The sequence below is a fragment of the Glycine max genome, chromosome 20, assembly GCF_000004515.6.
Source record: "Glycine max cultivar Williams 82 chromosome 20, Glycine_max_v4.0, whole genome shotgun sequence".
In the NCBI taxonomy this organism is placed as follows: domain Eukaryota; kingdom Viridiplantae; phylum Streptophyta; class Magnoliopsida; order Fabales; family Fabaceae; genus Glycine; species Glycine max.
Window position 1 is genome coordinate 38205693 of NC_038256.2, and position 71691 is coordinate 38277383.

Genomic DNA, 71691 nt, shown 5'->3' on the forward strand with positions numbered 1-71691 from the left:
CTCATGTAATTTTGGAATGACAATCCAAAAGTACTCAGTTTTTTTTATTTTGAATTTTCCAATCTGAAATTATAGCCAAACCCGTGGAAAAAAAACATTGAACTTACTTCTTGGATGCTGAGCGGCAAATGGGGAGCCACGGAGGACAACTATGGTGTTGGAGGCTTTCAAACAGAGGAAAATGGAGCAATTGTGGTGGTAGTTTCAGACAGAGATACCATGGAGGGCAGTCCCCATATATTTGAAAACAAGGAGGTGCTGGTAGCAAAAAATGAGCTGGATGAAGCAATTACCAAGGAAAAGTTTAAGATTTGTACCACAAATGAATGGACTGGCTTCGGCCTAGTTTTAGAAGGATAAATTTGTTCAGATCATGAATCGAAAACTTTTTATGGATCATGATGATCCGTATTGTTTCGTAAAAGTTTTACGGATCAAGTTGATCTATATAATTTACGAATCACCCTTAAACATATTCATCACAAATACGAAAAAAATGTAAAGATAATTTTTGTATTTTAATAAAATGCTGGGTGCATCAGCAATAATGCTGGGTGCACCTAGCAACACCCTAAATAAAATGTTACCGGACTTGGCCGAAAATATTTTACTGGACTAAAAGACGAATGTTTTTTAGAGAAACTAAAGTATGATTTTTATTTAAGTAAACTCAAATATGAATGTTAAAATAAATACTCCCAGATTTTTAAAAAGCAATCTTTTTTCCTGAAAAAAATTAAAACATACTTAAAATTTTATTTTGTAACAAACAAATTGAAATGTGTAAAAAAAATCAAATTAAAATAGGTAAAATATGTTTTTGTTCTCTCTAAAATTTAATTTAGTTCCTTTAATTAGTAATGTTAACATATTTTTTTCGTTGTTTAAATTAGAAATCCATCACTTTTGCTCCTCGAAGTTCTTTAAAAACTAAAAATGAATTTTTGAAATTTTACCATAACTAAAAACATATATTTTAACCGTTGAAATATGTAACATGATTCATGAGTCATTCAAATATCGCGCATTTTCATTCTAAAATTTATAATTTCATGATTTCATTATTGGCATTATATGAATGTTTATATATATATAATATATATATATATATATATATATATATGAAATATTGAAAATTTATACTTTAAAAAATAAACACTTTTTATTGGGAATAAGAATAATTTAATTTGAAATCAAAACTTATAAGTTTTTCTATCTTATATAATAAAATACACTTTAATAGAAAAATCATGTGCATTTTTACATAAATAATACTATCATCGAAAGACATAAGCAAATTATTTTAACAATAAATTAAAGTATATAAATTCATATTTCTTTTCTATTTTTTGTTAGCAAAAATTATTGTTTGCTTTCTATATTTTAAAATAATACGAAATAGAGTTCTATAAATTCATAATAATAATTGCCTAATATTTTTTAAAATGCTAAAATTTTCCATCCAAATGCAACATAACAGCAATTACTGATTATACATTTACCAATTACCACCGTCACTCTAGCAGGCACCCACGACAGCATCATAAAACTGTAAATAACTGGAACAAAAGCATTGCACTTTTTTAGGGGTGTATTCAATTAGAATTTTAAAATATTTTTTTATAATTTTTTTTTAAATATTCAATCAAGACTATTCAATCAAGATTATTAAGGTTTTTAAAAGAATACAATAAAATTCATTAGTATTCAATTAAAAATTCTATAACTTATAAAAAGTCTTCTAATAAATAATCTCATCTAAATTTTTGAGATTTTTCGGATTTTTTTTTTTTATTATTTATACCCGTTTCTTCCCCTTTTTCTTTCTGCCTCTTTTTCCTTGCCGGTATCTCTCAAATTATGCTCTTAGGCTTTAGTAGGACAAACAAGTTCAATTGTTTTAGGTCCGATGGTGGGTTCATTATTTATTTTGTTAGATAAATAGTTCTGATTAGACTATTTTCAATTGCTCTTTGTGTGAAAATTGTTCCAAAATTGAATTCTCCCACACTGCAGAATTTGGCTAAGAAAACTATAGTTGCAGCAAATGACATTGTATGTAAGGTGTGTGGTTTGGAAGTTGAAGATTGTTTTTTGATGTGGCATAGCAAAATTAGTTTGGAATTGAGTTTTAGATGGTAGAATTTGAGTATAGCAATGCACAACGATGTAAAAGCACAATTTATACAATTTGCAGATATGATGGAGGGTGGATGATTTACTTTTCTCTATTTAAAACTTAACATTTATTTGTTAAAATTTGAATGTTTTTTAAAAATTTATAAAACACTTTAAAATCTTTTAAATTTATAAAATCTTTTCAAATCTCATGAATTTATTAAAATTTCAAAATATAAAATATTACAAATTCATAAAATCTTTTCAAATCTTATAAATTTATTAAAATTTCAATCCATAAAATTTTACAAATCCATCGAATCCTTTCAAATATTATGAATTCATTAAAAAATCAAATTATAAAATTCTTATTATAAAAATATTTTTAAAAAAATCTTAAAAATCATTACATTCCTATAAAATCTTTTAAAATTCATAAACTTTTTTATATCAAAATAATATTTTAAAATTCTAATCAGGTACACTCCTTGATATATATATATACATATATAAATACACACGTCATTCAAGAGATTTTCTATCTTTGGCCCTTAATTACATAGTTGAGATCATTTTTACATTTTCTGACTTTAGCAACAACCCAAAAATGACCCGTCCCGTGAGAACCAGATTAAGTGAATTTTAAAAAATAACTAAATAATTTTGGGACAAAATTCTAAGATAAAAGTGTATAAAAAAGATAAATAATCAATTTTTTCTGTCAAAAGTATCACCCCATAATAAATTAGTTATTAAAAGATGAAAAATATAAATTTAGTCATTAAATATAAAAAAGTATGATAAACCAATTGTGTCATTAAATTTATAAAATTATTTTATTACTAAATTATAATATTTAAAAACTAATTTAACAATAAATTTATTTTTTGAGAATCAATTTAATATTAAATTATAAAATTAAAAAACTAAATTGTCATCAATATTAGGATGATTAATTTGCGATATTTTTACATATTAATTTATCAATACTCATTACTTTTCAGGAACTAATCTAGCTACTTGAAAAAGAAAAAAAAAAAAAAGTATGTGTGGAGCTAGGCATCCTAAATAATTGTCTGGTTGACATATTGAGATTAATTCTTAGTGATGCGTTGGTGAGAAAGCATTGTTTGAGTCAAAGAGAAAGAGTCAGTCCCAGAAATGCTGTCTATCTACTCCAACCAACCCAACCAAAACAACAAGGCTAAATTTTGTTTCCCGCGTTATTATTATTATTCATTACCCATTCCAAGGAACCATATGATATTCTTTTCTTCTCCATCACCGTTTTCATTTCTTCCCTACCACTCCAACTCCAAGACCCTTTCAACTTTAACTAACTTATTCATTGTCTTCCTTCCAAGTTCCGACCACTTCCACCATGTCCCTCTCCTTCTTCCTCCTCCTCCTCTTCTTCCCTTTCTCTCTCTCCCAAACACCCCCCAGAGGCTTACTCATCAACTGCGGGGCCCACTCCGCTGCCCAATTCGATAACCGCACGTGGCTCCCCGACTCGGGCTTCATCTCTTCGGGCTCCCCCAAAACCGTCACCACCCCTGTTCTTTTCCCAACTCTGCACACCCTCCGCTCCTTCCCTCGCCAGGTCAAGAAGCACTGCTACAATATTCCCGTGTACCGCGGCGCAAAGTACCTCGTTCGGACCACCTACTTTTACGCCGGAGTCAACGGCGCTGACCACCCCTCGCCGCCGGTCTTCGACCAGATCCTCGACGGGACCCTCTGGAGCGTCGTCAACACCACCCGGGATTACTCCGATGGAAACTCTTCTTTCTACGAAGGGCTTTTCTTGGCTCAGGGCAAGATCATGAGCTTGTGCATCGGTTCCAATACTTACACCGATTCTGATCCCTTTATTTCTGCTCTGGAGTTCTTGATTCTCGAGGGTTCTCTTTACAACACCTCGGATTTCACTAAATATGGACTTGCCTTGGTTGCACGACACAGTTTTGGATACTCCGGACCACCCATTCGGTTAGTCCCAGATTAATAATATTTTTGTCCTTTTCATTGCCCTCCCCCACTCTTGTGTTCAAACTTAATGCCTGCCTCACAGTTCTCTTTACAACACCACGGATTTCACTAAATATGTCCTTTTCATTGATTCTCGAGGGTTCTTGATACTACTCCAGATTAAACTTCATGCCTGCCTTTTTGTTCATTTGGTGTGTTTTTTTTAATGTAGTCAATGTGAAGTTTTTTTCTTTCCTTTCTCCTTGGTGAGAAAGTAAAACAACCTTTAAGAGAGAGAGAGAGAGAGAGAGTTGTGAATGAGAGCATGTTATAGTTACAACTTACAATTATAAGGTAGTTGAAGAAGCTTATGGATTAAATTCAGAACAGAAATTAGTGGTTTATTATAATGTCGTCCAATTACAAATCATATGTATATATTACTTTTTAAAAATCAAATTAAAGATGATTTTTGGTTCATGTTATAAATTTTTTTACCTTTACACTGAACATGATAATTAAGAGAAGTTATATGGTAACTTGATAAATCTAGGAGTTTTTGGTATAGTTAGTTTTTGGATCAACAGTTACATGAGTTCTTATTTATTGAAGTCAAGTCATTTGTTTTGTCAGACTTCATTAAACGAGAACTCCTGCAACTTTTCGTCCAAAAACTAATTATACCAAAATCCCTAAATTTATCAGGTTATCATAGCAATTAGCAACTCTCTTAAATTAAACTCTTCTCATGTATAAGTTATCACGAATGATGTATTGGATTTTCCGAGTTTGCTTTTTACTATGAAATCATTTCCTTATTATTCTTTTTTGTTGTTTCCCTCGTCTCAAATGTTGAATATGTGATGCTTTTTTCTTTTGGGTCAGGTATCCTGATGATCTGTTTGACCGTGTCTGGGAGCCTTTTGGGCAGAGTAATTCTACCCAAGCAAGCACTGATAATGTTTCTGTTTCTGGTTTTTGGAATCTTCCACCTGCAAAAATATTTGAGACACGTATAGGATCTGATCAATTGGAAACCTTGCAACTGAGATGGCCCACAGCATCACTTCCTAGTTCAAATTCCAAATACTACTACATCGCTCTATACTTCGCTGATGACACTGCTGGATCAAGAATTTTTAACATAAGTGTGAATGGTATAACTTATTACCATAATTTGAATGTGATCCCATCAGGTGTTGTTGTATTTGCCAGCCAGTGGCCTCTTTCTGGTCCTACAACAATAACTTTGACCCCTGCTGCTAGTTCTTCCTTGGGCCCCTTAATCAATGCTGGTGAAGTTTTTGATGTGCTGCCACTTGGAGGAAGAACTTTAACCCGAGATGGTATAGCTTTTGATTTCGTGTTTCTTTGCTTAACTTTTGGTCATCATTCCTAAAATAATCTTCAAGGCCAAGACATTATTTATAGCAAACAAGAAAATATTCCTCGAGTGCCAATGCTGCCTGACTATATATCCTAAGATCTTTTATGCCACTAATAACATTGCAAAGTTTAAATTGGCCTTGTATGAGTAATGGCCACATATTAAAATACAGTTGATTAAAGGTCTGGAGCAAGAGGATTTTTGTGTGCATTTTTTTTTGGGAGGGGGGAGTGTGAAAGTTTTTGAAGAGATAAGTTAAAGAATGATATAGTTACGGCATTTTTGAAGGGTGAAGAGAATAAGTGAAGATAAGCATTGCTATAGGGTTATATATTGTCATGTTTGCGCTAGCAAGTGAGAAGATTCTGTAATTGGACAAATTTGTAGTGAGAAGTGCAAGGAAAGCCATTACTACTCAGCAATAACTACAATATTTTGACCCAAGTTCTGTTTTCCTTCTCACATATCAAAGAGAAATTCTCAAAAAAAAATTCTCGGGGTGGGGGTTGAGGGTAGCGTGGCCATTGACAGCCCCAAAAAACAATAGGACCTGCTCCTGATTATTTTATTTTAAATCCCAACATGTTCCATCATAGTTATAGTGCGCTTGTACATTAACTGTGGACATGCAAGGTTTTTAAAAGGGGAACTTTTTTTGACAGTTATTGCTTTGGAAAAGGTAAAACAGAGCCTCCGAAATCCTCCACTTGATTGGAATGGTGATCCTTGTATGCCTCGGCAGTACTCATGGACTGGCATCTCATGTTCTGAAGGACCACGTATCCGTGTAGTGACTTTGTAAGATCGATCAGTCTTGAGTTGTTATAGCACATGTTCTTCTGTCCTTTCAGTCCTATTGTGCTGTGTGAATGAATTGCTTATGATTTCCTGTTGTGTTCAGAAACTTGACAAGTATGGATCTTTCTGGATCTTTATCACCTTTTGTTGCCAATATGACAGCTCTGACTAACATGTAAGTTCTTAAGTTTTACATATATTCACGAAATTTAGTATTTCAAAATTTTCTGATCAGTAAATCATCGCCTTTCTTGCAGCTGGCTTGGGAATAACAGTTTATCAGGGCAGATTCCTGACCTCAGTTCACTAAAGATTTTAGAGACATTGTAAGTTTTTATTTTGTGTGTGTTTTTTTAAGTCCTGATATGATGGTTTATCTTCTGGCATATGGTTCATCACATCACTGGCTGTAGCTAGTCTATCTTTTTCATTCAGTGGAAACAAAAATTATTTTGCAAAAGTTCTTTTTATCCTAAAGCAACTCATGTAGTCGTGTTCTATAGCAATTGCACCATCCAAATGTTAGAAATATAAGAAAACTTCAATGTATTCATGGAGCTCAGTATTTGCATATTGCTATTGTGTTTTTAGGCACTTGGAAGACAATCAATTCAGTGGAGAGATTCCCTCATCCTTAGGGGACATCAGCAGCTTGCAAGAAGTGTAAGTTGTACCCTATTCTAGATACACTGTAGGTTACAAGCAAATTGCTTTTCCTTTGCTATTTCAATGTATGAAATTTTTTCCTCTGAGCCTCCTCCTTTTATCCCAAGTACTTTCTGATAGTTTTCAATTATGTCTAGAAAATTAAGTCAGTCTAGACAACTATTATGATGATTAATTCATTATGAGGTTAGTTAAATGAGTAATCTCTACTTACTATTGTGTAATGCTTGGTTAGATTAGGGAGCATCAGAACAGACATCTGTTGATAACTAAATGAGTTTTGGCTTAGTTTTCTGAGGAAACTTGGTGGATTAGAACAGAAATTTGTTGATTAATAAGTATTCTGAGGATTCAGAGATACACATATAATTCACTCTTAAGGAAGATCTGCAAGTTGTTTCATGCTACCTGATGATTGACCCCTATTTGTTGCAGGTTTTTACAAAATAACAATTTGACTGGTCAAATTCCAGCAAATCTCATTGGAAAACCAGGACTAGATATCAGGTAAGTAAACACCTATCTATTCATATTGCCCCCGTCAATTACAGTGTTTGCTTTACTAACTTGTGCATATCAACAGAACTTCTGGAAATAATTTCTTATCTCCTCCAGCATCTTGAGGGATTTGTTTAGTGGCCCTCCATAGTAAAGATGAAGACTGTCCTTTTTTCAAGAAATTTTAATTCTTTTTGCGCCTAAATGATTCTGATTCTCTGGGGGAAGTTCTTCATTGTCAACTCGTCAACTGAAGATCAAGCTTCATTTCAGCCTTATCTTGCTGGAGGACATACGGATTTCTTGTTTTGACTTGGAGTGTACTTTCAGATTGATTTGACAATTTTCATGCTCGATTCTCATCAGTTCCTTGAAAATTGGAATGTTATTTGAAATTGTATTGTACATATCCTTGTATAGGCATTATTTATTATTTTATTGAAAATTTTGCTTTGTTTCTTTTCGTTTTTTTTGTAACTTGTTTTGTTTGTTTTCATGTACTTCTGCAATTTGTTTGTACCATGTTCTGATTTTACCAACTGTAATCATACTTCTAACTTGTTTCTTTAGTGTAATCACTGCATCTTGTAGTTTTACCAACTGTTCGTGCCTACTACGTCCATTTTTTAATTTCTTTTACTTTTGTGGGTATGAGCATAATTTGTGGTATGGCGTGTTTACTCGAGCATACGAAAAATAAAAGATTGTACTTGAGATTGGTGCGGAAAAAAAGTTAAGAAAAGGTTTGTTTCCCCTTGCATGATAACGAGGGAAGAATCACTTTAAACTTACTTTCACATCATGAGAAGTGAAATAACTTTTGTTGATTTGCCAATTATCTTTTGTTTCAGCCTTTTTCCTTTATGCAACCAAGCAACCCTAGCAAATGTGAAAACCGATATTCACTTCTTTTGGGGGCGTTTTTAGCCAATATTGCAAAGAATAAATGTTTATTTTTATATAACTAAGATTCATGATAAATAATTCTTTAATGTATAAATTATATTACAATTAAAATTTATAATATATATAATAATTTAAATTCTGATATAAGATTATTTTTATTTATTGACCAATAAAAAAATTATTAAAATTTAAAATTTAAAATTTAACCTAGGAATAGGAATAAAAGAAGGGAGATCATAAAGATAAAATGAGGATAATTTTGATATGGTCGAAAACAATATTTTTGGATAGTTGTGAAGGTAGTACCTAAAATTAATTTCAAGTTGAAATATCTTTATTTTAAGTAATTTTTGTATTAGATAAAAAAATTATAATAACTTTTACTATTAACTTTTTTTTAAAACAAAAAAACATCTAAACATAAATCATTTTATTTTAAAATTAATTTTAATAAATAAATTTCATTTAAAATCAATTATACAAAATCAAATTCATTCCAGAATCAATTTTACAACCACTTATGAAAACACATACACACATATTAAATTCAACCTAAACTGGTTGAATATCCAACATGTATGTAGATATCAGATTTGAATCCCAAAATTAGATAATGAAATCGTAACCAATATCTACACACACATCACATGCTCAAACATCTAACCCTTTGCGCCAAGCCTGTTCCAATTTAGTGTTCATACTTCTTAATTAGCCATTACCTTCTTTTTTCAATCTTTTCATTTCGTTCTAGTATTGATTATTTATTGAACTCCGTTCAATCCCACTACCCGTGAATCCACTAGTTCCTACTAGTCAGAAGATCAATGCAAAGAATTTGTGCCACTTTTCAGTCTAGGAATTCAAATATTGCTCGATATACCGTGAAATTTTTTACAAGCCGTTATGCATACACTGAAATTGCTCTCCCTAGCTAGCTATTTTTAAAAGTATTATTACCACTGACACTCAATAATAATTGAGTCCGTTGATCAGATGTATGCGGCTGACAGGTGCCCATGTGGGACTCGCACGTTGAGGAACTCACTCAGCATCTGACTATCTGGGACATTGCTCCTTAATCAATCAAACTACCCATACAAGCAAAAAACTAACTACTACTATTACTCACCTCTACCAAGGGAAAAATGCACAATGACATAATCCAATGATTATACAAGTCAGAATTTACATTGTAATTTCTCAGATCCCCCCAAATTAAACATCTAATCTAGCATTGCAACATAATTTGTTGGAACAAATATTAAGAAATAAGCAAAATAAAAAACAAACTTAATTATTTCAAACGATCAAAGTACTCTAAATATAAATAAACATAAGCGTGGCAATGATATCTTGCAAGTTGAATTTAATTTTTTACCTCTCTAATTTTCCTTTCTTGAGTGGGAAAAGAGGAGGCAAGGCACTGCTTTTGACCTGTGTGCAAATTGGCACGTTAATCATTGGTCTAATTCTAATAGTAGCTGACCTTGCTCTCTCCAACCCTTTCTTTACCCTCTTCACATGCTGCTCTTTGTTACTACTCCTTGACCCTTCTTTCCCTTCTTTGGCAGCCACATCACCAAGTGAGCTTGCAGAAGAGGAAGAAGATGAGGAAGAAGAAGAGGGTGACAAAGAAGAAGCACGTTGCTTCTTCAACCTCAACAACTCTTTCCATAGAACAGTGCACTTTGGTGGCCTTGGAGATGGGTCATCATCCACAAACCAATTTACTCTACTATTACTATTACTATTACTATCCTCTTTGTTATTGTTGCTCACCACTATTACTTCCTCTTCTAACTCCTCTTCCTCTCCCTCTTTGGTTTTGAGGTTGATCTTGCTGAGCTTCTCTAGATGCTGCATCTGCCAAAAGGGTAGGAGCTTCCCTTCAAAGAAAAGCTCGTCAGCAGTTAACACTGTGTTGTTGCTGCTCGTGTTGTTTGAAAGGAACTCAAACTCAGCAGCATTCCTTGCTCTCTCACGTTCCTTCTCTTGATCTCTCTCATACTCGGCATTTGGACTGATGGAGATGAAGTTGTTCTCATCTAAGAACTCTGCTGAGAAAGATATTCTAGGACTTGAAGGTGGGTCGCTAGATCTGAGGTTGCCCTCAATAGGTTCAAGGGAAACCATTTTTTTTTGGGGTACGGAGAAATGAGAAAATGAGAGTGTGTGTGCTTAGGCTCTACTCTAGCATATCATGAGAATTGAGATTTTTAAAGGGGGGAGAGAGTGCTTTAATGTTGCATTGAAATGTTTAATCTCTCTTTTCTTTTAACTGTCAGGACGGTGAGATTATAATAATCAAATGGTCTGGTAAACCCGAAACAAGTGATTTAAGGTTCTGTTTAGAATATAGGGACAGCACATGGACGCCGTGGGAAGTAAAAGACAAAAGCTTTTTCATTAGCAATTCTTTGCATGCAAGTCTCAACCCCCGTGTCTGCATGCTTTAATAATATTCTAGTATTGAATACTAGCTACTATGTGAGTATAATTTTTTTTCAAATTTATGGAGGGTGTTATGTTACCAAGTGTCATAATTTTTTTGGGTGTGAAGTTACTACTAGTGCTGTGGTCTTTATCTGCTGCCTAAATTATTTACGACTTGCACACTCCTAAATAGATTTGGTATGGTCAATGTCACTTGAAAGTTCAAATAGATCAAGCAAGAAGATATTGGTGGGGTTACAACTAAAATCTGAATTTCAAATGTTTGAAATATCAAAAGAAATTAGTTTGGTTGAAAAGATATTACTACTACAAACCTTGGATTCCCTTAAGGCCTTAACAGCTAAAAAAATGTTCAAATTAAAATTCAAAATTTATCTAAAGATTGGAGGCTGAAAGAAATATCAATAAAGTCGATTATGAAAAAGTGAATAAGCTCACGAAATAAAATGACAACTCCATGTGATTACATCAATGGTTAACACTTTCAAGATCAAGTGAACGTACGTAGGCATTTTTCTTTTAGATTAACGAGTAATTATATAATGGTCTCTGCTGTACAGAAGAACATACACAAAAAACAAAAGGGATCAAATTATTTTAAGTTATATTAAAGGCTTGACAAATAATTAAGCTTAAGGATCCTCATGACATTAAATTAAACTGCTTGGTCAAAGAAAGATAGGATTGTTATTTTGACTCCACCTTCCACCTGCATGCAGGGACTTAACATGGAGGAGTTCCAAGCATGTGGGCACATGAGAGTAGTTTCTAAGCATGTGACAACTGGGGTTAAAGATTGAAGAGATATTAATGAAATGACCAAGTTACCCTCTAATATAAGTTGGTCCCAGCTGGTTCAGGTTGTTATATTTCCTATGTGCAAATGAGTTTATAGTCCTAAGAAAAGGAAATCAAGTTATGTGTATCGTGTTCAGCTCTTGAAAAAGCTTCCGTTAAGATTTGGTCAGGCTCTAATTAATACCTGACAGCTAATAAACATTGCGGTAAATCTTTCAATTATTACACATTGGCTGCTTTTGTTTATAAGTACATTATCCTTGGGCATTTTGTGTGGTCCAGCCGTGGACTATTATTGAACTCGACAATAATGTTAAGTGACAGCAGTGTGAAAAATTACAAAAAAAAAAAAACTTAAACATGTGATTTGTCATTAATTAAATAGGGCTAATAGTGCATATCTTTACCGAAAGCAGAGGATTCTACCAAGTCCAACAATTAATACTTCACCTTTTCTAACACGTAGACATCCTGAGACTTAACATTTCACCAGTTTGTGCATTGCTTTTTCTCTTGTTCTAACATTTAATGTTCAAAGGATTTTATCTAGTAAAAGTTGAGAATAACATGCTAAGATTTTTAAGCTCCTCGAGTCATTATTATCCTCAACAAACTGAACCACAACTACATGTGCTTTCTAGTTCAAGTTTTCTCCTAGTGCCAGCAAATTCTTTATCTTATTCTACAGTTCTGCAGAAAGACCAAGAAGGGAAGAAAGAGCCTAGGCATCAAGTGTAAAGATCAATGCTTCTGAGCACATTGACCTGTATCATTCAAGTAGGACCCTTAAGAATTGATGCATTGTACTATCCAACTTAGGCCAGTAACAGACAAGAGTAAAGAGTTATGTAACAAGAACTTAGTAATACCTTCCATTCAGCTTAATATGGGATAGTGAGGCATGCGTTGCTTTGAGAGAAAAAGGGGCCACACATTTTGTCTTTTGGGTGTGGAATTAACATGAAGGGGGCTGAAAGTGAAACGAAAACTAGTTGCACCGTGCACGTTTTTAGAGGAAATTGAACAGCTAGAGTTTACAGAAATTGACTAGGAACATAGATACGAAGTGGGTCTAATTCATACAATAATTTCTCCAGAGAGAAGATGCCAATGTGATTGTACTGTTCAAGGAGAAATTAAGGGACCATATAGGCCAATAAGGCCATTCTATTAAATTAAAGAGGATTCATGTCAATCACAGCTGTTGTAAATAAAAGAGAAACAAACACAACAATGCTTTGATTTGACTACGACTCAAGTTATTAATTGTGCACATAATAAACTGAGCTGGATGTTGTCAAGGACTGGTATTAGGTGGGTTTAATAATGTACTTTTCCTTAATTAATTAAAAGAGAAATTTTAGCCTTACGTTTTCAGCACAAGCTTTTGTCTTGATTATTGTTATTTCCGTGTTTAATTGATGATTCATTATTAGCTTGTGAACAGTCTACATGACTGTCGTTTTTTTGCCTTTGAGAGAAACAAGTTGAAAATCATTGGTCTGCATTGTTGTCATATATATATATATATATATATATATTAAACAAGTGGAACGACGAAAGGAAAAATTGATTTAAAAAACAGTTTAAAAAAATATTGATCCTAAATTATTAAGTATGATGAAAATATCAAGTTTAAATTATGTCGTTGATCTCTTAAAACATTGCATCTGTTTTCATTCAATCTGTTATTTATTTTTTTGAAAATGATATTTAATCCTCAACCTTTTTCTTAAAAAAAATATCCCGTAGTCTCTGTCTTTTATTTTATTTGTACAGAGAGTCTAAATGAAAAAATCGTAGTATTTAAAAAGAAACAAGTAAAAAAGTCGTGATATTTTTTATTAAAAAAAAAGCAACAAAACTTAATGTATAAAACTAAAAGAATTTATGAATATTAAATTATATTTTACGAAAAATAGAATATTATACGGAAAATATCATGATATTTTGAAAAATACATGGTTTAGCCGAAAATAAATAAGGTTTGGTCATGATTAGAATCTTTCAAGAAAAAGATGTGTGTTTGGTTTGGCAGGTTCAGCCCAAATGGTTTCTGCAAGTTGACATTGACTGGGTCCGTGTAGGGTAGCAAATAGCAAAAGCATGGAAAACTTGAGTGAGGATTAGGATATGATCCACGCAACCATTAGCATCAAGTTTGACTATGGAGTTTTCAGTTAGGCTTGTTAGGAGTGCGTCAAATTAATAGCATTGTCTTACGACGTTAGAAATGAAAACCAACAACAAGAGTCCTGCGAAGAAGAAATTATGACGAGTATTGACTCAATCTTTTAGACTTTCAATAAATAAATATTGTGGTTAGTATATATACTCGAATTGAAAAGAAATATTATTATTATTATAAGGATGAAATACATTCATCTATATCACGTGAAAAATGATTAAGTTATAGATGTAATGAGGAGAGATGGAGCCATAAAAGTGGATATGTATCACATATATGCGTGTTTGAAAATACATTTACTTTTAGTAATATTTTTTAGAGGTTTTTTGAAATTGTTTATGCTCAATCTCTCCCTCTCTCTCTCTCTCTCTATATATGCTGCCCATGTTCTCTTTTTCTAATTTTAAAAAATTATTCTCCTATTTTATAAGAGATAAAATATATTATAATTCATGTTAATATAAATTATCATCCTGTGAATTGAATTCATCGATCTAACTATGAATTAAAGCTTATGACCAGTTCAATCAATCCCCTAAAACTTGGTAGTTCAATTGTTGATCTCTAAATCATTGAAGTGACTCTGAAATTGTTATATATTACATTTATTCTTATATAAAAGAAACACATGCACATAATTAATTCAAGACAAAAAATAGTTTATTTTAATTAATATAATCAGAAATCTAAATTTTACTCAATAAATATCCATAGATTAATTAATTTAAATGGTTCTTAGATATAATGATATTACTCTATCATAGTCTAATCAATAATATTTTAACTAATTAGTATGAGATACTTGTTAATAGATCAATAAATACATAACTATTTTAAGGAAAAATAAGTGATATCTTTTCTCGTTAATAAACTTCATAATAATTTAGGATTAATTACATGTTTATACTAATAATTAGGAGAAGAAAAAATACTACAATTTGTTGCTTATACAGAGGTAGTATCACATTTGGTTTGGCTTCACTTTTGCCCAAAATTGATTCAAATTTTCCATGTTAAAGGCAAAGTAACAGAGAGTTTTGCTTCTAGTTTTTTATGCTAATATTATGATTTTGGGTTGTTCACCGTGAATTCAAATACCCTAAAAATCAACTTGCCATATATCTTTGTTTTTACTAAGTCTGTGTGGTGATGGAGTTTTGACATATTTAAAACTCTTTATCTTTCCTAAGAACTGTATTAAATATTAAATATATAGCGCTAAAATAAAAGGTGACTTTGGATACTTCATGGCGTGAGAAGTTTGCATTTCCATGTTTAGGTTCTGATCACCCTTCTAGTGGCACATAGTGTTATATAATCAGTTATGAATAAATTAGTTATGTAACAAGTTATATTTAAAATTAATTACACAATCAATTATAAATAAATAAAAATAAGTTATTTAAAATATTTATTTTTATAAAATTAATTATAATTTTATAACTATAATTATTTTTTAAATAAAAATAAATTATTTGAAATAACGAAATCTATTGAAACTAGTTATAGTTATTTTTTAAAACTATTTTTTTTAGTAGTCTTGGATAAGATACCGATTTAAAACTCAACTTTAATCTACAGCTTTTATTCCATCTTTATTGATTTCCACAATGTACGTATGAAGTTTCATTAGATTAAGTTTGTGTTTTGAAGTTTGCAAACATAAATTTAAATTAAAAGTATGTTATAGACTAAAGTTTGATATAAAAAAAATGAGTTTATTATAACATAATTTATGTTTGGACTTTTTTGTTTAAAAGTATGTTGATAAAAAAAGTTATCCTTCAAAGAAAGAAAATATTTGGACAATACCAATCAAAATACTTCTACTTCATGTTTCTGTTGTAAATATACAAATAAAAAATACTTAAATTTTAAAATAGACTCATAAGTACATGATATCAAAATGTTATCTGCGTAAAAAAAAAACACATCAAAATGTCATAAAAAATCGATCCAATAATAATAACAATGGTATTAATAATAATAATAATAATAATAAGTAAGGTTACTTCACAAACCAACAGAATACTAGCCACCCATTAACAATTTCAAGTCTCAATTGCTAATGCACAATTCGCAAACCTTAGTCACCTTATGTTTCTATAAAATAAAAAAATCTTGTGATAAAGAATACTGACAAAAGATGTAAAATCTAACTGATTTTAGTTAATTGATTTTTTATCGAGTTGTTAATTGTTAGTTTTTTTTTTGTTGGAAAATTTTATTTAATTAGTTATTGTTGTATTTCATTAATTTAGACATTTTTTAGTAGTTAAGGCCCATTTTGGGTATTTTATATGTTAGATGGGACCAAAAAAAGAACATGAACTGTTAACATATGACACATGAGAAAAGAGTGTTTAGTGTATGATGAGTAGATCTAGGTTGGGTTGAGAATAAATAAAATACAAGCTACTTAAGTGACTTTGAGCTAGGTTAGGTCAGTTTTGTGACCAAATTCATTGCTCAACATGAATTTGAACTTAAGTTAATTAGAGTTTCGTCACTGAGTTATAAACAAGATCAAGTTCTTTAAAAAAAAGTAGGAGTTCGAGGACCCTATTATTAAAGTTCATTGCTCATTTTATAAGAACATTTTTCTCGTTCATTTAAAATGCATGTGATTCATAAAAAATGAAATTAAATGTAAGGTCAATTAATATATTAATAAAAAAAATTGTAAAGTAATGATGACAAATGCTAAAGACTGTAATTATTTAAACAATATATATACATAAGAATTATCTGCAAGTTTTTTTTTCAAGCAATCTGCAGGCTATTAATATCAACACCAAGACTATAAAATTAAACTTACTTCATTTAAACAATTTCTAATTCGAACGGTAAAACTAATTTTTTTTATATAGAAAAGTATACATGTGACATTCTTAAGATCTCTATGTAATAATTTTTTTTGACATAATAATAATTATTATTATTATTATTATTGTAATTTGTTAAATTATAATAATTGAAATTATTATGATTATTGTGATTGATTGTCTGCAATCAACTTTTAAATACTAATTCTTAATTAGCAAAATTTGAACACATTATTCACCTCAATATTTAAGAAACATATCTTTTCTTTTGCGAATTCACTCAAATGGCTCCTGACAAGTTTTCTACTATCACGGTAAAACATCAGAATTCGACTATACTTGTGATAATTTTAAGGATGTGGTGAGTGCTTAATCTTAATGCTAATAAAATACCATTTTATTTGAAATGGTGTTGATGGACACCTAAGTTAAAAATCTTTATATAAATGTAATAATTTTTTATGCAAATTCATTGCCGAATTTATATTTAAGGTAATAATTAAAATTATCGATTTATTCAAGAAATGAGTTATCAATTGATTAAACATTTAATTATTGATTGCAAATTTATTCATGAATATAGCTTGATTAGTGACACACCCAATTAAAAAATATAATTTAATTTGAAATCGAATTAAATGAAATAAAAATTTCAGCACCAAAATTATACAATTTAGACGGAATACAAAATTACATACATTTGAAATCAATTTAAGAATTATATTTCTACATACTGATTAAAAACGTTAGTTTTGTAACAAAAAAAACTTTAGCATTATAACCCAATAAGTGTTTTTCATCCTAAAATTTTAGATCCTTATATTATTATGAAAAAAGATAACGAGATGGTGATATTTGTCATAAAAGTGACAGCTAAAATTTTCATTTTTCATTCATCTTAATTTTTACACGTAATGAATTCACATTTAAAGAAAAAAAAATGAAAAATCATAGCTAAATTATAAAAAATGAAATTTGACATTATATAATAATATGATATGTTATTTAATCATAATTTCAATTTTTCTTTTTCTCAAAAAACTATTTACCCATGCATTATATGGGTCACTACATTCTAGTTTACTACATGGAAATAGATAATGATATTTTTTCCCTTCTAATTTCAAGAGTAGACAACATCATAGTCTATTTTGTTGTTTTTTCTTTTAATTTTGGAACTCAACAATGACATTATTCTCATGATTGTTATCATTGTCGTTGTCATAAATATTATGTTGAATGGTGATAAACCGAATTAAAGGATGATAATCTCTAAAGGGAATTGTATAAATGCTAATACGATAGAAAAATTAGTTACATGATTTTAAAACTAGTATTGATGTAGTGAAAAAAAAAAACTAGTATTGATAATTGATCCGGTCATTATCCTGGATTAAAGAATTAACAAGGGGAACCATGGTTTACTTATTAAAATTCAGAAATCAATACATATTAATTTATAAAATTTTATTATAAAAAAGTATATATAATATATTTATCATCTATATGTAAAGTAATTGACTTTGGTTTATAGGGTGTTTTATTGTCTTTTAAGTCTTCAACCTGATTCTTATCAATGTCAACTTTTACTTTTAATTTTAAATATTGAATTTCCCAATTGCAACTAAAAGTGTATGCGAGTGACTAATATAAAAAATGTAAGTGATAAATTCAACTAAAGTTATCGTGTTCAGACAAAATAATATGAACAATGCAACAACAAGGATTTGAACACTGAGTATTAGATATTGTATATAGTAGAGAGTGAGTGACAACGGATAAGGTAAATAAATTAAGACATAAAAATATGATAAAACTAGTTATTGTATCTATTTATTTGGACGACTTAAGAGAGTTTACCAATTCAAATGCATTTTTTATCAACATGGTTGGTTAGATTGATTACTAGTTGGTATCTAATTCAATTAATTAAGATTATGTTCAATAAAATTACCTGAAAGTTTTCATCAATAGTTGAAAGCTGAAAGTTAAAAAATTATTTTATTAAATTAATGTTATGTAAAAGTAGTTGTTGAAATAGCTAAAAAGATAATTTAAAAAAAAATATATTTCATACTTATAAAGTGTAAATTTCAATTAAAAATACCACTTTCCTTAAATTATTTTTAATTGAAACTTGATATTAAATATAAAAAAATCTTTGGTCTTATTAAATGAATCATATTTTAAAAATATTTTCATTAAATAAGACATAAATAATTAAGATTTATTTATATTTGAGATTAAAAATATTTTATTATTATTTATATTTGAGACAGAAGAGAATATCTAATATTTATTTGGTTTTAACTTTTCAATATATATTTAAAGAAAGCCAATAATATGATTGTAAATTTTCATAATTATAAAGGGACATTACCTACTTCCATATTTTAAAAATATACCGACAATGTAATTGTAAACTTTTTTAACTTAAAAACAACAACAAAATAATTAATGTTATTGTCTACTTCAAAATTTTAAAAAAATATAGACATTGTCATTATTTATTTCTATATATTATTTATTTCTATATAAAAATGGAAATAAACAATGGGTTTGTTGACTTCCAAGTTTTATAAATAAAAAAAATTAAAAAAGGATAAATTAACTATGACAATGTTGACTTTCTCAAACCTAAAATATTTTTTTTAATAAGTTGACTTTTTGATTGTCAATTATCTTTTGATATTGACATTTCCCTGGTCAATAGCAGTAATTATACTCCATTTATGTAAATTTTCTTTCTAATAAATTGGCATATCTAACTATACTATCTTGATAAAATAAACCTTTCTATTTCATATCATGATTTTTTTGTTCAAAATTCTTTAACTTACTATTAAACTAATAAAAATTATTCTTCTTTATTTATATCATTACTTCGTATTTGAAATTTTGGTATACCATAGCACTCCTCGTATGAAATTTCAGTGACTAAGTGCAAGCTAACCTGTGTTATATATGCAATTCTTTCCAAAATTATGTATTTTTATCATTTAATGCAAACACTTCTTTTGTCATTTTTTTATTCTTACATTGATTAGGCTCATTTTACCGTAAGAAATTAAGAATGCGAAATCAACATACTATAATACATGGTTGTTAGGAATCGATCTAACTTGTGTAATTTAAACGTAATTGTCTCCATAATTTTTTTTATAAACATAATAATCATATTAATTACAAATTGTGTCCATAATCTTTATATATATAATAAATGTTTAATTATATTTTTATTTCTATAGTTATAATAATTTTCCTTTTTAGTCTTTATAATTATAATTTTTGAGTCTTTTGATTTTCACAGTTTAAAATCCTAGCATCTTTTTTTTAATAACATTTAAAACAACTACAAAACTGATAGTTGTTACAAATATAATGACCAAAAGGTAATTTTTTACGAGAATTAATTTATAATAAAAGAATTAATTTACAATATGAATATTATATATTCATCTTATAAATTAATTCCAATTTCCAACTTCCAGCAACTTTGGACAAAATTATACAGATATTTTTCAATTTCCAACAACTTAATTTTTTTTTTTAAAAAAAAACTTGAGAATTTCTCCATCCAAGACTAAAGAAACGTGGATCGGGCTGGGTTACCAACCTGACCCAACTTTTAAAATGTAGATGATGCTTGTTTTAGATAATCCTTCACTCCTTGCTTTTTTGAGCTTCAAATTACAAGCTACCCCTTCTTTTCAAAACCCTAATTCCTCTTTCTCTTCCAATCTCATTTCTCAAGATCGGCTTCGCTGCTTCCTCAGGTGAGCCTCTCTATTCTGTTCTCTCGCCCGATCACTTTGTTTCACTTTCTGATTCTTTAATTTCGACATTCACGTTCCACCTGATCTACCTGATGATTTTCCTAGCTTCGAATTATGCGTTTTTTCGTTCTCTCTGGCATCAGATGTTATGAATCATACGTAATTTGTGTGCCTTCTGCGGCTACTTTTGCATGACAAACTAGAATTCCAGTTCCCGATCTCTGTATGTCTCAAATATCTAAATTAAACATTCTCAGATGGATGGTTTGATTGATATCAAATAATAGTTCGTTACAAATATTGATTGTGGTTGTTATGGCTAGAATTTATTTATTTTTTGGTACTTTTTTCTATCTTATAATTGAACATTAGTTGTTGCCATGCCTGTGATCAGATTGGAATTTTATTGTAGTAGTTGGTTTGTTGCAGAATATGAATAATATTCAGATGGAAAATTAACGAATGGTTTGCTGTTTGTTTTATTAACATTATATCTTGATTATCCTGATTATTGTGATGAGGATATGAGTGCATGTAATTGTATGTCCTGTTTCTTTTTGTCTCATATGATTTGATTTCGCAGGAATTATGTCTTTTGTGCGGAATTATCAAGCAGAAGATTGTAGTTTACATAGTGGTTACTGGTCCACCTTTGATGGAAACAACTTTGGCAACAGCAATAGGAAAAGAAGCAGGAACAATTATTATAACAGGAACTGTAACATTTACAATGACAACCGGACAAAATTTGGGGACCATGGTTGCAACTTTAATTTTTACACAGCTGATCATGCTAATTATGTTAGATATGATGCTGTTCCATCATCTTTGAAAAGGAGAAAATATTCAGTGCCTGCTTGGCAAGAAAGCCAGCAATACTATGTTCCACCCATGGTCCATGACAATATCCCTTCATCCTATAATTTCCAAGGTCCTCCTACAAGATCTGATGGTGATGCCTCTACATCAGCTAGCTGCAAGCGTGATTGCTCTATTTTTGAAGATGATAAGCCTGTCTTCATGTCTAGGGACGAAATTGATAGACACTCTCCATCAAGAAAAGATGGTATTGATGTACATCATGAGACACACTTGCGGTACTCCTATTGTGCCTTCCTTCAGAATCTTGGAATGCGTCTTGAGCTGTAAGACTCGTATTACTTGCCATACACCCACACCCACACACAAACTGGGAGCGTGTCAGGTGAAAACTCATAATTATCGTGAGAAATGAGAACATTTTATAACTTTGGATTAAAATGACAGGCCAGGTTGCTTGTTTAATTACAGCTTTTATGTGATTTTTTTTCCCTTTTAACTAAAATCGAGCCAGGTTTTTAAAAGATCAAATGATATTTGCAATTGAAGAATCAACCTGAATAGCTAATTTTAATTTGATGGTTATAATTACATGTTCTCATTTCTCAGGATAACTATGGTTCTCACCTGATACATTATGCATATGTTATAATTACGAGTGATGTTCTTGGTTACTTGATCTTGGTTTGTAGATAAAATTGCTATGGTTCTCATTGCTATTTGGCACTAGAATAAAGTCGTCATGATCCTTTTGCAGGCCTCAAAACATCATTGGGACAGCTATGGTTCTGTGCCACCGTTTCTTTGTTCGACAATCACATGCTTGCCATGATAGATTTGTGAGTTTTCATTTGTTCTTTAGCTCTGAATACATGTTTTACTTTTCTTACTGAATGTTTCAGTGAAAACCACATCATCCGAAGGTTTCTCTCTACTTTTAGATATGCACAGAAATTTTGTTATGAATTTGTTTGATTAGTTAGTGCTTGGTATTTCATTTAAATTAATTGTGTAATGTTATTTGTAATTTGTTCCTTCGAGTTGCATTTCTATGGCCAAGCTGATTATCTTTTCATTTTGATCTGTGTTGCAGTTGATTGCTACTGCTGCTCTTTTTCTTACTGCAAAGTCAGAGGAAGCTCCACGTCCTTTGAATAACATATTGAGAACATCCAGTGAAATTTTACATAAACAAGATTTTGCTTTGTTGTCCTACCGGTTTCCTGTTGTGAGTATAGTTCATACTACCTGAAATCTCTTCTTTTTTATTATTACCTGTAGAAGGCATGCAAACCAAATAATAGCCTCTATTAACTTGCATATGGATATGTCTGGTATACCTATAAAATTGCCCATGCATTTGTTTGCTGATTCACAATCAAATTTCAGACTGGTATTATTTTCTAATAGAATTTTAACTCGAATTAGTAAAATTTTCTCTTGATATATCCTTTTTCTTCCTCATAGTTGAATACTAATTAAACTTTGATTTTAATTTTAATTTTTATTAACCTGATTTGAGTTGTTTCACAGGATTGGTTTGAACAGTATCGGGAGCGGGTGCTTGAGGCTGAACAACTGATACTTACTACTCTAAATTTTGAACTCAATGTGCAACATCCATATGTACCTCTTACATCTGTTCTTAACAAATTAGGTCTATCAAAGACTGTTTTGGTGAATCTGGCATTAAACTTGGTCAGTGAAGGGTGAGTTTTCTTATTTTTCAATCTTTTACTTTATGATTTCAGTAGCAATGTTTGTTTATACCATTCATTTTGAGGACAAAACTAGTTGGCTCAAATCAAATCTGTATGCAATGTTCTGAGCTGTTGGCTGATGTCCTCTTCATGTATTCCATTTGTTGGTTCTGACTAGGCTCTTGTTATCTAACCGAGTTACTGGAATAAAAAAACCTAGTGTAGGAAACAGGACATGGGGCATTGGGTGTTAAATCTCAACTCAAGCAATAGAATGCCTTGAGGTCTGGAGATCTAGTGGCTGAGGAAGATACCTTGGTGTCTCCCCTTCTAAATTTTGGTTCAAAATAGTGTTGATTCTCTCAATATTTTGCTTTAGCCCAACTTCTCTGTGTAGCTATTCTGTCATGGGATATTGATTGTTTTGGCATCCATATAATTGCAGGATCTTCACAAGATTAGCGTGCTGGCCTGTATGATATTCTTAGCTGGCGGATTGATATGCTGTTCATCAAAAGTTTTGTTTTACATCTGAAGTTGAACTGCTGATGTCTAATGGATTGCTTTATCTTGAAATATGTCCCATCAACTTTTATTTCGGCTAGCCAAGCTAGCCACAAGAGCCCTAACCTGCCAACCCAGATTTTGTCTCTAACCCTCAACACCTTCTAGTTTATGCTGATTTTCATTAGCCAAATGGGCTCTATATAATTTTAGTAACTTGGGTTGAAAGAAGATCATAAAGTGATTTGACAATCAGTAACCAACAAAATGAAAGAGAGAAGCAAACAGCCTGAAATTGAAACATGGAATGAATCTTTTATTGTTCTGAACAAGTTTTGGTCAATAATTACCCATTGGTCAAAATGAGGCCTTTGAACTTATTATGTGGAGGAAAATAGAGGTCTTCTCTACTGCTGGTTTATTTTTTACTAAAGAGTCAGAGTATCTCTGGTACTGTGTTTTTGTTTATTCTCTTTAGTACCATATGTTATCAATGGCGAATGGAAGAATTAGGCGGAAGGCCTAAATTCTGTCATATAAACACGGCATGGCAGCCTATGGTGCCACCATAGTTGGCCTCCCTTTACAAATTGCCTATGGCAAAAAATCCGCCCTGCCAATTCTGCCATGGCTCCGACATTTAACAATGGATTTGGGAGAAAACTGTTTCTAGGACAAATCTGCTGATAAAATTCTCTTTTGAAGTGTTTCCGTTGTGGTCAGTTTAATTGCCAACTTTTGGCTTTGTGAAACATTTCTTTTCTTAATTTCCCCCTCATTTCCAACCTCAATGAATATTTTGCTAACTCAAATGGATTAGTTAAATCATATTTGTTTTTCCCCCCAGGTTTTTTAAATTTGAATTTAATTTTGTTCCCTTTTCAATCTATAAGATGCTTTCACTTTATCCAATAATTTATTGATGCATCTAAAAAAGAGTTTGACGTGACAACCATGGCACAAACAAAGGCTTTGTTGTTGTTTGTTTGTTAACTGAAAATTGTGAGAATTACTTCCTTGTAGTGTTGATTTGTTTAGTTTTAACATTAGGCATTGTTCATGATTTTGATAGGTTCTTCTTGTGTGTTAAAACATAGATTGCGGAAGTTATTGAAAATCTGAAACGAGAAGCCATTTAGTGTTCAACTTTTGAAGTAGATGTCCTAAAGCTTAAATATTTGACACTATCATTCTATGATTTTGCCCCTCTTACTCATATTTACTGAATATAATTATGGTTATGTCACCCCCCCCCCAAAAAAAAATCATGCTGAAGTTGGCTCACACTTTACTTTCCTTCATGTCATTTGGCATCTGGTGGTCCTTTCTTTAGATGTCTGCCTTAGTTCTTTGAAAATGTTATTGGTTGGAGAGGTTGATCTTTATTATGATTTAAATGCCTCAGCATCTTCATGAAATATCAATACTAATGGTACCAGTGTTATTTGTTGGTATGGCTGGCCTGCTAAATTTCAATGGATTATGCATAGAAGAGATTTTGCTTCTGTCTTTAGTTAAATTGCTCAAATGTTTTGATGACTCCAAAACCTTCTTTGTTGGATGGGTTGTTGTGGACAGTGGCTCTGTCTTTATGCTTTTAATTCTTAAGGAAATTTTGTACTATTGTATGGTGTTGGTCCTAGCAGCCTTTCTTTTTATCCTTCTTCTCCAATATGATTTACAGTTAATACCTTCATTGCTTCTGAAAGTTCTGCACAACTAGTTTGAAAGTTATAATGTACTGGATTTCCTGTGCTCAACCTCGAAAGACAAGGAGGATTAAAAAAGTGGAACTTTTCTTTTTCCTGTTCTGTTTTTATCCCTGTTCCTCTTAAAAAGGGTCAGTGGGTATTTCAGGTGGCTGTGATGTAGTGGTTCTATGCAGCCTACATACCTTGTCATAAGTCGAAAATATTCCATTTAAAGGGTAATCATGTGCAAATTTGGGCTTTTGAAAAATAGTGCTAGACTGGTTAGGGTTTGCTTGTAGAAGTTTCTTTTTCTTTTTTGGGAAGGGGGTTGCCCCGAAGCCGTTTATCGTTACACCCTAAGGTCACAATAAGGATCTCCCAATTGTTGAAACAGTTAGAGATGTGCTTGAACAGTGAGACATATTTGTCAATACTAATCAATCTTTATAAATTTGTCCTTGTGCCTTCCACGTATGCCAAAGTTTGTACTAAACTCATCAACTAGCTTTCTGCTTCAAATTGTTATATTTGGGCAAGGGTAATCGATAATTTCTCTTCTTTTCTTTTTGCTTTCTTTTTTTGATGTTATTGTCTAGTGAGTTTTGAACTTCTAATTTACACTTGCAACATGAACATTCATTGGATTTATTCTATAGTGTGTTGAATAAGTTGCATTCATAGTCAACATTCCTATATGCATGGTAGCAAGGCTCTCCAGGTCAAAATATTGAGAAGATATGGCATTGGCATTAGCTTTGAAAGATTCAATTGTTAGCAATATGCAGCACAGCACTCCATGCATGCTTTCTCTTTTTAGTTGCATAAATTTCTGGAGTTTAGAGCCCCCACAGCACAGTTGGGTCTGGAAGTCTGATAAATTCTCTAGATGAGTATAAAATATTGCTATAGTTTGGTACTCTTATCAGCAATCCTGCACAGATTCTTGGAATTGTATTCTTCCTGAGTTGCTGCTTTTCTAGTTGGTAAGGAAAACTTAATAAATTTGTGTTTTCCTCTTGGTATGAATCTTGAATACTATTTGTATTATATTACTGCTCATTTTAATAGATGACATGATCTGTCATGGTGGGAACATATGCTAAGTTGGTGCCTCGGATGGTTAGTTTGACTATTTATGAACCTCTATTGTATTGAGCAATGCTGGTTGTAGTGGTGTCTGTCTTGTATGGTCTACTGATGCAGAAAATTGTTTTGCAGGCTTCGGAGTTCTCTGTGGCTTCAATTTAAACCCCATCATATTGCTGCTGGAGCTGCATATCTTGCTGCCAAGTTTCTGAACATGGATCTCGCAGCTTATCAGAACATCTGGCAAGAGTTCCAGACAACACCATCCATACTTCAAGGTATCCTGCACCCACTTCCCCGTTCTAATTTTCAAGCAACGTTGCTGGATTTATTGTTCTGTTCTGAAATGATCAGTTCAGTAACAATAGATAAGTGCATTGCAGTTTTTTAAGATTGACATGTATTTTGTATCTTCCTTTACTAGTTATTAATATTGGTTCTCGCATTGATGCAGCTGTCTCGCAGCAATTAATGGAGCTCTTTTAAAAGTATGGAAGAACTGGATTACAGCATCCTTCTTAGTGGAGTAGATTTTGAGTATATATAATTCAAAATGTCACATACTTTGGAGGGAGAGATTAGGAACTACGACATAGGATTTTAGTGGGTGTGACCTACGGATTTTTATGTTTTACCAACTTCTCTGAATTCTCTGCTAAAATGTCGAGCATGCTTTGCGTTCATTTTTGTTGATGCTTTGTGATCTACTGTCAGTGTCATAATATCAATCATGGTCGTGTTTAGTGAATGAAGAGCCTATCCTTGAAAGCACACAGATTTGTAACACGTGTTCGCAACAGTTATTGGGTTCGGAGGTTAAAATTTATTTTTTGCTGCCTTTCTGACCCTGCTTTATGGTACGAAAGGAAAATTAATTTGTTTGTGCCTAGAGAATAAAGGTAAAGTTTTCTAAATACTTGGCACATAGAGGAATATCACCAGAGTTTTGTGCAGTAGTTTATTATATAAAAAGTGGAATCAACCTAACTCCTATGGGTTGGTTTATTACGAGTTATTCAAAAAGTGACGCAACTTAATCCAGCCCATGTTTTTGTGAGTAATTGGTGATGGGTATCACAAACTGATTTATCTAATTATAAAATAAAAAAATACAAAATAGAATATAAATAGAAAAATATAAATATACCAACTCAATAAGAACTTAAATAGAGGCAGTGCTTATGCGGAGCTTTTTTATAAAAACCTTACTTCGAATCTCATCAGTTGTGAAAAGTTAGTTAATAACTTTTTAAAATTTTCTCAATTGATTTAGTGCATGTTTGGTTTGTAGAGTAGGTATTGAGTATATCCAACGGATAATGCATTTAGTTCGTCAAATAAGTTGGTTCTAGATTAAATATTACATTCTTTTTATTATATTAACATAATAAACAATTAATTTTATGTTTTTTTTAAACTGAAAAGTGAAATCAAACAAATTTTACTCATTATTAAGAGTTAAGGTTATCTCTTAAAATATGCTAGAGTTGATTTTAAAAGAACCACTTTTGATTTTTTTTTTTGTTACATAAGAACTGCTTTTGAATGGTTGAATGTTATCAAGATTCAAGCCTAAATTAATCTCAAGTTAATAATAAATGTATTATTAAAATATGTGTCTATACCAAAAAGTGTGATTTTTTGAACTTAAAAACAAAAAGAGTCGGCGAGAAGAAAAAAAAGCCAAGTTAAGTCTAATTTATTTTTGTAACCAGAATTTTAATTCTTGTAAATGCACATGCTAAATTTAAAAAAAATTGTCAAATTTTAATAAAAAAATTTCCACAAAAAGGAAGAAAAAATCAATTACGCTCTCATAAGTTGTATATAAAGACCGTTATATCTATATATATATATATATATATATATATATATATATATATATATATATATTAAGGATAATATAAAAAGTGAGTTAATTAAGTGAGTTAATTAAGAAAATGTAAAAAGTAAAGTTTAAAAGTCTCTTTGAGTACTTAAATATATAATATAAGAATTACTTATTTTAGTCTTTAAAAATGTTAATGTAAAGAAATGAGAAAGAAACATTCCAGCCACCTATCCTCTCAATCTGTCATTAATGATATGTTTGGAGGAAAGGAAAGAAAATAATAAGGAAAAAATATAGATAACGATATATTTTCTATTTTGTTTGATTGAAGAAAATAAATAAATTATTAGTGATAAATATTTTAAATTTATTTATTTTCTCATTTTTCTTTCAATTCAAATTTTAAAATTTCTTTTCACTCTTATTTTCTTACCTTCAATGAGTAAATTCTAAATCCATTGGACTTAAAATATAATTAGTTTATCAGAAGACAAAGGAGAAAGCCAGCCCACTCAGTGACAAAATGTTATTATACGATTATGTTCTAAATATTGTCTTGTACGTGAATGGGTTAAGAAATGACCTTTTCATTAAAAGGATATACATTGAGAATTTGAGATAAGAATTCAAAGTGCGAATATGAACACCAAACTCATCCATCTGAATATGCTTTCATTTTTGTTGCAACTTGCAAGCTTCAATAAACGTGTTTTACTGTTAAGGTATTTTCGCGGTCATACCCAAAACTTTTTTTTAGAATATCTTAGAATTAGAATTGAGTTTTGTTCGTGTCGATACGTTCACAAATTATGTTCAAGAATCAAGAGGCACGCCCATAAATGCTTGATAAGAGTATCAATTTTTATTTTATTTTTTATTTAGTCCGGACGATCGAATCCTAATACCAATTCTTTTTGTAATCATTAATCTTTTTTGATCCGCAAAAATAAAAACAATGTCAAAAAATTTATCATAATTAATACACTTTCTCAATTAATTAAACTAAACTTTTGACTTATAATCATTAAACTAAGTCAAGTAGATTACTTTAAAAAAAAGTTAAGTAGATTATTTGTTATTTTAAAAAAAATTTAAAAATAAATTATTAATAAATATAATATAATTTATTAAATAAATTAAATTCTTCAAATTTTTTGATGAGTAGTTCTTTGACTTTTGTGAAGTGATTAAAGATGTTTTATATGTAATGAAAAGGAAAAAGGCATAAAAAGTAGCTGATGTTTATTTGATCCGGATTCTTTATCCCGTGTGTATATGCGAGTAATGGGTGTGCTTTTCAATGATCGCGGGATAGTTCAGTCACCATTATTCTAAATGATAAAGGAAAAAAATGCACTTTATACTGTTAATTAATCATAAAAGATGGTCATTATATTAATTATCGTCGACCACTAAAAAAATTAAATGATTTTGTTTTTATTTAATTATAAAAATATATATCTGATTTACTTTCCTTTCGAAAAAGTGATAGAGAGAAAAGACAGGATTTCCAAAGATTCCATTTCTTAAATCCTTCTTTCACAACTAAAGTTAGCGATATAAGACAGCAGATAAACTTCATAACTTCAATCGTTTTCTTTTCTTTCCACCCTTAAAAACACCCCAATCAAATATAAAAAAATTAAACAAATATAAACCATACAAGAAAGAAATTATAGTATTTTATAAAAAATATTAAACAAATTATAACGTTTAATATATTTTAAAAATTTAAAATTATAACTCACTAAAATACTCATTAAAATAAGTAAGTGCATATTAATATTTGTAAATATTAATACTCACTTCGTTTTAGAAATAAAAAATATGCTATTATGTTAAATATGGGATATTAAACTACTGCAATTCAGTAATTTCATAGACAAAACTTTGTGCTCTTTTTAATTTTAATTTCAATAAATGAATATAAATATAATTTATTTACATTTGAAATTTGAAAACATAAAAACATGTAATTGAGAAATAAAAAAAAATGGAAAAAAGTTGTCGTTACCTTGTCTTGCGTGCCGGTTCTTGCGTCTAATCTCGTTCATCTTCCAATCCCATCCAGATAACTATACAAACTAGTCCTTCTCTCCCTCCCTCACCAAAACGCCACTTGTCGATTGTCGTTTAGATCCCATGGATCACACGCCTGCTGCGCAACGTCGTCTCAAAGCCATTCACGCCCACCTCACCGCTACCGCCACCGCCGATGACTCTCCCTCCCACCTCGAATCCAACACCACCGCCGGCGAGTTCTTCTCCGGTACCCCCCCATCCCCCTCTCTTCTTTCCTCATTTTGCACTTACGTATCTCACTTTGGAAAGTTGCACGATAGTGACGTTAAACTTTTCTCTCTTTCTGTTGGATCATTTTCTGTGTTTTTTTTTTTTTTTTAAATTTTTGTTTGTGATTAGAAGTGAGTTGTCGCTTTTGAACTTGAGATGGGAGAAAAAAAATAGCAGAAAGTACGGATTGGAGGAGAAGATTCGTGTTGTCACTTTTTCTAGGGGCACTTAAAAAAAACTCATAGCTCATTGGAGGGTTTTGTGAATGAATATAGTCATGTCTATTTATTTGTTATCTTCGATTCGTGTGCATTTCGGAACCATTCCGACGTGTTTCCTTCTTTTTTCATATGCATAGAATTTTTTTTTGAAGGCATTGATAGAATAGAATGATAGCCTTTTTTTTTTTATTGGAATTAAAATTCAATGGAATATTCACGTTACGCGAAAGTATGGGCCGAGATTTTGGTTGTAATAAATGTTTTGGTGAAACGACTATTGAGTTACACTCAGAATTGGACAAACCTGAATGAATGGTTCATGTATCGGTTCCTAGTTTCCACTTCATTATCTTATTTATCTGGTTTCTGGGGGCCCCTTACTCTTTTTTTAAATTTTTTTTTATTCAATTATTTACTCGGAAGCTGGGTGAAGGTTGAATGGTGTAGTGCAGACTGCAGAAATTTTAGCTCCTGATGTCTCGATAGTTATCATGCATGATGAGTCTTGACTTCCTGCAGTCAAGTTATGTGATCTGGGCCAATCACATTTTGTACTTAATTGTTAATTAACTGTGATAATTACTTTTTAATTAATGATGTGATTGGCCTAGTGCTCTCTGAATTTTATTCAGATTTATTTTACATTTTTTGGAGGCAATGATAGGAGCTAAGGCTCAAATCAGAATGCTATTTGTCATTATTTGGTAACACATTCTGTTTCTCAAAGGTTTTCATATTCATAAAACTGACATTTTTTCACTGTCAGTCATATCACTCTAAGGTGACTATATTCATAATACTGACATGCTGATCAAAAAAAAAAAAAAAAATTCATAATACTGACATTTGTTCAACCTATCTCACAACTTGGGAATTTTTTCTATCCATTGACTAATGAATCTTTTCATATGCCTGGCTTATTGGTATTATTACATTACCTTCTTGTAATTTATTTGTTTGATATCATTAGCTTTGATCTTTACTTCTGGGCAGAACAAGGGTATAGTGTTGTACTCCCAGAGAAATTACAAACAGGAAAGTGGAACGTTTACAGGTATACCTCTTCCAATGTTCTTGATCTTGATTTTTTACATCATTCAGGGGCCAAATTTCTGAGTATGGTATTGTTTTTAATTCTTTCTGGCAGATCTGTACGATCTCCTCTGCAGCTGGTGACCAAGTTTCCTAATCATCCTGAAATTGGTACCATGCATGATAATTTTGTGTGAGCATCACTCCTTTTTCTATGAAGAGTTTAGCTTTGAACTTCATAAGATTGACAAGCAATCTCTATCAACAGTATTTTAATTAAAAAAAACCATGCCTAAGAAATTGATATGTATTTTGTCAAACTCTGTTAATGATAGGCGTTCAGTTGACACCTTTCGAGACTACAAATATCTGGGAACACGTGTCCGTGTTGATGGAACTGTTGGGGAGTAAGCAGCTCCATTGTCAACCTATGACACTTTCTGGGCCTTCTTCGTTTTTTCATTCAAATTTACTTAGCATCCTTCTCATCATTTCCATTTTTCCTTCACTTTTTAAGGTACAAATGGATGACATATGGAGAAGCAGGTACGGCCCGGTCAGCAATAGGTTCTGGTTTGATTTATTATGGAATCCAAAAGGTGAATGCTAGATTGTAGTTTCATGGCTGATCATTATTTCATTTTTTACAAAGTATCATGTAACCATTGGTTTACATGTTCTTTTTTAGGGCTCCAGTATTGGGTTGTATTTTATTAACAGACCTGAGTGGCTCATTGTTGATCATGCTTGCTCTGCATACTCATTTGTATCAGTGCCTCTGTATGATACTCTTGGTATGTTGTCTACAATTTATCTGGAAATTTCTTTTCTTACATATCTACCTTGGCCTTACCTTCAGATTTAACAGCAAGAAACTGCTTGTTCTGTAGGTCCTGATGCTGTCAAGTATATTGTTAGTCATGCTGTTGTGCAAGTTATATTCTGTGTACCTGAAACATTAAATTTAGTAAGTATATGTGAGCTTCATTGTAACATAGCATATCCCTTCTGTTAACTTTATAGTGAATCCTGTAGAATCATTAGTACCCATTTTGATGACTTAGTGTGAGCTTGATGGATTTCCATGTGCAATTACTCTGCATTGAGTATACTTTGTTGGCTTCTGGACCATGTGTGTGTGAGATATTAAGCTAATCCAAACACACTAAGATGATTAACTTCTGCAGATCAATCAGATTTGCTAAAACAAAGAAGCCTATTTGAATAAAACAGTTTTGTATTTTTAAAAACATAAAAAGAAAAACAAAATTTGTTGTCAATCCCTGTCCATTCCTTTCATTTTCATCTCTCTTTCTAACCTGCTGAAACGGTTGACAATGCTTGGCATTCTGGTCACAACAGAGTGATGCAGCAGTGGAAATTGGTTGATGGTGTGAGGCATTCCTGGAATAGCAGAGTGATGCTGCAGTGGCGGTTAGTGGATGGTAGCATGGCTAGGATGGTGGTGAGGGATCCAATGATGCTGTGGTGAGGTGACCAATGACATGCATGGGCCACCAAGACGGAAGTGTGACAGTGACTTGCTGTTGGTGGTCGTTTTTGGGGTTTACTGGTTCTTCATTGATGGTCCAAAACATGGTGGATCCCTAACGAGGAGAGATTGATGGAGGTTTCAATGGAGGTGAAGTTGTTAGGGAGAAGGAGTGGATGTGAAAACTAAACAGATTGTGTTCTTGTCTTTTGTTCTCAGAAATGGTTTTCAAAACTATTTACAGAACAGTTTTAAAAACAAAAGGATTTAACAGTTTTAAACAGGTCCTAAATAATTGCTTTTTCAGCAACCCCCTCCACTTGTCAGTGCTCAATAAATCTGTAGAATGGGAATGTAAGAATTTTTATCTCAATTTCCTATTCACCCAAGGAGTCAAGTTCCAGTGATTACAGGCTGATGTTTCAGTTAAAAGCTTTTCAAGTTTAATTTTATATTATGTTTTGTTATCAAGGTATACAGTAGACACAATTGTTGAATATATGTTATGAGGATGATAACCTTTTATTTTTGGAGGACATTTTTTTTGTTATCCTCATTGTGATTGGCGTAAACTAATTAGTTATCCAGTCATGAAATGAAATGTAGCCATGATCATAACCACTTTAGTTTAGTTTATGTTGTTAGCATATTATATATAACTTCCGGTCTTCTTTTGCTAAAACTTATTTATCACATCACCTGCCATTGCAGTTGCTGAGCTACTTGTCTGATATTCCAACCGTACGTCTAATTGTGGTATGTGTGAATTTATGGCTTATGTTTGAAATTAAATGTTCACTTACAAAGTAAAACATGCTGATTTTTAGTTAGTATGTAGGTAGTTGGAGGTATGGATGATCAAATTCCATCAGTTCCTTCATCAACTGGAGTTCAGGTTATTACATATTCAAAGCTACTTAATCAGGTAATGTTATTGTTTTCTGTGTCAAATAATGTTGATTTTATGGAGCAATACATAGTGTGTTCATATGATATTATCACCTTCCCTGAATTAGTAAAGAAATGTCACTTCTGTGGTGCTCTTTCTATCTATCTATTGTGGTGTATCAGTTTTAAGTTCATTTTGTAAATGGTCTTGCTATGGATTTGATCTGCTGCTATTTATTATGTTTATTACCTCATTGTTTGTGTGGTTTTGACTTAGGGACGTAGCAACCTTCAGCCCTTTTGTCCACCAAAACCTGATGACATTGCAACCATTTGCTACACAAGTGGTACAACTGGAACCCCAAAAGTACGTAGGTTCCCGTAGAATTATGGTTTACTTTTTCTTGGTGATATATTTCCCCCCTAAAATGTTGTCTTTGCTTATAGTAGCTACACAAAGCATTTCTTTTTCATCTTTCTACTAAACAAATTCTGGCCAGGGTGCTATCTTGACCCATGGAAACTTTATTGCAAGTGTTGCTGGGAGTACTATGGACGAGAAATTCGGTCCTTCTGATGTGTTAGTCTTTTATAATCATATACAATGTTCATTGCCATTTTCTGGCTGATAGTTTATTCTAATGTCTTTACCTTAATTTCTTTTGATTTTCAGTTATATATCCTATCTCCCTTTGGCACACATTTATGAGCGAGCAAACCAGGTCATGACAGTACATTTTGGCATTGCAGTGGGATTCTACCAGGGGGTGTGTCTTTGACAAATTAAACTTATTTCTTTCTCTTTCATTTTGTTTATGTCTACTCATTTTGAACGAGCTTATGCTTTTATGAAAAATCAATGTGTTGTAATATAAGTGCTGCTTTAGACTTGTATTGCATGAATCTGGTGATTACCTGATTGTAGCTACCTAGTTTTAAAATAAGATTGAAATAAAGACGTCTCTTACAATACACTGTAGCATAAGGAGCCCATGCAATATTTTTTTGTCGAACATATTTACATTTTCATACTTGCCATTTCATGAAATGCTGTATTGGTCCATAAAAGATTTGTCAAATAGCAGTCTTTTATTATAGTATTCTTGTGTTCCATATATGCATATGTATGTATGTATGCATGGATTATAATGCAGCCTAAAGTGTAGAATTTCTAAATAATAGCAACCTTTTGTGCTTGACTGTTATTTTGTCTTTTCTGGTTGTGTAATTTACTTTAGTCCACTACCTTATATAATGTGATTAATTTAGATTTTACGATAGTTACTATTGTTTCACTATATTTTGCAATATTATCAGATTAGCATAACATTTTCTTTTTAACATTCGTATGCAGGATAGTATGAAATTAATGGATGACATAGCTGCTCTAAGACCTACTGTCTTTTGTAGTGTTCCTCGGCTATATAACAGAATATATGCTGGGTAGAGTAACTACACATTTATACTGTACTTTATAGCACTGTTTGTTAGCTTCATGTGTGTTCATTGTACCATTCAATTGGATTTTTTTTTTTACAGTATTACTAATGCTGTTAAAACATCTGGTGGTCTGAAGGAGAGACTATTTAATGCTGCCTACAATGCTAAAAGGCAGGCTTTATTGCATGGTAAGATATATTCACAATGATTGATCTTTTGCATAACATACATTTATATAGTTATTTTGCCTGACTTATTCATTATATCAGGACACTGTAGTGCCCTATATATTGATTCTAATTATACGCCAAAACCTTGGTTGTTCCCCTATCCTCCATTTGTTGGTGGTTACAAACTCCTTGTTTTTATGCAAGATTCTTGCCCTACTCCATTTTTATTTCTAGTAGTGGGTTGAATCTTATTTTCAACTATAGTAGCGTATTTGTTTTCCTAATTTGTTGTTTGTCATTTAAATAGCTGGAAAAGTTCTCTTAGAATGATAGATATGTCCAAAAATTTGTAACTTATGATTTTAGCTTAAAATTTTGAATCATTTAAAAGAAAACTTACTTTCATCATCCATATTTTCATTTATTTCAGGGAAGAACCCATCTCCAATGTGGGACAGATTAGTTTTCAACAAGATAAAAGAAAAGCTTGGAGGACGAGTTCGGTTTATGGCATCAGGTGCCTCACCTTTATCACCTGATATCATGGAATTTTTAAAGATGTAAGTTTTGCATAATATGTATAAATTACTAAAGAGAACTCTCCTCTTATTATTATTTTTAATCAATTTTTCCTTTCTGAATATTATGTATACCTATTTTGCAGTTGCTTTGGTTGTCGAGTGACTGAAGGATACGGAATGACAGAGAGTACTTGTGTTATAAGCTGCATCGATGAGGGTGACAAACTTGGTGGTCATGTAGGCTCTCCTAATCTAGCCTGTGGTGAGTACTTAGTAAGAATTCCACATCAAATAGCTTGCAGTACATTTGTGATTTAACCTGCTTGATTATATTTTAGGTGATATGTGATGTACCGTGATCATGAACTGGCCACATTTTATTTTATTTTATTCAAGAAAATTAGTAGCATCATCCCATCATTTGTAGTTATTCAAAATGTTCTTCCCTTTCAGTGCATGAAACACCGTGTCTGATAATCCTGAAAAAGTGGATTTGAACATTTCTACTTCGCCCTCCTTTTATGAAAGAATTTAAAAGATGAAATTATGTTTAATTTATGTCAGCTGTAGCTTTGTTATGCCTAGTGCCAACAGTTTTGTTCTTTTGTTTCAGAGATAAAACTAGTGGATGTTCCAGAAATGAACTATACATCTGATGATCAGCCCAATCCCCGTGGTGAAATTTGTGTCAGGGGTCCCCTTGTTTTTCGAGGTTATCACAAAGATGAAGCCCAGACGTAATTACCTTTCCTGTTCTGTGCTTCTTATGAATGAAATTTACCTTGCATGTTTAAAAGTACTTGAATTTCAATCAAATTGAGCAGGAGAGATGTCATTGATGAAGACGGATGGCTACATACTGGAGATATTGGGACATGGTTACCTGGTGGTCGTCTCAAAATTATTGATAGGTGAGATAGCCTCATTCTAATTAAACTATAATCAATATTTAATAGGAAACATGGCTTAACTTACCACCTGTCATTAAATTGATTTCTGTTTAATACTTTAATTCATCTGGCCACAAGTCTGTTCAATTAGTAGACTTGAATGGCACTTCCAGTGTGAATGTGCTATCTCCTGTAGGTACTTCGTTCAGTGAGTGCTGTTTCTGTAAGACTTATAACTGCATACTGCCTCCATATAACTTTTATATATTTAGCTTCAGTATAGTAAGATGTGCTGGAAACAATGACACCCCTAGTTGCCTGTGTACTTTCTCAGCCCAGGTTTTACAGCATTGACATAATTTGTCAGGCATATGAATGAAAGCTTACCATGTTGTTGTAGGAAGAAGAATATCTTTAAGTTGGCACAAGGGGAGTACATTGCTCCTGAGAAGATTGAAAACGTATATGCCAAATGCAAATTTGTGGCGCAATGCTTTGTATATGGTATGGAAATAAATCATTCCCACAAATTCAGTGTGTGTGGTCATTTGTACTAGCTTGTTGATGCTTCTTTTTTCTTTGTAGGTGATAGCCTAAATGCTTCTTTGGTAGCTGTTGTCTCTGTGGATCATGATAACTTGAAAGCATGGGCTGCTTCAGAAGGAATAATGGTAGTATAAACTTTAAGTTTGTTTTAATCTTTATTCCGCTTTGTCATGCATGTACTAAAAAGTTCGTCTAGACAGTGTTTAAAGGTTAAAACTTAGTTTTACTTTATGTTTCAAAACTTGAAATGTATTTTTGAATCTGATTACTTTAAGTCTACAATATAGTTTGGAAAATAAGTATGATAAAGACTTGCTACTAATTTTGTGAAAACAAATTTAGTAGAAATTATTTAGCCTAGTAATTTAGAGCCTGCATCTACTTTTGGTTGCTAATAATTGTACCCGAAATAAGGTGAACATTTTCAATTGAGTTGAACTAACTTTTCTTTCACTTAATTGATGAACATACAATTTAACTAACTTTTATTTGATTGGTGATCATACAATTGAATAAAACTACAAATATTGGATACGGTTTTATCCTAGAAGTTACTTCTGGATCAATTAAGGTCTTTATCACGGTTCTTTATTTTTGGAACTTTTTTTCTTTTTGCAGAAATTTAAATAACAATTAGCCTTGTTGTTTCTTTGCACCTATTTTAGCACATGTGGCTTTTTATTTGTATGATGGCTATTCTATGATCATAGTAAATTACATTGTCATCCTTTGAGGTTTGACAAACTTTTACTAACTGTTTAAAACCTGGGAAGTTTTTATTATGTTAAATCTTAAAACTAGACTGGCCCGTGTAATTTTGAAATCAAGAAAGTAGAATCCTGTATTTTATGTCAAAAATCAAGAGAGGTTCAAGAAATTTCATCATTTTATTTTGCTGCAAAGGGTTGGTGTTAATTTATCGAAGCAGTCTGCAACATAAACTGATACTCTGTTTTGTGGGCATGTGTGCAGTATAATGATTTAGCACAACTTTGCAATGATCCAAAAGCAAGGGCAGCTGTCTTGGCTGAGATGGATGCTGCCGGACGAGAGGCTCAGGTAAGTTATTCATTTTATGTTACACTCTTACCTTATAATTTGGCCTCATCTTTATTAAATATCTGTATCTTTATTTGATACCCTGTAGCTGAGAGGTTTTGAATTCGTAAAAGCGGTCACTTTGGTGCTCGAACCATTTACGTTGGAAAATGGCCTGTTGACTCCGACATTCAAGGCAAGCTTTGAGTCCTAAGATTTTCTGTTTTTCATTTTTAACCTGTTGTGTGTGTGGCAATAAATCATGTTTTGTGTATGTGCATGCAACTTTTCAGGTTAAGAGGCCTCAAGCGAAGGAATATTTCGCAAAAGCAATATCTGATATGTACAGTGAGCTCTCAAGAACTGATACTTCTCAGAAAACGTTGTGAAAATTGAGAGTCTCCCCCCATCACCAACCACAACATAAAAAGAGAGAGGTAAATAAAGACACGCTACTCATACGCATCGTATGCAACATAGCAGAAGCATCCAATGGGAACGATTTTGCAACTTACTGTTGTATTGTATTGATAATAAAGAGTTGTGCTAGAACCGGAATATGATTCGTAGCATTATTTATGTAGCCTACGCTCCGTTACGTTCAAGTTGCCTTACGCCATTTTTATAATTTTTTCTTCTGAATGATCTTTAATATATTCATTTCTACACTGATAAAAAATATTCATAATCAATAATTCAATAGCTACCTATTCAATAGCATTTTGATTTATTTTTTTTTGGTGGGACTTCACTAATATTATTGCGTGTGGGTATTTATGGCATTGGTAATTATTATGGTTTTTGTGAATAAAATAGAGTCAATAATATTTTATGACATTATCTATTTTTTTTTAAAAAGGATATTGATTATTTGTTAAAATTTTATAACGTCTCTCAGGGCAATAATTAAGGGAACCAAAATAAAAGTGTTTAATAACTAGAAAATAATTCACAATTTAAAATATACGAATGATCAATATTTATTTTTTAAGTACTCGCATTATTTAATAAATAAAATTAAATACTTTTAACTAGTATTCTTGAAATATTAAAAGAGTTAAAAAAACAGAAATAGAAGTAACTGCAAAGATTTTGCCAATACAAGTAACTGGAAACTAGGAGTACTAGGACTTTTTTTTGGTAATCAACAGGGACTGTTTTGCTTGTTAGACATTGTCATGCTCATGCTCCAAAGGTCTTTTTTTTTTTTTTTTTTAACAAACACGTTTTAAACGGCTAAGCAGATTTAAATAGCAGTTAGTAAACGAAGAGCAAATTTCTTTATTAGAAATAACAGATGTTAGTAGTCAGATTCTAATGCTTCGATAAATTCCTTTTCTATAATTTTAAGGCGATGGCTGTGATAGTCAACTTTTTTTTGTAATGAATTGGTAATATTTGATTGAACTGGATGATAAAGTTTTATTGATTTTGATTATGAAACAATTAAGTTATTGTATTAAAAAATTAACCTTTGTAGTATGATTTTTTTTTGGACAGAATTGTAGTATGATCTTTTAGAAACCAAAAAAACAGCCGAAACCTTAATTGAATGACACAAGTAATAAACTTTTGGCCCTCTTGAGTCTTAACTTTAAGTGGTGCTGTCGCGTGCCTTGATGCAAATACTCGCCTAACAAACCAGTTATGATCAACCTAGAACCATCATTCGCAGGGCACGCTTTGTTGCACAACTTGGTCCCCGCGAGGCTCCAACTGCAACAATAGGAGCTCTGTCGAGATCATAGATGTATCCATTCATACCCTCACTTTACCTTTTTTTGTTCAACAGCAAAAGATAAACTTTTGGGAATTTCTTTTAAACCCCTTAAGAGTGTGTTTGGATGGAGGAATTTAAAGTTCTGAGAAATTTTAAATTTTAAGAATTTCAAATACTTCAATTAAAATTCTTTTATTTTCAAAATTTTGTGTTTGGATAAAAAAAGTTAAAATTATGAGGGTGAAAAAAAATGAATGAAAAAAAAGAAAAGATATAATTGGTGTGTTAGTTATACGTGTTCCTCTACGTTTTCAGGCCCGATCGATGTTCCACAATCTCATACTATGTTTCTTGAAGAAGACGGTAAGAAGAAAATTTCAATTTCTCACCTTTTAGAAGGAAATTGAAATTTCAGATTTTTAATGGTTTAAAATTCTGTTTTAAAATTCTAAAATTTTAAATTATTCACAACAAAACATCCAAACAATGAATTCTAAATTACAGAAATTCAAATTCTCTGATAAATTACTTTAGTCAGTTAAAATTCTCTATCTAAACACACCCTAGTCTGTTTTATATATATAAAAGATTTTCATTTAATCTCTCCTCCCCCTATATGAATGACAGACAATAGAATCAACCCAACAAGTCTAACTTAAGTAGTTGAGGAGAGTGTAAGGGTGCGTGAATTTTTATATGTTTTACGATACCCTTAAATTTTTATTTATTTCAACCTATACCCTTAAATTCACACAATCTTAACCCTTTAAAATCCTACATGGAAAAGAAAAATACACTCAAAATACTGAAATTTATTTAAGTAACTAATATCTTTAGACGAATGTTTTTTCATACGTATGTAACTAAACATACAATACCGGGTTGATAGGAAAAATACATTGTAATATATCTAATAAATGTTTTCTTTGTCATTCAAAATGGTTTACAAACGTCCCAATAATCTAGGCAAAGGAGTTGGAGAAGTTCCCTTGATGAGTTCCCATACAAGAAAAAAACCAAAAGAAGTACATAAACCAAACTAAACAAAACACTTTCTTATTAGACATAGCTAGAGAAAGCAAGTGAAAGGATTCCCATGGCCAAACCCACCAAACCAAAAGATCCATTTAGAGAAATCAATGGGGTAGCATTGCTAGGAGAAGGTGCGGGCACAGTGGAAGCTTGAACGGTTGGAGAGGCCAAAGCTGAACCTGAAGGAGTAGGTGCTTCTGCAGAAACCTTGAGCACGTTAATATCAACCTTCTGTCCTGCTTGGCAGTGGCCAGGGACGCCACAGAAGAAGAAGTGGTGACCATGATTGGTTATGTTGATGGAGTCTTTGCCAGTTGTGAAGGTAGCAATAGGAGATGATGCGTTGCATGTCTTGTACATGGCATGCGTCACTCGCATCACATTGTGGAATTTGGCATTGTATTCGAATACTGGACAAAAAAACAAAATACAAATCACCAACAATTTGAGTTATGTTATGTTGCTACTACTAATAATCATAATTAAGTAAAGACCATGCTCTATAATGATTTTTCGGTTGAATGCTTATGAAATATACTATGTAATTGTCAGCGGTGAGGCCAACAATCTCATTGCATGTTGTTTTGTCTCTTCATCCAAAAGAGCTCGTGCAGAGCACAAAAAGTTAATGCAAGTGGAAGTGGTGGGTCATGCTGGTTTACAACTATAGTCATGAAACTGGTGTGTAAAAGGCTCTAATATAAGAATAAAAATCATAAGAAAACAAAATAAAAAAAATAGTGTATAGATGAGTAAAAACCAGGAGTTTTATGTAGGGACCTCCTTGAACACATAGTTTATCTCAATAATAAAGAGAAACAAAATTTAAAAGAGAAATGCTAGCCATGGAAGTGCAATGGTGGGGTACTTGATGCAAAAACAAGAAAAGAAGGAATTAGAGTTTTCTCCACCCTGGGCATTACTGAAATTTATTTGAAATCACAAATTTTTATGAGTCTCATCTATGATTTTATAGTTTCCAATAAATTTTAGACAACAATACAACTGTCTTAGAAGAATTGTACTCCTCTTACTAGTAAAAAAAAAAGTATTACAGAATTGCAAAATAGTGTTGATTTGTATTCTGGGAAGAGGATGCAGAACTATCAAAAGGCTAGGACTTTTCCATTTTACAAAATGATTTGAACTCATCTGCTAACAATGAAGCAAAACCAACACAATTACATAGTAACATAAACACACCATGCAATTAGAGTGAGCAAACTTACTGATAGTGTCACCAATTTGGAAGTTCTTGGTAGCAGCCCATTTTCTGTAGTCTATGGTGCCAAGGGTAGTCCAACCAGCAGAGTCTCCAACCTTGTATACAGCTGCATATGAAACCTTCACAATTGTCATCACTATAAACAAAACCACAACTCTCTCTACCAAAGTCATGGTTTCAAGCCCTGCAGAGGTAAATTAGAGAATAGAGACCCTTCTTCTTGTTGTTTGTTTGTGTCTCCTTTGCCCTTGGTTGGGGTCTTTATATATCCTTTTGACTAGCTGGCTTTGAAGGATTTGGATGTTGGAACTTGAAGAATGACAAAGTGGATGAATAGGTCCCAGTCTTTTTCTTTAATTAATTGGTTTGTTTGATAAAAACTTAGCACTATTTCCAAAAGGGAAATAATGTGGCCCGCTGCATAATCTGATTAATCTCATTAGCATAGTTGCGGTGGGTCTGAGTAATAAGTGCTCCACTTACTTTGCTTCTTGTATTTTGTGTCCGTCTATCTAACATTGAAAATGTAACTAAAATGGAGTAAGTATGTGGATTGTTTTGTTTTAACGTTACAAATCTAACAATCCGTTGTTCTTACGTTTAGTTGAATCGGAAACTGAGAAAATATTAAAAACAAACACATTAGAAGTAGTTTTAACTTGGGTTTTTCTATTGTGTGTAACTTTGCACAGGTGGGTCATTAAATATCCATTTTGCACATGTTTAGGGGCATTACATATCCATTTTCAATCAATTCTTCTTTAACTAATTAATTGTGATTCTTTGAGAAAAACAATTTTCTCTCTTATTTTGTTTATGACATCACCTTAATATATTCTCTTTCTACCCACAAAAATAATAATTAATATTGTAGTTTCTAATTATTTTAGAGTGTAAATTCATAAAATAAATAAATAACGAAAATTGTTTTAAAAAAAATAATTAATGATGTTGTTCATGGAAGGAAAATGCATGCTGTTCACTGCAATTTTCTTTTTCTTACGTTTTGTGTTTTTATTCATTTTTTTTCTTTCTGCATTTTATGAAACAAATGTTTTATGAATATTAATCCTGATTCTTTTAAAAAAAATTATTTACGTTTGTATGTATTTTATGAATTTATTCTATAAAACAGTTAGAAACTATTCTTATATATTTTGCTTTTGCTTCAATCATAAAAGGAACTAGAAACACGTGTATGCTAATTGTAACTTAATATGTAGATACAATTTCTAATTATATATAAACGAAAATCATAATTATTACACTATTTTGCTAGGAAGAGAGGGAATATATTAAGGTGATCTCATAAAATAAATAAGAGAAAATTATTTTTCTCAGAGAATCATAATTAATTAGTTAACGAAGAATTGATTGAAATAAACATTTAATGACCCTAAATCTGTGCAAAGTACAAAAAAACTTTGCTATGTTTGGATTAAAGTTTGAAAAGTAATTTTAGGAATTTTAATGCACAATTATGAATTCCGATACACAAATGAAGGAGGTAAAATAGTTGATTTGAAAGTAAAAATACTTTTGAATTCAAAACTAACTTTAATCGAAATATGTACGTAGTTTAATTTAACACTTTTTAAAAAGGATTATATAAACCATTTTCTGGAGGATAATTGTTAAAAAAAGTTAGAAGTTAAATATTTAATGTTATAAAAAAATTATTTAATATTTTTATTTCTAAATATTTTAAAAAATGTTTTTCATATTTGTCTTTATTTTGCCTTACTTCACTTTTGAAATGTTTGATATATATCTTGTCGGGGCTGAAGTTAATGGAAAGATACAGTTTTCTTTTTTTCTTTTTTATTTCCTAGAAGACAGAACTTATTATTTTGGAGATCAGTTTCCATACGTCTTAATATGACTCAGGAATGCTATTCAGTACTAAATACGAATAGCCATGTTACCAAAAGACAAATTTGAAATTGACGAACAACCAAATCTAACCAAACACTATAGTCTAATAAAAACACCCAACTATTAAATTGAAATTAGAATTTTGATGATTGGTATGATATGAAATCCTTGATATTCTATGTCCTACTATTTGGTTCTGTGCTGCAACTGCACTTTATCTACACAAAAACTTGTGGGTGCCGTGATGACCACTTCTTTTTGTATTTTCATTTGTAACAGTGAATTGGTGACTGTCATCATAGATAGCAATCACCATACACTGTTTCTATTTGATGATCACATTAAGCACACGCTTTATACAACCTCCAATTGAAAGCTACATATAATTTTTTTAATCAAATTCAGGCAGTAAGGAGATCTCCACCAATAGGACCAATACAAATAAGTTAAACCTTTTTTTTAAATGCAGTTACATTTTATTGGTAGCTAGCTACTGTTATAAGAAATTCATCACAATCACAGAGAATTAAAACTTTGACTTCAATCAAAATTAAGTCCTACTTTACCTAAATTTCTCTACGATGCTTGCTAGCAATTATTAACACCAAGTTTACCGAATTTGCAATTAACGTTTCATAATTTTAGTATTATTCATTCCCCTAATATACTGTCTTCCTTGAGGTTGGTACAACCTATTTAGAGTTTTTTTCCCCCAACAAATGGCTTCATGAAGAACCCCTCATTCATATTTGGTGCAATGTAATAAAATAAATCATGACTCCTACCATTGATCACCATACCAACCATGCGTCCAGCTTAATACTAGTTAATTTATTTGGTAGCTATACTACATTTTTCCACTTCTAATCTGAAGCTATTGCATCCGAATTGTTCTTAACTATGCTATTCGTTGTCGCAGGAAAGAAAGAAGAAACAGAACAAGCAAAAACAATTTAAACAAAAGACAAATAATATCCTAGGACTAGGCTTTGCCTTCTGAAAGAAAGGAGAGAAAATAAAAATAGAAACATAGTACAAAATGTTATATGACTCACAGAAAAGGACAATTGGCGTGGCATTACAATGTTACAGACATAGGTCACTAACATAGCGGGAATGATAACTTGGTTAGCTGTAACAACCAAATCTAACCAAACACTATAGAGTCTAAAATACTCATTTGACAAACCAAATTATTGCCAGAATTCATCTAATTTACAACTGAGAAGCCAGATTAAATCCTTGGACATTCTCAATTGCCAGTGACTACTTTCTCTTCTTTAACACAATCATCTTCATCAATAAATCTCTTCCATAGCCAATGCTGCTTCCACACTCTCTCCGCCATCTCTTCAATGGGGACATTCTTTGTCTCTGGGAAAAGGAAAAGCACAAAGGTGGACATGATCAAGATCCATCCATAGAAGAAAAAGAAGATGCCAAACCTGAAGAGACACAACATTGAGAAAACGGCTTGCCCAATGACAAATGTGAAGAGGAAGTTGACACACACTGATAAACCCTGTCCTACCGAGCGAGTCTCGAGTGGGAATATCTCACTTGGGATGAACCAACCAAGAGGCCCCATGACCATGCAAATGCAAACCATCACAACCACCAGCACTGCATAACCCTTTGAGAGCTCCTCTGGATGGTCCTTCATCTTCATTCCCATTACAACTGCAATCACAACATGAGACAAGAACATCTGAATACCAGTTTCCAGTAAGAGCATTCACTGCTCGACTCTGTCTACTGAATAGATTGAGACAACAGTGGAGAGCACATTAATGGCGCCAGTAATCACAGCAGAGTAGAGAGAAGCATCGTTCTTGAATCCTAGTGTGTTGAATAGAATTGGGGCATAAAACATTATGAGACTTATGACATTGATGCCAGTGAACTGCTGAAAAACCTAGTTGATGGAAACACCAAAATGGAATAAGCATCAGATAAATTAGCAAGTTGCAATTGAGCATACTGATCCAGCTAACAATAACATACTATTTCCACTACGTTAAGAAATGAATGAATATATAATTTTGTACCCAAAAGTGGCAACTTATGCTAATTTAGTCCTTGAAAGTTTGTGTATATAGTTTGGTCTCTAAAATGTCATTTTCCCAATAGATTCAAGGACTAAGGCTATCATTGATTTCCCATTGAAAAATCATTTCAACACTTTACAAGAAAGAAGATGAAAACGCAAAAGGGTTGCCACCTATGGCCTTATACACCCCTCTCATGTTAAGGTTTGGGCATCAAGAGCATAAAGTTTGGACTCAACTCAATCTCAGAAGCTAGCTTACCATGTAATGGTTGAGAACATAGCACTGACCTGCAGAGCAATGGAAATGACGAGTTGAGATCTGTTCCTGCGCTTGAGGATATTCCTGAAAGGGTGCTTGACTTCTTTAGCCACACGACTTGCGTCAAGAAGCTCCAAGAACTCAGGTTCAATGTTGTCAATGCCACGAATCTTTCTCAGCACAGATTTTCCTTCTTCCAAGTGACCACGCTCGATGAGACTGTTTGGGGTGTCCACCACCAAGAAAGCCCCCAACGTGAGAAGCAGTGCCGGTAAACCGCCCAAACCCAGAGATAGCCTCCAACCCCATCCACCTTTGATTCTGTCCATGCTCAACAATAGTCATCATCACCAACAATGAACAACAACCCAATGTATATCAAAACAAAACTAATGGAACATGCTTTAGAATTTTATTATCTATAACAAGTTGGCACTGATTTTTCATGAGAAACAATTACCATGTCGTTTTTAAAATCTTCATGAGGAAGACTAAGGTGGGAAAGGCAAACTCGTTGCCTACCGAGCGTGAGTTTGATTCTTTTTCTTGTTTTCCCATTTTACCCCTATCCACCCTTCTACCCTCCTCATTCTCTGGCTCTCCACTCACCCACCATCTTTATCTTGTAAAATAGTTTTTTTGCTCCCCTAATTATTTTTCTAGTTTCGCTCCTGACCGCAAGTCACCTCTTCGTGTTGTGGTGAGAACTGTGAAAAAAAGACAAAGATAAATCTAAACTTTATTTTGTTAGATTTGTGATTGATTTGTGTTATCAGAGCTTAAGACCAACAATCACTCCCCCTCGGCATCCCTTTGAAATCAACAACTTTTGCAAATCAACGCTGGTGGCTCCAAGCATGGGAGCATGACGGTCGTACAATGCAAGCTTGGTCAACGACGGTTGTGGTGATTGGATGCGCTACTATGTCGTGGTTGTAGGTTTTGGGATTGCAATTTATTTTAGATTTGAGAAAAGGGGATGGTTTGCGGTTTCCAAATCTGAGAAAGGGAGGGTGGTTATGGCGGTGTCGCCACCGTTGGCTTGGAAGGGAGTCGTTGTGGTGGCGATTTCGTCGTTGTCATTGTCGTCGCCGGTGTGGTGGTTGCATGTGTTGTGGTCGTTAGCTTGAAAGGAAGATTTGTTGCGGTGTTGTCGTGGTTGTTGTCACTGTAGTTGGTTTCCGTTGATGTTGTCGCTGTGATGATTGCGGTGGTGTCATCGGCGTTGGCTCTTTTTGCTGGTGCAGGGGAAGATGGGAATAGAGGACAAAGTTGGAAAAGAAGGAAAGGGAGATAAAATAAGAAAAAAGAAAAAGAGAAAAATAAAGAATAACCTTGGCCTTTGATTAAAAATATTATATATTCAATGGTTATAAAACACTCACGCACGTAGGCAACCAGTTTGCCTTTTCCACCTTAGTCTTCGTCAATCTTCATATATTCAAAGAACAGTTGATGACTAGTTGACCAAGGATTAAAAATAAAACAGTTTATCAAAATAAATAAGTTGTCAACATGGTTAAAATTATTACTTGAGAAAAAAAAACTAAAAAATAAAAAATAAAGTATTTTAGAGGAACTAGATTGTTATTTAAGCTTTTTAATTTATTATTCGTTTTATACATTTTAAAGTTTTTAAGACAACTCATAATTCATTTCCGTTTGAAGTTAGCATATTATTTTAAAAAAAAGGATAGAAAATGGGAGCATGTGCACGCTAGAAACTTACTTGTTGGTGGCATAGTTGACAAGATTGGCTAAGGGAATGCCAAGGGTAATATTCAGCTGGAACATGCTCAACGTATTCTTGATGGTGCGATCTCTGAAAGGAAAACTGGCACCACCTGCCATAAAAAAATAAAATTAAAGCAACAAATAATGATTAATGAGTTCCAAAAGGTACTTGTTATTACCATTCCACCTCATACCATCAAAATATCAGTCAAATATTTTTTTTCCATGGTATTAGACCAAAATCTGCTTAGCTTTATCGTTTACATTGATAACACGTGGATAGAATTTGTGATTTACAAAAAAAAAATGTAGCATAAGTTGAAGTTTTGGTTGCACTTTCAAATATCAAAAAGATACATTCTTAGCTATAAAATATAAGTGATTTTATATAATTAAATGAGAGAAAATACAAAGTAATCTCCATCAAGGCTCCTAAACGTCAAATATTGAGAACAATTTATGAATTAAAAGCCTAAAAAGTGTGTTGGAGTTTTTTTTTTTTTACATTAAATTTAGGAAAAGTGGATCACACTTCAGTTCAAGTTAATACAGAGAAAATCTTGAACGTAAATAGTATGTTTTTTGTGTTTCAAATTTCAGTCAATTTTTGGTGTCTTCCAATCTCAAAATTGCTTTATTTTAAAAGGTGAAAATTGCTTTTTTATTCCTTGAATTTCAAAAAAATGTTTGTTCTAGTCTCTTGTTATGGATGTCGTTAGAGGTGTTGCTAACATGGTTAACGATATCCACGTCGAAAATTTTAAATTTAATTATTTTTCTGTCCTCTTATTTTTTTTAGTATGATTTCATCCTCTTATTATTTTGAAGTGGTTTAATTAGGCATTGTGTTCTCTAAAAAAGATTGAATTAGAGCCTTTATTTTAAAAAATTCATTTAAATCTTTTATTTTTTAAAACGAACATAATTCGATCTTATTTTTAAAAAATTCTGGAGCAAATGGAAGAAAAATGGGAAAGGGAAGAAAAGAGGATAACCTATTTGGTTTCCAAAACCAAGTAAGACCTTACCAAAGATGAGCATGGCAAGGTTCTGAGCAGCAGCACAGAAGGCAACTCCAGCGATGAAGATGAATCCTGCTATGAACATGGCAGCTCTTCTCCCATAAAAGCTATGCTAATCACTTTCCTTCACATTTGAAGGAGATTTGTTGAGTTAGTTTATCTCTAGGTTCATCAGCTACAACCCATACCTTACGTGATCAGTTCCTTCGCATTTGAGAATATTTTCACCTTTGTCAAAATTTTGCTTGCAAGGACACTAACCCAAGTTTCTATGCCAAAAGTAAAGTCAATAATGATTGTTTTTTTTTTTTTTCCTTTTTCTTCTTTTAAATATTTTGTTTGGACTAAAAGTGAAATACAAATAAAAAAATAGAATGAAATAAATAAAAGAGAAGTAAAGAAATTTCTCCCCACTTGTTTGAATAAGTAGACAAGATAGTGGAAAAATAAACAAATTATATAAAAAAATATTTTTATAATAATTAAAAATATTTATTTTAATAAAATGTTTTTTTCCTAACAACAAATTATTTATTATTTTTAAATAAATATTATAATTAAAAAAGATAAAATAAAAAATTCCATTCTATTTCATTCCAATTTAGGGGAAAATGTTTTTAGTGGATCCCACGCAAACAACTTTCCTCCTTATTTCTCCTTTCAAACAAAGTGTAAAAATTTAATCTTTTTATTCTCTCTCCTTCGTATTTCTTCCCATTCCATTTCTACCTTAATAAAAAAGGAGTGAAGGACACTATAAAATATCCTTCTATCTCCACCCAAATCAAAGTAATTTTTCTCATCTATTTGCATATAACATTATATTTCTCAAATTCTGAATATTGGAAAGTATTACTTTTTCTCATTAAAATTTTTATTCCAATCAAAATAAAGTAAAAAAAAATCATCTCCATGAAAATGAATATAGTATAATATATTTCCCAATGTTTTTCTCAATTTGTAATGAAGAAATTAATATATTTCAATATCTCATCAAGTCATTTTGAGTTCAATTAGATATCATCTATAAAATTTTAGTTACAGCATATTATAATATATTTTAAGCAAATCAATCACAGATAAAAAAGAATTTTAAATACATATTATTTATTCAAATTAACTTTTCTAAATGCTCAGAGATACAAGAATCATCATCGAAAGTAAAAATCAAGCATGCACAAAAAATGACGACAATAACATTTTATATTAATTACATTTTATAAGATGTTAATACGAGAATATAAAATAATATTATGTTGAAAATATATGCCCTGTTTTGTTTGATTTCGGAAATGGTTTGGGAATGAGTGACAGGGAAGTGGTGGAAGGAACCACAGTTGTCATTATTTAATTTTATTTGAGAGTTTATATGGTGTCTCAATAATTTAGCAACTTTGATATTATTAATTTTTTTAACTAATTAAATTATATGTTATCTGTTTATTAAATGAGTTTTTTTTGGTTTTTCAATTTAATCATTGATTATTATTTTTTAAAATTTTAAATTTACAATTTTTAAATTAGAAAATATGATTAAAGATAATTTTAGAAGTCTGAATCCTAAAATCTTCTTAGTTGTTTTCAACAAATTTTATAAAAGCTAGGTTTAAAAACAACAATAATAAATTTTTAAACCCTAAACCTTGTTAGCCAAAGGTTTTATAAAAATTGTTCAAATTAACTAAAAAATATTTTAGGATTCAGACTTATAAAGTTATTTTTAATCATGTTTTTTAATTTAAAGAAGTTATAATTTTAAATTTTTAAGAAATAATAATCAAGGACTAATTTAAAAAAGTAAAAAAATAATTAATGAAAAGATTATATGTAATTTGATTGATTAAAAAATTAACCGTATCAAAACCCCTAAATTATTGGAACACCATTAATATTCTCATTTTATTTTATATTATTTTTTAAGAAATACTAAGAATATATGAGATTATTTATTATTATTATTTTTGTTATTATTATGGGATTATATAATCTTTTGGTCTCTATGAAATAAAAATTTTATTTTATTTTAATCCTTTAAAGATTTTTGTTTTGAACTTAATCTTTTATTTGTTTATTTATTTTTATTTTAATCTTGCAGTCAAGTAAGCGTGTTAACAACGTTAGCCAATCTAGTTTGAGAAGGTCAGTCACATGTATTTTAAATTCAATATATATATATATATATATATATATATATATATATATATATATATTATATTTTAAATATCATGTTAGTATTATTCATTCCCCTTAATCTATTGTCTTTATTTTGTTTATTTGTCTATTAGGCTTCTATTTTTTTCCATTTAGATTTCTTTTATTTATCTTGCCCCTCGTCCAGTCGTTCCTTAGGTACTGTTATATGAGTTTTCAAAGGCAATGGAGGTTGGTACAACTGAGTACCATATTTGGTGCATTGATCACCTACCATGCGTTCAGCTTAATGCTCATTATTTTATTTGTTAGTTACTATTTTTTTCCACTTCTGATGTGAAGCTATTGCATCAAAATTGTTCTAAAACATGTGTTATTCATTGTTTTCAGGGCGAAAAACAGTAGGAAATGACAAATTGGAAAACATAACTAGCAAAAACAATTTAAGCAAAAGACAAATAGACAAATGATATGCTAAGGCTAGGCTTTTTGTCTTCCGAAAGAAAGACAGTACAGGAGAAAAAAACTTATTACACATAACTTATATGACTCGCATAACAGGACAATTAAAGTGGCATTACAATGTTACCGACACACGTCACTAAGAAAGTGGGAATCATAACTTACAATCTGGTTAGTTGTAACAGCCAAATCTAACCAAACACTCCAATATATAGAATCTAAAATACTACTCATTACACAAACCTTGGACTTTCCCATTTTTGCTTGGTCAATTGCCAGTGACTACTTTCTCTTCTTTAACACAATCATCTTCATCAATAAACCTGTTCCACAACCAATGCTGCTTCCACACTCTCTCAGTCATCTCTTCAATGGGGACATTCTTTGTTTCGGGAAGCAGGAGAAGCACGAAGGTGGACATGATCAAGACACATCCAGAGAAGAACAAGAAGATGCCAAACTTGAAGAAGCACAGCATTGAGAGAAAGGCCTGTGCAATGACAAATGTGCATAGCAAGTTAACACACACCGCGATACTTTGCCCGGCTGAGCGAGTCTCCAGTGGGAATATCTCACTTGGGATGAGCCAACTAAGAGGGCCCCATGACCATGCAAATGCAGACACAAAAATGCACACCAGCACAACCACTAGCACTGCAAAACCCTTTGAGAGGTCCTCTGAATGGTCCTTTACCTTCATTCCTATTATGACTGCAATCACTAATTGAGACAGGAACATTTGAGCTCCAGCTTCCAATAAGAGCATTTTCCTCCCGAGTCTGTCTACTGAATAGATTGAGACAACAGTGGAGACGACATTAACAGCACCAGTAATCACAGCAGAGTAGAGAGAAGCATCGTTCTTGAAACCCAATGTGTTAAACAAAACCGGGGCATAAAACATTATGGCATTGATGCCAGTGAACTGCTGAAAAATCTATTTTTTGAAAACACCCAAATGGAATAAGAATCAGATCAATCTGGAAAATTCAATTGATCAATATTGATCCAGCTAACAATAGCATTGTTTCAATTATGTTAAGAAGAGAGTGAACATACAATAACATTGTTTTAATCATGTTAATTTGGTCTAGAATTTAGTCTCTAAAATGTCATCTTCACAATAAATTCAAGGACTGATGCTATTGCTATCATTGGTCTTGTTTATTATTCAATGCACAATCTTCACCACACCACTCTCACATCAAATATTGGCCATATATGTAGGTGATTAAATAAGGGTTCAATAACAATTGGCCTAATAAACCCAACAAGATATATTAAAGGAGACTCTTAATATTAGAATTTAGATTTAGACCTAACTCACAACTCATGTACGAAAGTCGTCGTCTCCCACTTACCTACATTATTTTGGTCACATGTTATATTACTACTAGATACACAAAGTTGATAAAAAAAGGAATGAAGTTCATAATTCAAAGACTAAATTATATACCTAAATTTTTAGGGACCAAATCAATGCAAGTAGATACCAGAAGTCTAGAACAAATTGTGTAATTAATTCACAGGAAAATGTTTGAGAACATAGCACTGACCTGCAGAGCAATGGAAATGACGAGTTGAGGTCTGTTCTTGCGCTTGAGGATATTCCTGAAAGGGTGCTTGACTTCTTTAGCCACACGACTTGCGTCAAGAAGCTCCAAGAACTCAGGTTCAATGTTGTCAATGCCACGAATCTTTCTCAGCACAGATTTTCCTTCTTCCAAGTGACCACGCTCGATGAGACTGTTTGGGGTGTCCACCACCAAGAAAGCCCCCAACGTGAGAAGTAGTGCCGGTAAACCGCCCAAACCCAGAGATAGCCTCCAACCCCATCCACCTTTGATTCTGTCCTTGCTCAACAATAGTCATCATCACCAACAATGAACAACAACCCAATGTATATCAAAACAAAACTAACGGAACATGCTTTAGAATTTTATTATCTATAACAAGTTGGCACTGATTTTTCACGAGAAAAAATTGCCTTGCGTTTTTTATTATTCAATTCTAGATTACGGGTTTCTTTACAGTTTGAGTGATGTTTGATTTTGAAGTGAAAAAGTATTTTTAAGACAATTAATTCTCTCAAAAGATCGAACTCTTGATTTTGTTTTCATTTTACTTTTATCCGTTGGATTTGCATTAAGATTAAAACATAGACATAACATTTCTAACTTCAATCCAAACATGCACAAAGTGATAAGTCTATATCAATTTTCTGGCATTAAATAATTGAATAACGACAATTCTAAATCTTCCTACAAATCTTTATGTTTATATTAATAAAGTAGTATTGAATGTTTCTTAAGTTTTTAAAATATTAAATATTTTTATTTTATTTAATATTTTCTTCATATAATATTTAAAAATATTGAAGCATTGGTAGGAAAATAAATTATTAATCTATTAAAATTTGTGAATGTTTATTGAAACAATGATGGATACAATAGTTTATCGTCAATTCAAATTTTCACACTAACCAACAATTAAGCAAGTTAACATTTCTAGGTTGGATCATGCGGGCCTTTACCAAGATGGATTGGTTACCAAACCAAGATTTATGGGAATTAAGCTAGTTATCTATATCATGTACCTTCCCGATATGAATACTACACCTCCTAAAAAGTCTCAATAGTAAAAAATATCCTCAGCCCTAACATCACCTCTCCCTTTTCCTTATGCTGCCCAAACACTTGACAACTCCCTCGTCCAAATTGATGGCTTCAACAATGGTGAAAAGAAAGTTTGCACCTTCTCCCCCTGTCCTACCTATGATTGGCTCGAACTCTCCTTTGCCACCCTCTCTGCCCGCCATTGGTACTCCACCAACCACCTCCTTCCTAATGACTGCCAAATCATCATAGGTAGTTGAGACAATTCAACTACGAATTCTTTCCCAAAACCCACACCACGCCAAAAATATTTTCTCTCTTCCCTTCGTCGTTCAAACCAACGACCCTCATGAAGAAAACAACTTATACCCCTTCGTCTTCCTCAACATGGAGTCCACCTTATTCATCTTCGCCAACATCAAAGTCATTCTCTTTGACTACACCAAAAATGTTATCATTCAAACCTTCCCTATTGTTCCACATGGCGACCCAAGTTGACACGAGAAGGTGATGCACGATGGCACGGAGGTGCAAATGCGACACACGGTGGCCTGACAGCTTGATGGTACAAGTTTGAGTTTTGAGAAGGGAAGGGGAGTTCTATCAAGTATTTCAAAATAGGATACATAATAGTTGTTTCAGAATATTTTGGAATAGTTATTCTGAAAATGTATCTAGTAGAATACTCTTCGTGAACAATTATTCTAAAATATAATTTTTCATATTTTAGAATAGAATAAACACTTTGAAAATTTACTCTAAAATAGATATTCTGGAATAAAAAAAAAACTTTATTTTGGAATAATTATTCCGAATGAATAATCCTATTTCGGAATAGTTGTTCTGGAAAGAAGTGTTTGGTAAAAATGTATTTTTATCCACTTGAATCTTTTGAGAGGTGCAAGAGCAAAATGAGAGGTACGGGATATAAATGGCAGAAAACAATTGATGAAATCATGAAAATGAAAAATTATTGTTTCTATTCCCACTAAAAAAATGAAAAGGAAAATAATCGTGGCCCGTTTCTTAGAGGTGGGACTTTATCATATGGTGAGAAACAAACACTTGTCCTGTTGTTAGCAGATAGTACTTGCTTGAGTTGCTTCTGGCTTTTGAACAATTTATGGAGACCCAAAACACTAAGCAGAGTTGGCAAGCATGTGCTTGACTTTTGGGTGGTGAATGGAGTAATAGAAAGGGTCATAATTGTGTTAGTTTTCTTTTTCTACGAAGCAGAATCTCTTTGGAGTTTGGACTTTTGGAGAAAAACTCCAATCAGGCCATCAATTTTCAAAGTTTTGACTAGCATCACTCTCACTATTAACCAATTACTCCGAGTAAGTGATGCTTTCACCTGGGCATGAGTAATCACACTGGGGAGATTGGTGAAGCTTCTAATGGCCATGATTTATCTTGTTCTATACATTTTTTAGTTTTAACACACAAACTCGTGATTTATTCAAACAAAAAGGATGAACTTGGGAGCACGCACGCAAGAAACTTACTTGTTGGTGGCATAGTTGACAAGGTTGGAAAAGAGAATGCCAAGGGTGATATTCAACTGGAAAAGTATATTCAATGCTCCACGTATTCTTGAAGGTGCGATCTCTGAAAGAAAAACTGGCACGGCCTGTTGTCATAAAAAAAATTAAAGCAACAAAGATGAGTGAGTTCCAAGAAGCACTTGCTATTACAATTCCACCTCATAGCATTAAAATATTAGTCTAATAATTTATTTTTCCATTATAAATTGTATTACACCAAAATCGACTTAGCTTTATCGTTTTATATGGATAAGATGTAGATAGAATTTGCGAGCTACAAAAACGAGTAGCACAAGTTGAAGTTTTGGTTGCACTTTCAATGTCAAAAAGAGAGAAAATACAAAGTGATCTCCATCAAGGGTCGTAAACGTCAAATAGTAAGAACAATTTAAAGCATAAAAAGTGGATTGGAGTTTGAAGAAGACGATTAAGACTTTGGGAGTGCATGCCAATGAAGCCTTTGTACAATTAACAATAAAAACTATTGGCCGGTTTTAATTAAGTTGCCTTCCATTGAAGCACGGTGTGATTCATTATACTGTGGGGACAATGCCCTTTCTATAATTTTATTTTATTTCTCATTATCTTTATAATTATTAAGGGAAGAGAGGCATTTGTGTTTCTCTAAAAAATTTAAATAATAAAAAAATAGAAGTTAAATATAATTAATAAAAAAATAATAATATAAAAGTAATGAAAAGTTAATATAAATTAAAAAAATAAAATTTAAAAATAAAATTATTTAATAAAATATGTACATCAAATAAGATTATTCTCATGATTAATAAATATAGATATATACTTTAATCGTTTAGGTTGGTCAGATATGTCAGTTTGTTCTCTCTCTCTGATTAATATACACACACCACACCTACTAGTGAAAACTACAAAACCTATTTTTGTCTTAGACTAAGGGACACATTAATATGTCAATATCTAACCGTCAGCTTATTAAGTTTTTACTCATTAAACAACAATGATACTTTTACGTTAAAAGATAGTAACTGATTTTTAAGTAAATATTCACTTATTTGATTCCATATATATATATATATATATATATATATATACATACGTTCAAACCTCTTTGACGCGTCTCACTTTGTAGCTCCTACTTCTTTAATTTATGTGTATTGGACTTTAATTTTGTAAAATAACATGCATTTTTAGTATTGATTTGGCGTCAAACAACTTCCAACACAAGTAATAGGTAAAGAGTAATGCTATTATCACACTTCTTAACACAGTCTCTTAAATATGAATTATCTTAGAAGTGACGTATTATGATTTGTTAAGGGGATAAATTCTGTTAGAATCAATGTGATTCCGGCCTTTTGTCCTTTTTAAAGGAAAAATTACGTGTGTTGACTCTAGTTTTTTTATTTTATACAATAGTTATAATTTTATATTTTACTAATACAAATATTTATTTCTTAAAAAAATAAATTATTTATAAATAAAAAAATATTTACTTTTAATGCTTTTATTACTAGAGGTCTAGTGCTATCCTTACGTATTTATTTTATATAAGGACGCTTTGAAGAGAACAAGGGTGGAACTCAGCACTCCTAAATTATTTTTTAAAATCATGTATTAAAATTATTTTATTAAGGTAAAAATACATATTTTTATAATTTATTAATTATTTTAAATATTACATTTAAATACCACTCTTAAATATAAATTTTTCTTTTAAATTATTCATTTTAATGTGTCACGAAACTCGTCTCATTTAATGAATCTCTATTTTTTAATCTTATTTTTAAAAATGATTTTCTTTAAATTTGGTTAGTCTTATTAATTAATTTATTTTATCTATTAGTTTAGATAAACTAATATTAAAAAAATGAAATAATAAAATCATTATGTAAAAGCATGTGTTAAATGTCACATAATAATTGAACACTACACGTTACCATTGTATAAGCGACATATGTTTTAAAGATGAGCTGAAGTACATATTAAAATTATGTCTATAGATAATTTTATCATTTTAAATATATAGTTAAGAGTTCAATTCTCTTTGGTCATATATATATAAAAATATTTATCATAAGAGATTAATGATTGACTCTCATCTAAGGAATACACGGGTCACCAAAAAAAAAAATCATATATTACTGGTATTCAAAATTGTTGGTCGTTCATAGATTCTAGTTAAGTACAATCTTTAAGGTATAAATTAAAAGGTCATTTGTCTGTATCTTGAAGGAAAATTATTTCAGTACGATGGAGATCATATATATATATATATATATATATATATATATATATTAATTCTGAAGGATATTATATATTGTGATAAATAAAAATGGGAGAGGGGGAGAGAAAAGAATAACCTGGTTAGCAAAACCAACTCCAGAACCAAGTAAGACTCTACCAATGATGAGCATGGCAAGGTTCTGAGCAGCAGCATTGAAGGCAACTCCAGCAATGAAGATGAATCCCGATATCAACATGGTGGCTCTTCTTCCCTGTCTCCGAGTTATATGCGACGCCAAGAATGTGGCCATTAAACCCGCAAGGTACAGACACGATGTGAATAGTTGCAACTTTTCATTGTCGTATTTGCAGTAGTTGCTGTCCAACTCTTCCTCTTCCACTGTCTTTCTATACACCTCCGGAAAGAACTCTTTCAGGAATGCTGGCATGGATGTCACACCACCTGATTCAAATCGCCAGAAATAATATCAAATTATATTTTTATATTTTTATTTTCGGAAGAAAAAAAGCAGTATTTTTTTTATTAAAAGAGAAGAAACTATAATTGAAGCTACAATAAAAACGAAAATTGGGTCATGGATTTAATATAACAGTACATATGCAACGCTTCAACTACACTTGAAAATAGAGTTAGAAAGTTTCATGGAGTGACTAAGACACTAAACATAGAGGTGGTTAAAGGAGTGAAAAAGAAGTTTTTAATAAATATTAATCAATTAAAAAGAAGTATTTAAAGGAATATGTTAAAAAAAAAATTCTTAGTATTCTTTAAAATAAATATTAAAAAGCTACTTATACCTCAAACACTACAAGAAAATTAAAGTTTTTATTTTAGGAACAGATGGTTGAAACAAGAGGGGGAATTGAATCATGAGAGCATTAATTACCAGAAACGCCAATGTCGTATCCAAACATAAGACCTCCGGTAGCAGCCATCATGCATGAAAGGATGACAATTGGAGTTATTTTTGCCTCAAACTCGCCGCCGCTTGTTGTGAAGCCTCCGCCAGCCATAGCTATTAATTTCCAATAACTTCAAGGTTTTTAGTTGTGAAGAATGTTTTTACTATCACTTGCCTTTTACCACTTTGATTTATAACCATTGAAAAAGAGTTTCACTTTGCTTTTTCTTTCTTTAATCTTTTTTTTATCCCTCATCTCATACACTTTCAAAGAAAAAAAAATGATAGAAGTAATACATGATGTAACAAAGAATAAAATAAAATAAAAATGTTACGTAAACCTAAAAATTTAGGTGAAAGAAATCGAAGAATCAAGAAGGGTGAATTAATTCTTGGAAATGCTATTTCTTACAAATAGCTTTCGTCATAACCACACCATTATGTTTTCCGTCAAATTTAATCTTATATTTTTTATTAAAAAAATAATTAATTCATGTTTATTTTTTTTTAAGAAAATATCAGCCCTATGTCAGTTTTCGTGCAATTTGTGCATCAACATTTTGTAACAAGTAGCATTGGGTTAAATAAATAAAAACTATTCCAATGTAAAATGAACCTCGTTTATCTAATTGCAAGGCCTAGCACGATTGGACGCCGCCACCACTTGTATTATTATTCGAATGAATTTTTTTATGAGAAAAAAAATAATGAAATATTGGAATGTCTCACAGCTTGATGGTTCACAAGAAGAGAATCATGTTGATGATAGGCTGGCAGGTTTCTCCCGTGATGTAGCGCTTACGTTTAAATATGCTCCATACATTTTTTGGATGTAATAATCAATCCTTTTTTTATAAGATTTTTTTTTTCCTTTTTTCATAAAATGTTAGAGTAGTTGGAGCCTTGTCTCTGTTTAGAGAATAAAAATTTAACACATTCTGTATAGAAAAATATATAGTAGGAAGCTGTGCACATTAAATCAAATAAGAGTTTAAGTTGGAATAAAACTCTCATGTCATGAATTGTTAGATTGAAATATAATTTTTTTTCCATCTCTACTAAATAATTTAAGTTTTTGGAATAGTTAATTAGTTTAGGGTAAGTTACGGATGAAAATCCACTCCACTAATAATAATACGATGAAATTAAAATATATAAATGAAAATAACTCTCATATTATAAGTTAATTTTATATAAATAAGTTAGATTTAAATTTAAATTTTAAAATGATATCAAAGATTTTTTTAATAATTATAATTAACTTTATGAAATCACTTATTATTGGATCGTTATTAGATCATTCTAAAATATTCAATCGTGCTTCAGTGATATGGTTAAATTATTTTTTTTAGTGAGAATCCTATCTTACAATATGATTTTATAGAAATAAAGTAAACTATAATACCCAAAATTTTGAAATGAAAATTGAATTGTTAAATGAATGATATATGGATAATTTTTATTTATTTTTTTGCATTTTTTTAGTATAAATGATTCTATTAATGTTCCAATATTGGTATCATAGCCTAATGTATTCAACATGGGGCATGTGAATTAAAAAAGAACTTTCTACACCTTAACTGAGTGCATATACTCTTATGTCATGATTGATAGAGAGAAGATATATAATTTGGGTAAATGAAAGTACCATTGATAAATAGAAATAGATGAAAAATAAAGTAGAAATAAAATATGTTTAGTTGAAGAGAAATATAGAAAAGATGAATAGAGAATTAGAGAAATGAGTAAAAAAAATAAGTGAAAAATACTATAGTAAATCCCAAAAACTTAAATTATTTCCACGTTAAACCTTCTCTATCAAATAACCAACTAAGTTTCATCTCTCCCCCTCCTCCTAATTTCTTCTCTACCAAATAAAAGAAAAAGAAAGAAAAAAAGAATAATAATTGTAATATGATAAAAAATGATATATATATATATAAATATATATATATATATATATATATATATAGAATAATGATAAAAAAGGATAAAATATATTTTTAATTTCTTTAAAATTTTCAAAGATTAATTTTAGTCCTTTTAATTATTTTTGTATCTATTTGTAATTCTTCTAATTTTGAAATGTTCTTTTTTCATCTCCAGCATTATCTATATTTTTTATCCTTTATAAAGCTAATATTTAGATCAAAATGTTTCATTTCAAATTCAGAGGAACGGATAATAAGTATTTTAAAATTAGAGAGAGAAAAAAACAAGTAATTTTTTTTAGAGAGATTGAAATCAAATTTTAAAATTTTGAGAGATAAAAAAATATATTTTGTCCAGAAAAAATAATTTAGCTTAATAAATGTATACATGTGGCTTTGGTGGTCAGAGGATATTCCAGTTGCAGAAGTGATAATGGGGATATTATTGAGATCTTTCATAGACAGGAGAATTTGTAGAATGCCTCGAATTTATCTTCCTTTTTTTTTACAGAAAGAAGATATCGTATCTCATCCATCAACAAACAGTTTAATACAATTAAGGAAACGAACAACCCAATTATGATGATTTTTTATGAATTTGCTTTTTGTTCCAATTGATAACTTGTGTTGGCATGGCTACAAGCCTACAACAAATAATGCCAACAAACTCACCAACTTCTATAAACAAAACGAAAACGTTAACTTGGCTGAATGGATAAACATTGTCCAAATTACTCACTAATTAAATGCTAATGCTTGATGCAATTTGCAGCCAATGCGGGAAGCTATTATTCAAGTTGATTTTCCCCAATAACACTGAATTTCAATTCTTAATAGGCCCGATTGAAGATTCATATAGTACTAGTAATTTTCCCTTAGTTAAATAAATAGAAAATATAATACTAGTACTGCACTGCTTCAATTTTTTTATATTTCCATCTTATTATATTTCTCCGAATTCATTAATTTAAGCATATAAGACTAATTTCCGTGTAAGATAATTAGGTTGTATCCATCCCTTCAAATGTTTTCCTATATGTTCAATTTCCTTACATTGCAAACTGCAAAGACTCTCAAAGGCCAAAAAGGTTAAATTCATCCCTCGAGTATTTATTTTAAATACCATTTGCAAGTGTAACGTTGGTAATTGGTTGAGCAAAAGGGACTGACATGTCTCGAACCTGGGACTGATTATGAAATTAACGTTAAATAATAAAAATTGATAAAGTTAAATAAAAATATTAAAAAATTACAGTATATTAATGTTAAATGATAAATTTTCTATCAAAAAATATTTTTAATGTCTCTCTTTTTTAAAGGCAAAAACTGAATATTATTACTAACATGTAACCAGACTTAACAAAAAGATGTGGCAAAATCTGGTCACATAAAGGATTACATAAAGATAGCATTTGGCATTTGAGATGTTTTTAATTTCTTAGCTATTAGTCTATTACTTACATGATTAAAACACATTATTCCTTAGTCTTCATAAAAAAAAAACTTTCTTTATTTATTTAGTTCTAAAAAAATTAAGAAAAATTTATATTGATGTTTATATTACTATTTTATTTATTTTGACTTCGTATTATAATAGACTATTGTTTGATAGTAATAATCTATTTTAAAATGCCAGTGATATAGTGTTTTGTTTGTAAATGATTTTTATTTTGTTGAGGTTTTTGTTATAAATATTTTAAGTAACATTTGTAGGTTAAATTTCTCACTTTTAAAATTGTTATTATTACATTTAGTGGATTGACCTACCTAACCGCACTTGACTATTTTTTACAAGTGAACCACCCACGGGACGAGGTGGGTTAAGATTTTAAACCCATTTTGCTAATGACACCCCTACCCATAACGTGCTTATTTAGGTGGAATATCCTTTAAATCTGATTAATCTCTACGTAACACATAGTTAAAGTCAAATACTTACGAATATGTATTGTGTAAAGATTAATCAAAATTTTTATGATTTCGTAATAATTTTTCAATGTCATAAATGTTCAAAGTAATGGGTATTTCTACTTAAAAAAAAAAACATTTATGTTGGGGAAATTAATCCATAAAACTCTTCCAAAACAAGTGGTTTCTCCAGACGTTCTCTGTCATCTCTTGAAGGGGTATATTCTTAGTCTCTGGAATTAACAACATTGTGAATAAGGACATGGCAAGAACCCAGGCGGAGAACAAAAAGAAGATCCCGTATTTGAGGTGGCACATCATGGACAAGAAACCTTGTGCAATAACGAATCTGAAGAGCATGTTCATAAACACGGTTACACCTTGCCCCACGGACCTAGCATCTCACAAGGGGTCCCCAATACCATGCAAAAGATGCCACAACTGTGCAAACCATGACCACCAAAGATTTGGTCCTTTGGGTTTGGGCCGGGTCCTGAGTTCACGAGTCGCATGCACTTGGTTATTGGTTTCTTTGGATCCCTGTTGCATTCGTCTTCACCAAGCCCAATTAAACTTATACGTATTTGCTATATCCACTCCTCTTTTTTTCTACTTTCAAAACCTCACATCGGAGACACTCTCCCTCTCTATAAAGTTGTCTTGTGTGTACTGCAAGCCCTCTTAAACCCTAGCATGTTGGGTTTCGATTTGAAACTACAACCAACGATCTCTAAACTCTTTTCATCCCTTCTCATCAATTTTCCCTCCTTCCCTCTTTTGTCGATCAAAGTATTAAAATTTTACCTTAATTAACATCATTCCATTATATTGAGATTTTGATCATCAAAAAATACATGACGATTGAAACTGTGAGAAACCGGGTACGTGCAAAAAATTGTTGTTTCTTTCCTTTTCAATTTTTTGATTTTGGAACGACGAAGCGAGTTGCATCTTGAAAAATATTTTTCGGAATATAAAATCTCTAAAAATATTCCAGAAAGTAGTTTATGGAATATAACAAATGTATTCCAAAATTATTTTAGCGATTTTCTATTGCGGAAAGTACTTCCCAAGATATACAATACAATGGTATGAAAACTACATTCCCGAATGAAATTAGGATGAACAACTTAATAAGGTGTTAAGGAAATTAGTTGAAATTAATTGATAATCTTAAATATCAATAATTTTCACCATAAAAAAATCTTAATTATAAAACATTATTTTGAAAGTGATCCTTCTTAAAATTCAACAACTTCATTAATTTTCTCCATATTTTAATTATTATATTTATTCTAATACTGCATTAACTTATATTTTTTTTTTGGACAGACTATTGTATTAACTTATTCTGTTTTTTAATGTATTAACTTATATCTACAATTCCATCCATTCAATCAAATCCTTTTACCTGTTTTCCTAAAGTAATTTTGGACTCTACATATTTTTCAGCTGTATTTTTTTTAGTGACCTGTAATCTTTAATTAATTAACAGTTTTTGAGAATGATAATAGTATGCATTAAAAAACAGAATGATATTAGTATAATATTTTAAAACTTAATAACAATTCTAGTTCCCATATATTTATTCAATATGTGATTCTAATTTCTCTAATTATTATTTTTACATCTAACATTTATTGTTTCTCAATGATTTAAATTATTTAGTTATTTTTTATCCTCTCGATTTTTGGCAGTACCACTTGCTTATTTGGCTTGAGGTTGGAGGATAGAATACTTGTCTATTTGTAGTTAAGCAGTATGTTAATCATGTTCTTCTTATGCGTTATTTTAGGCCTCATTTGCCTCTTTGGCTCAAGATTTGAAGATCGTGTTCCCTCCTCTTTTGTTGGATAAACTCCCTATATACCTGTGATCAACTGCATAGGAGAAATGTCCCAATTCCAAGCTTAGAAACCTGTTGCTATTTTTGTGGTAATCATATGGAAACTAGGAATCACTTGTATTTGTATTTTTGGGCTGTGATGAAAGAATCAATCAACTATGGCAGGCCAGTTTTGGATGCATGGCTAGGTGTGAACTTTGTTCTTCCAGCTGAACAGTTTGCAATCCTGCTAACAGGAAGGACCAGCTACAAATGGAGACATATTACAGTTAGCAGAGATCTTTGAATTTGTTCGTCCCATCACTTGGCAATGGTTTTTATAAAAGCGGAAAAAACCAATCCAAATCTCAGCATGGTAGACAAATCCATTACAGTGCTTATCATCCTGTAATAGGAGACATTTGGAGTAGACAAATACTTCATGTTCTTCTGGTCTTTTGGTTTTTTGGGCTAATCATTTTATGACTTTGATTAGTTTCTTTTATATATGTACTACTTGTACATGCAACTCCGACTGCCTTTATATATATATAACAATTCCTATCATGATCATTTTATCTTTAGGCTTCTTTTCCCCCTTTTTTTTTCACAAATATCATTCTTTTTCTATTTTAATTATACGACTTTCAAGTTTCAATATTTAGTTAAAATGTTTGCGTAACAATATAATATATCATCACATGATCATTTTTTTATGATAAAATATAGGATATCAATTAATAAATGATCAAAATTGTATGATTAAAATAGTGAGAATCAAATTCAAAAAAAAAATAATGCGCTTAAATTCGTGAAATGGCAATAGTAAGAAATAAGAAGATTTTGTCTAAAAAAAAAAAAGAAATAAGAAGATTAAAAGTTTAATCATGCCTTATCTTTATCTCTTTTATCTTTATTTTTAAAATCGGTTAGAATATTTTTATATCATAATTTAAATTATTTATTATAATTAAAATATAATTTATATATTTAAAATATTTATTATAAATTTTAATTATGATAATTTATCAAAATACTAAATACTTGGAGATAAAACTTAGTCATTTATAATGATTCTAATAGACTCGAACATGATTATTTTCTTTAAATAAAAGATATTTCTGAGATAAAAAAATATTTAATTATTTTAAATTTTAATTATATAAATTTCAACATTTATCCTCTAATGTAACACTAAAATACTATTTTATTAATTTTGAAACATAATAAAAAAATATTTGGAGCGAAGTTCTAAATCAATAATAAAACTGTTGTCTTACGTACATAAGCAATGGAAGTGTTTAAAATTAAAGAGCTAATAATACAATATTTAAAATTGGTTAATAATATTGTCAAAAAATGATAAAAGAATAAAAGTATCCCTTCAAAATTACAAATTTCTCCAAATTTATTTTTAAATTCTCAACTACTTATTTATATTAAAAATATAAGATGTTTCATACTTTAAAAAAAAGATAATTTAAAAATTAAGAATATGTAAATATCTAATAACTAATACTCCTACGGTTTATCATTTTTAAATATAAATTTTTACCCAATAAAATCATTTTAAAATTTAACAGAATGTATTTATTTGAATAATCCTTATCTACTCGTTCATCTCCTGTCTGAAACTCCTGCTAGCCAATTGCCCCTCTCTTGCTTTTATTAGTTGCTAGTCAACTTTTTAATGTCCGTGTTTTCCTTCACGCAAAAATCTATTTAAATAACAATATATAAAATATTTATTATTTATAACTGAATAATAGTGAGTGCATAAAGGAAAAGCGAGATATGAAAAGGACATTGTAATAATAGAGTTATTTCAAAGAAATTGTGCGAGAATTCATGAATCATGCTCCTGAACTATAATTTCGCTTCATTTTGATAGAAAAATCATTTCAAAAGGGTATTTTTATTTTTAAAATCACGATAGGACCAAATCCATCAATAAATGTAAATCTGCTTAAAAAATTGATTTTACGTTTTAAAGTACTGAATATTTACTGATAATAAATACTAACTAGCGGTCTTATTTATAACTTTTTTATGCTTTCATATTATTTTTATAATAAATATAGTTTTTAATTTCTTAAACAGTATCCAAAGAATATAGTATCTAAGGATACTGGATACTAGATAACCAAACCCTTTACTGATAGTGGCGTGGTTTTGTCAAATCCGTTTTAATCCGCAAATGAATTGGAAAGATGTGATAACATAGACAGATCTAGCCATAAGTTACTGCAGGACTATGTTCGAAAGATTGAGGTTAGGGTAAATAGGAAAATTGTGAAAAGGACCTATCACCGACTCAAAAGAAATATTTCAATCTTTTTAAATATAAAAAATTAATGGGAAGTGAGTTTATTAAAGTAATAATATTAATAGTAACAATAAAAAATTAGAAAAGGAAGGTGGGGGCAAGAAAGGAAGGGACAAGAGTGACGCTGTCGTGACGGCTAGGGTTTTTTCTTGGTTACTGTCTACGGTCATAAACGAAGCCACGTAGGCTGTCTGAGGTAGCAGTTCCGGTGCGCACGTGGCAAAACTGTGGGATTTCACGACAGCGAGTGAGCGAGAGAGAATGAAAGCACCCTGCAAAACGACAACGTGTGAAAGTGGACCCATTCTGACGTGGCACACTTACTCCAAATATATAATTTTTTTATAAATATTAATTAATATTTTAAAGATAAATATTTTTAATAAAAAAACAAAAATTATGTCATTCATAATTTACCTAATAATTATTTTTTAAAATTTATTAATCAGTATTCTTAGACAGACTTATATTTTTATGAAAAGGTAGGATAAGCCCCACCAGCCTGTGCCTTATATCATATTAAATTTGGTTCCATTCAATATCGTGTTATTAATTACTACTACACTCTTGTGAAATAAATACAAATAATTATATTTCCTTTCTAACACTTTCTTGGCATTCTACGCTGATTATATAGTCCCTCCCCCAAGTGACGCTATCTTTTCCTCCATATGTTGTTCACAACTAAGATATTTACCTGATCAAAAGCACCAATACCAAGATCCAAGGCTACCAATGAGCCTCGCGACAACCTCCACGTGTTGCATAATTTCTTCGCCACGTTCTTCCAACTAAATTAGGGTCCATTATTTTAAATTTCAATAATTTTAATTTTAAATTATTAAATAAATTAATCTCAATTCTAAAAAAATTAACTAGAACGTGTACATATGATTTAAGGAATTGAATCAAAACGTACCTTAATGTTGGACAAGAGCGTGCATCAAAAGGCTTTGTTTGGTTTTGCTGTCTCCATCTCAGATTAATTAATTAGTAAACGTTTTATTATTCAAATAATTAATTATTCAATTACTGGTGAGTGTATCATTTAACTGCGGTGTAAACTTTGAGCGCAACTAGATACTGTTGGATAAGTTAATAAATATTCAGAATTGTTTAATGGTGGGACCCAGGTACATGTCATGAAGCTAGCTACCACATCTCGCGAACGTGACAATTAGGCCAAAGGAGAGAAAATAATTTATAGATCGGCAGCTATTGGTGGGGCCACACACCTTGGAAGTTCCGTGACCGTGACTCTGAGTTACTCTCGCTTCGGCGCTCATCTCAGAGACCTTCCACGGTCCAGATTTGGTTTTGGTGCCATGTCGGACTCGCTCCTTCGTTGGAATCTGCTTCTTTTTTCAATGACTCACCAGTGCCACGTCAGACCCATCCAACGACGGAGAAAGCACGTGTTACTGATAACCCGAGGATCTGCTCCGTAGAACACAAATGTTTGTTTTTCTTGTTTATTTATTCTCACCTGGGCCCACTAGTGTAGTCTATTCTGAAATTATAATATAGAATTAATTAAAAAATCAGAAAGGGTAAAAGTGGAAGCCAATTAATGAATTTGACCGCTGGGAACGATATTTTATGCGGTAACCTAGATTCCTTGTGATGGTGGAGCTTCATGTTTGCTTTTACCAAGGTCCCGACTACCGGATATACCCGGTGACCGCTATATGTCCCTGTTATTTGTTTTTAATTAATATTTTCCATAATAAAGCAACTGAAAAAAAAATAAAAATCAAAGTATACCAGATTCATAATTCAATTGTATGCATTAATTGAATAATTAAATATAAAAAAGATATTATACCGTATTGGCAGTGAGTAAGGGCAAAGAAAGGAAGTGGAGACGTGGAGGTGAGGCGCTGAAAAGGTTAAAAGGTGTTACGCATGAGTGGTGAGATGGACGGTTGAGATGGTGCCATGATGTCATGAGGAAACGAGGTCCGTTAGATGTGGGGAGGGAAGAAGGGTGAGGATTGTAACAGGTGACGCGGTGGAGAATCATGACCGTCCAGGAGTCTTTGGAGTGGGTTTGGCAGAGAGTGAAATATCGGAAAGGAGATGAGATTGGAGCACAAAAAGGGGAAAGAGAGATAGATAGAGTAGAGAAGCCAAGAGTGGTGCAGCAGCGTGAGGAAGAGAAGAACAAGGAAAGAAAGATAAGCTAAGCAAAGCAAAGCATAGCACAGCAGCCCCCCTAAGATCTCTCTGATAATTGTGATAACAGCAAAAGAGGATCTTTTGTGGACACAATCAAATTTCTGGGGTTGAAAAAAATCTCTTTTTCCCTGTCTGCGAATATGGGGTGTATGTGATTATGGTTGTTGATGAGAGGGTGTAGCTGATTCCGCGGAAAGATAGGATTTTGGTGTGGAATGGACAGGATTAGAGAAGCCAGAAGAAGCACTATGGCCGCAAATGGATTAACCAGACGAAGACACAGGACTAACAACAGTCTTAGAGACTCACCAGGTTTCCAATTCTTTCCCAGATCTCAATACGCACCTTACCCTTCTTTTCCTTCCTCTTTCTTGATTCTCACGATGTTTTGTTTTGTGTGTGTGTTTTCTTATGCAGAGGAAGATGGAGCCATGGAGCTGCAAGAACCATCCAGGTTGCGAGATCGAGGAGGTAGTGGGAAAAAGGATCGAGATCGTGAAAGGGAGAGGGAAAGGGAGAGAGATCGATTGGGTCGAAGCAAGAAGAGAAGAGGAGATAGGTTGATGCATAGCAGCAGAGAAGATGGCGGAGAAGACACTTCTGAAGAGAGTATCAACGATGAGGACGACGACGACGATGAAGACGGTGGCGGCGGCGGCAGCGGCAGCGGTAGCGCTTCAGTGAGAATGCTTCCGCTGAACCCCTCTTCGCTCTCCAACCAGCATCATCGGAAGAGCTTCCCTCCGGCGAAAGTTTTAAGACCAACGCCGCCGACGACGTGGAAGGCCGCCGATGAGATGATCGGAGTATCCGTCCCTAGGAAAGCACGCTCGGGTAAATCGAAAACCATCAATTCACAAGACCTCACTGAATTCGCTCGCCGTGTTCCGATGCGCTAACTTTTTTTTTCTCTCTCTGTTTCTCTTTGCAGCCTCTACGAAGAGGTCGCACGAATGCTGGGCTTCGAGCGGTGGCGGTATCGTGGCGGAACAAAATCACCGACAGCCGTCGACCTCCCCGGTGAGGGCGGCTGCGCCGGCCTCGCCTTCGTCGTCGAACGCCTCTGTTAGGAAGAAGATAGTGAGTTTCGGAATCCGGGTGTCAGAATATCGCTTTGCTGTGATGGTTTTGATGATGTAAGTGTGCTAACAGTGTTGTTTTGATGGGTGTAGAAGCAGAATGGCGGAGCCAAGTTTCGACCACCCAAAACGACGACGTCGTCGTCGTCCAAGCCGTCGTCTTCAGCGCAGGACGAGATCGAAATAGAGATCGCGGAAGTGTTGTACGGCATGATGAGACAACCTCAAGGACCGTCGAAACAAGAAATCATCGCCAACGATTCCACCAAGTTCGATTCCCGAGAATCTAATAAATCTTCCACCGATGCCAAGTCACCGATCTCAAACCCACAAAATTCAAGCTCTTCCGCCACACCCATGTCCGCTGTTGGTGCGTTACTCTCTCAAAAAGGTCAAATTTAATAATATTTTTTTGGGGGGGTTTTAATTATTTTTATTTTGTGGTTAACTTTTTCAGCTCCGAAGAGGAAAAGACCGCGACCGGTAAAGCACGAGGATGAGAATCCGGCGAGTTTGATCGTTCGGAGCAGTCCCATTTCGTCAACGACGAAGGCCGAGAGCGATCAGCCTTCAAAGATGGAGACTTGTTCTTCCAATTTGGATAAGAACAACGTGGGGTCTGTTTCCGAGAATCTGGCGCATTCTCAGACAGTTCAAATTATGCCGGAGCCGGTGAAGCCGGAGAACAACGAGTTTAAGCCGGCGGCGACGGAGGAAGCGGAGAAGCAGAAAGATGTGGGGTTGAGTGAGGTGGTGGTGTCTCCTCAGTTGCCCAAGAAGGAATCTCCTGTGCGACAAGTAGCAGATGATGACCGTGAAGATGTGAAAGCGACTAAAGCGTGAGCATCATCGACTTTTATTACTCTTTCTTTTTCGCTTCTTCTTTAATCATTTAGCTTTTTCTGTAGTGTTCGCGCTGAATGTGAATCCTGATCTTTCTTTTTTTGATTTTTTTTTATTTGGTTCTCCAGGAATCACTCAATATCCGAGAGTGATAATCAGCGAGAAGAGAAGTTCCAGATAGATCTGATGGTGCTTATCCTTTTCTTCTTTCTTGTCTCTGATATTCTGGGTTTTTTTTTTT

At 31.9% G+C, this 71691-nt stretch overlaps 7 protein-coding genes and 1 pseudogene across 9 annotated transcripts in view; 4 read left to right on the plus strand and 4 right to left on the minus strand.

The window, feature by feature from the left end:
- The first annotated feature begins 3156 nt into the window (after positions 1-3156).
- Positions 3157-7876, plus strand: LOC100797986 (putative leucine-rich repeat receptor-like serine/threonine-protein kinase At2g14440). The gene is made up of 8 exons (XM_003555287.5): positions 3157-4110; positions 4975-5435; positions 6139-6274; positions 6378-6449; positions 6532-6600; positions 6866-6937; positions 7376-7447; positions 7524-7876. Exons 1-8 carry the CDS (start codon positions 3500-3502, stop codon positions 7561-7563), a joined length of 1533 nt encoding a protein of 510 aa, XP_003555335.1. The 5' UTR covers positions 3157-3499; the 3' UTR covers positions 7564-7876.
- A 1318-nt stretch (positions 7877-9194) lies between these two features.
- LOC100527845 (uncharacterized) lies at positions 9195-10686 on the minus strand. Its single transcript, XM_003555986.5, has 2 exons — positions 9723-10686; positions 9195-9404 (listed from the first exon to the last, which is right to left on the minus strand). The coding sequence occupies exons 1-2, from the start codon at positions 10475-10477 to the stop codon at positions 9401-9403; spliced, it is 759 nt and encodes a 252-aa protein (XP_003556034.1). The 5' UTR covers positions 10478-10686; the 3' UTR covers positions 9195-9400.
- A 9547-nt stretch (positions 10687-20233) lies between these two features.
- Positions 20234-26868, plus strand: LOC100797811 (cyclin family protein). 2 transcript variants are annotated; one of them, XM_006605302.4, is made up of 7 exons: positions 20234-20385; positions 20969-21530; positions 21962-22043; positions 22298-22432; positions 22738-22913; positions 26318-26463; positions 26640-26868. In XM_006605302.4, exons 2-7 carry the CDS (start codon positions 20974-20976, stop codon positions 26669-26671), a joined length of 1128 nt encoding a protein of 375 aa, XP_006605365.1. In that variant the 5' UTR covers positions 20234-20385; positions 20969-20973; the 3' UTR covers positions 26672-26868. The 2 variants fall into 2 exon arrangements, with proteins under 2 accessions (XP_006605365.1, NP_001242338.2); NM_001255409.3 differs by lacking the exons at positions 26318-26463; positions 26640-26868 and adding an exon at positions 23350-23475 and having other exon boundaries at positions 20290-20385.
- A 3179-nt stretch (positions 26869-30047) lies between these two features.
- Positions 30048-39151, plus strand: LOC100301904 (long chain acyl-CoA synthetase 6, peroxisomal). The gene is made up of 23 exons (XM_003555288.5): positions 30048-30285; positions 31523-31583; positions 31677-31754; positions 31897-31968; positions 32079-32160; positions 32250-32355; positions 32452-32528; positions 33765-33809; positions 33892-33978; positions 34219-34308; positions 34442-34521; positions 34615-34708; positions 35296-35384; positions 35481-35569; positions 35982-36111; positions 36216-36334; positions 36686-36809; positions 36897-36983; positions 37363-37466; positions 37548-37633; positions 38481-38567; positions 38656-38742; positions 38840-39151. Exons 1-23 carry the CDS (start codon positions 30159-30161, stop codon positions 38933-38935), a joined length of 2097 nt encoding a protein of 698 aa, XP_003555336.1. The 5' UTR covers positions 30048-30158; the 3' UTR covers positions 38936-39151.
- Positions 39152-41196: 2045 nt separating this feature from the next.
- On the minus strand, positions 41197-42756 carry LOC100306029 (uncharacterized). Its single transcript, NM_001249553.2, is given in 2 exon segments — positions 41197-41708; positions 42528-42756. Coding segments are annotated over 2 exon segments (552 nt in total). The 5' UTR covers positions 42697-42756; the 3' UTR covers positions 41197-41325.
- Positions 42757-45428: 2672 nt separating this feature from the next.
- Positions 45429-49804, minus strand: LOC100799392 (sugar transport protein 13-like; annotated as a pseudogene).
- A 2277-nt stretch (positions 49805-52081) lies between these two features.
- Positions 52082-59539, minus strand: LOC100799040 (sugar transport protein 13). The gene is made up of 5 exons (XM_006605984.3): positions 59346-59539; positions 58575-58900; positions 56197-56321; positions 53633-53924; positions 52082-53013 (listed from the first exon to the last, which is right to left on the minus strand). Exons 1-5 carry the CDS (start codon positions 59470-59472, stop codon positions 52345-52347), a joined length of 1539 nt encoding a protein of 512 aa, XP_006606047.1. The 5' UTR covers positions 59473-59539; the 3' UTR covers positions 52082-52344.
- A 9867-nt stretch (positions 59540-69406) lies between these two features.
- The window catches only part of LOC100799922 (protein TIME FOR COFFEE), a 6761-nt gene continuing 4476 nt past the window's right edge, over positions 69407-71691 (plus strand). The window contains exons 1-6 of one of the 2 annotated variants that reach the window (XM_006605985.4): positions 69407-69840; positions 69946-70362; positions 70460-70608; positions 70701-70977; positions 71065-71446; positions 71579-71639. In XM_006605985.4, coding sequence (XP_006606048.1) covers positions 69744-69840; positions 69946-70362; positions 70460-70608; positions 70701-70977; positions 71065-71446; positions 71579-71639 — 1383 coding nt within the window. In that variant the 5' untranslated portion in view covers positions 69407-69743. The remainder of the gene's footprint in view (positions 69841-69945; positions 70363-70459; positions 70609-70700; positions 70978-71064; positions 71447-71578; positions 71640-71691) is intronic. The other variant, XM_006605986.4, reaches the window with a different exon arrangement.

What these genes read in the sequence shown, in the direction of transcription:
- LOC100799040 (XM_006605984.3), bottom strand. Translation starts at nt 59,472, where the DNA reads ATGGCTGGCGGAGGCTTCACAACAAGCGGCGGCGAGTTTGAGGCAAAA. An exon ending in GTCAACTATGCCACCAACAA is followed by an intron (nt 53,925 to 56,196) that starts GTAAGTTTCTTG and finishes GAGCAAGGACAG; the next exon opens with AATCAAAGGTGGATGGGGTT. An exon ending in TCATTTCCATTGCTCTGCAG is followed by an intron (nt 53,014 to 53,632) that starts GTCAGTGCTATG and finishes TTCAAAAAATAG; the next exon opens with ATTTTTCAGCAGTTCACTGG.
- LOC100797986 (XM_003555287.5), top strand. Translation starts at nt 3,500, where the DNA reads ATGTCCCTCTCCTTCTTCCTCCTCCTCCTCTTCTTCCCTTTCTCTCTC. An exon ending in TACTCCGGACCACCCATTCG is followed by an intron (nt 4,111 to 4,974) that starts GTTAGTCCCAGA and finishes CTTTTGGGTCAG; the next exon opens with GTATCCTGATGATCTGTTTG. An exon ending in AAACCAGGACTAGATATCAG is followed by an intron (nt 7,448 to 7,523) that starts GTAAGTAAACAC and finishes GCATATCAACAG; the next exon opens with AACTTCTGGAAATAATTTCT.
- LOC100527845 (XM_003555986.5), bottom strand. Translation starts at nt 10,477, where the DNA reads ATGGTTTCCCTTGAACCTATTGAGGGCAACCTCAGATCTAGCGACCCA.
- LOC100797811 (XM_006605302.4), top strand. Translation starts at nt 20,974, where the DNA reads ATGTCTTTTGTGCGGAATTATCAAGCAGAAGATTGTAGTTTACATAGT. An exon ending in CTTGGAATGCGTCTTGAGCT is followed by an intron (nt 21,531 to 21,961) that starts GTAAGACTCGTA and finishes ATCCTTTTGCAG; the next exon opens with GCCTCAAAACATCATTGGGA. An exon ending in TGTCCTACCGGTTTCCTGTT is followed by an intron (nt 22,433 to 22,737) that starts GTGAGTATAGTT and finishes GTTGTTTCACAG; the next exon opens with GATTGGTTTGAACAGTATCG.
- LOC100301904 (XM_003555288.5), top strand. Translation starts at nt 30,159, where the DNA reads ATGGATCACACGCCTGCTGCGCAACGTCGTCTCAAAGCCATTCACGCC. An exon ending in CTCTCCTAATCTAGCCTGTG is followed by an intron (nt 36,335 to 36,685) that starts GTGAGTACTTAG and finishes CTTTTGTTTCAG; the next exon opens with AGATAAAACTAGTGGATGTT. An exon ending in CGTCTCAAAATTATTGATAG is followed by an intron (nt 36,984 to 37,362) that starts GTGAGATAGCCT and finishes ATGTTGTTGTAG; the next exon opens with GAAGAAGAATATCTTTAAGT.